The sequence below is a fragment of the Silurus aristotelis genome (assembly GCF_946808225.1).
Source record: "Silurus aristotelis genome assembly, chromosome: 4".
In the NCBI taxonomy this organism is placed as follows: Eukaryota; Metazoa; Chordata; class Actinopteri; order Siluriformes; family Siluridae; genus Silurus; species Silurus aristotelis.
Window position 1 is genome coordinate 30,513,030 of NC_139577.1, and position 72,089 is coordinate 30,585,118.

The 72,089-nt window shown below is 39.8% G+C and overlaps 1 protein-coding gene across 1 annotated transcript; it reads left to right on the plus strand.

Annotated features, from left to right (window-relative positions):
* Positions 1-13,587: 13,587 nt before the first annotated feature.
* lsm6 (LSM6 homolog, U6 small nuclear RNA and mRNA degradation associated) lies at positions 13,588-19,586 on the plus strand. The gene is made up of 4 exons (XM_083538890.1): positions 13,588-13,681; positions 14,223-14,321; positions 18,920-19,033; positions 19,187-19,586. The coding sequence occupies exons 2-4, from the start codon at positions 14,228-14,230 to the stop codon at positions 19,219-19,221; spliced, it is 243 nt and encodes an 80-aa protein (XP_083395016.1). The 5' UTR covers positions 13,588-13,681; positions 14,223-14,227; the 3' UTR covers positions 19,222-19,586.
* The last annotated feature ends 52,503 nt before the right edge of the window (positions 19,587-72,089 follow it).

A 72,089-nucleotide genomic window follows, 5' to 3' on the forward strand; every position in this document is an offset into this window, starting at 1 on the left:
GTGGAAACTGAAAAGTGAGAGTTATGGCTCACCGGAGTGTGATTTTTCATGCTATGAGGTGTTCGGAGAGAGAACATCATCGTCCTTTAAGACTCGCAACATGTATTCGCTGGTGCCGTGATGCCAAACGCTTTTTACATTTATCAAAAGCAACCATAAACTACAGAATTAGCATGCTAGCGAAGCAAAAAATATTATTCAAACAAAGTAACACGCATTAATTCTTGTTTACTTCTCTTTTTTTATTCAGGGACCATTTAGAATTAGGGGGGTTTATTTGAATGTATTTAACATATTTTATACACATATTATACTGAATGTATACAGATAAGCGCTATTTTGTGTATCTGTCCTGTATTGTTTTGTATTGTCTTTGACTTGCACTCCTTTCACTAGGTTGCACACAATGCACTTTATTTTGTTTTTATTTCACTGTGTACTGCGTCAGCTATATATGGTTAAAATGACAATAAAAACGTCTTAACTTGATGTGACTATATGGACAAAGGTTTATGGACATTAAGACTTTTCTCTTTTTTCTTAAATATCCATTCCACATTTATTTCCCATTTATTGTTATAATAACCTTCACTCTTCTGGGAAGATGTTCCACTAGATTTTGGAGTCCTTCAGAAACAAGATGTGTTAGAAAGGTCAGATAGGTGTTCCCAAGGGTGTTTAGTTGTGTTGAGGTCAGATAGATAGATAGATAGATAGATAGATAGATAGATAGATAGATAGATAGATAGATAGATAGATAGATAGATAGATAGATAGATAGATAGATAGATAGATAGATAGATAGATAGATAGATAGAAAGGTTTGTAATCTAGCGTACCAGTGTATCAATATATTTAATGATAGAGCCGTAAATGGAGTAAATGCAAATGTGAATGTATTTAATAATAAATCTATATAATAATTATTCAAATGACAGATCTGATCTTTTTGAAAAGACATCAAGCACATGTTAGCTTATGTTAACATAAGCATTCATAAAAAGACATTTGATATTCATGAAAATCCTGTAAAATAATTTTTTCCTACTTGTGCTCTTGACTGTGTGCAAATTTATGCATAAGAAGGTCTCGACTTGATCGACTTCAAATCGCATAATCTATGTACGGATTACCGAACTTGATGACTCGATGCGATGACGTGTGGAAATAACACCGTGCACCATATGTAGTATAGGAAGAAAAACACGAAAAAATGACAAAAAAATAAACTTACTAGAAATTTATGACTTTCATGAAAATCAAGATTTTACACCAAAAATTTACAAAACAACATAAAGACGTATACAAATTACTGTGATCATGTGACATGTGACATTCAGTCGGAGATAGATGTCCATTAAGACCAATAATATACACAACATATCTCAGGACTGTACACATAGTAACAGTAAACGTAGTGAACTCTCTCTGTATCTCTTGGCTGCAGCCGTAGTGGCTGGAGCTCAGTCGATGAACAGTGAAGATTGCTTATGAAACACAAGGTGTGACGGAACGCCAGTATGTTACAACGCTCTGGAAGAACTCATCATGAAAGCAAGATGAGGGGGCTTTGTTCCAAATGTCACGATGCATATTTATGGCTGCGGCCGAGTGTTTCCTTTTGTATAAGCGCGGAGCGTCCACTCCTCCGTCTCAGACACTTCTGCTTACATCACCTGACCGACAAAAAAAAAGGAAAGTAATACAATCGAAACTCCAATACATTTCCAGTCTGACCCAACCTTTTAAGCTGGCATGGCCTTTTAGATAAAAGATATCAAATGGTAATGCAAAACATATTTCCCACTACGAGAACTGCAGAAAACAAAAACATGCATTTTGTACTTCTATTAGAGTACGATTTTTTCCCAGCCTAAGGTGGTTGAATGCTCTAGATGGGATTAATCTTTTCCTCAGCTTTATACTGTGGTATGCGGTTCCACTGATCCTGTCCTTTTTCTTTTTTCCGGATCTGCCTGATTCATCCTGACGCCTAACCTTGATGGAGTTCTCTCAAATGGAGATCACTCACTATGGCTGAGAATGGTTCCACATGAACAGTCTGAAGATGCATAAAGTAACTGTGGAGGGTTAAACTGAAGAACCATGAAGATGGATGTGGACTGCAATTAATATAAACAGTTCACAACAATGGCTTAGGATTACAGTCTCTATGTGTGTCCATTCAAGTGTCCAACAAAGATGAAACTATAATGAATGGACGTTCAGTGTCACCAAGATGAGGATGGGTTCCCTTTTGAGTCTGGTTCCTCTCAAGGTTTGTTCCACCTCATGCTATCTCAGAGAGTTTTTTCTTACAACTGTCACCAGCTGCTCACTCATAAAGGCTAAACTTATAGGAAATAAATTATCAATTTTACTAAAAACCAAAAACGCTATATATAAAGTTCTATGCAAATAAAAATGAATGTAATTATACTTCAGGTATTACCCGATAAGCTCAATTAAGTGTATTACATTATCTTATCTTTACAGTATAACTGTAGGAGAGACAAAACCCCAGATTTTTTGTTACTAGCGAGAAGTCATAGAAATTAACCCCCACGAGTATCGAGGTTGCACTGTATATAGATATATGAAAACAGGACATAATATTTTTCTTTAATCAAAGGTCTGCTCCATCCTTCCTACACACACACACACACACACACACACACACACACACACACACACACACACAGACACACACACATAAACCAGATCAATTCTACAAGATCAAGACCTGAATCATTACATAATCCTATGTATACAGAAAAAAGGAAATATGGAGGATATTACTAAAGACATTATCATTGTAAAATTAACATCAATTCTACATTGATTCTCTTTGTAGCTACATTTACCACAAGATTTGTTAGCATTAGCATTAACAGTGAAGGTTGCTATTTACCATAAATATTTTATTAATTTTTTCATACCTTTCTTTCAATTGATCTAAATATGATACCTTTGCTCATGTAGAGTGCTTACATCTTACAACAAACCGGGGTGTAGTCTTGGATCTACAACAACAAAAAAGAGCTAGCATGATGACACTTATGAAACAAAGCTGAATGCTAATAGCGAGCTGTAACAATATGCACATCAGTCTGGGAACTGATCTATAGTCCAATTTGTTCAGCTAGCATGATAAGCTAATACAATCTAGCTTAGTACTAATACTAATTATTAAGAGCTATCATTATTTTTGTATGTTTTCACACTTGATTTGTTTGCCCACAGTATGATACATTAAAATTAGCCTTGAAATGAAAAACCTGTTACAAGCCTGGCTGGTGACATGAAAAAACAATCTATTGTCCAGTTAAAACAATAGTCTGGGTTTGCTTCAAGTCAGCCTGGGAGAGATTTGTTCAAGGGGGCCAAGCACTGAATACTGTGACAGGATGCAATGCAACAAGTTGAAATAATTTCCTGTTTTCCCTTTTATATCGAATAAATGCGCAGGGAGGACATATGTAGTAGCTGACTCATCCTACTCTCTATAAAAAGGGTTTTCTAACTTCCTCTCCGTAAATGGTGTGTGCATGCCTTTAGGACAGGGGTCATAGAGACCACTTTCACCAAGGTGTGGAGAACCCGTGGCCCTCAAGCATGGCAACTTAGGTCTGTACAGTCTCTCTCAGGCATTACTCTCATCCACACAAAGCTCTTTCCTTTTATCTATAAGAGACTCTGTGTATTTTTTTCAAATTGCACTGAGCACTTGTGCCCTGGATTTGACCTATTTTCTTCCCTCGTTCTCTCCCCCACGATCTTACCCACGGTTTGGAGGTCACAAGTAACTGTGGCAAAGTCGTTATATCTCAATCTCAATCAATAGTGGTGAAACGCAAAGATGCTTTATTGGTGTTTCTCATTAGCTTCAATTAGCTTCAGTAGGAGGAATGGTGTATTGCAGTGGCAGCTAACTAATAATTTATTATGAAATGCTGACCTTGGTCTTCTCTTCAGGGCAGTAGGCAGTGTAAATAACACTGGTTGAACTTGTGACCAATAATCAAAATAGAATAGAAGAGAATGCACATGGACATGAACATGTCTCAAAGTTTCATGCTGTTGCGTGGTCCTATTTAAAAAAACATGCAAAATTGCTGCAGATTCATATCTATCACATGTCCATAGCTAAAGACTCAAATTACACTCTGGCCGGAGTACATAATCTCTTATGCTCTAAAATATACAGTATATAAGGTAGGCATAGACATATGTATAGGTTTGAAGAGGTGACCCAAGTCCCTTGGTCCATTTTTGATCAAGGCAAGAGTATGCCATGATTTCCAAGCTATTACCACCACCCGGTATCAGGATTATGGAGAAAAGGTTGTTGGGGCAGGTGAAGGCGGGGGCGAGTACTCTCCGCCAGCCAATCTGGTTTTCATTTGAAAACTCCCTTGAGGTTTTTCCATTATCCTTCCTCCATATCCAGGCTGACCCTGGAGAGAAAGCCCTCGGCCGCAAAGGTCAATGCAGTCTAGACTATCCCCTCGCTCCCCTTCATCCTCTCACCACCGACTGCCTTTGGCGACTCAGGGATCCCTGCTCTCCCCATCTCGTTTTCCTCCTCTCTCCCCTTGGCTCTTGCTGACCCACCCCTCCCTTTTTTCTAACCCGGCTCCAGCTCACTCAGTAATCTTTTCATTTTGCCTCGCCTCCCTCTCAGGTCTTTGGGAGCTTCGAAAGGTGAGGCAGGTTGTGCCAGCGAATCAACTGCGCCACTGTCCATCTGAGCACCCCAGTGTCTTTTTCGAGCAGGGTGAAAAACAGTCCCATCTGGCCTCACTGAGATGCTATTACTGTTGAGTTACCGCTTTTGCGTCAGTCAGAGATCGAGGCATCGCTCCAAGTCATGCAACGTGCATGCAGTCTGTATGCCACTAGCGCTTTCTTTTGTCTCCAGCAAATCAGTTTTGCAATTCAAGAACGCTAAGGGACTTTGCTAATGCCTAAAGTAGCTCAGTGGCTTTGTTCATTTCGCTATCAAGGAAAACGCGGATCTGCAGACCAGCAGTGCTCTCGAAGGACAGGTCAATAAGGTTAAAATGTTGTCTTTTTTGGAACACAGACGAACGGGAAACATTCTCGTTTTCCTCTCCAGGCAACTGCCACAATGGTAGAAAGAAAAGCTTGTGAAACCCAAGTTGTGTCTCCCTGGCTCCATTGTGTTTTCATTCAGTATCACTTAACAAGTCTGGCTTCCTGGCTCCCATCCAATAAAGTCAAGAATAAGCTGCAGTACACCAAGGAGGTCAATATTGTGTGTGTGTGTGTGTGTGTGTGCATATTATAAGAGTAGCTGTACTACGACTCTATTATTATTAAAATTTCTGCTAGAGAAACTTTAAAAACCAAAAAGTGACGAGGTGACTGATTTCTTTAATTAAAAAAAGAAGAATTAAAGCTAAATCCATTATTTAAAAAACCCCTTCAGGATACTAACCGAAGGAAGCTTGAGAAGGGGGAAAAACCCTCATTGAATATTCATTAAACTGGACCTAGGTGTGTACATGGTTCTCAACCACACTTGTTTATGACTTAAGGACTTGTAGCATTGACCTTTTGTTTAACACTGCGCCAGATACCAAATTAACCTCTAGCCTCTGCTTGGCCTGCCATGGCCTGCTAACAAGCAAACTGTCTGGAAGCGCCAGAAGTGCTTTATGATTCTGCCTCTCAGATTCCTGCCGTGCCCTTCCTCAAACCAATACCCTAGTGCACACGGCACCTTCCTTTATTAGGTCTCGTTTTCCTTGTCTGTGCTTCTTTTCCAAGAAAGCTTAAACTTCATCCAGGAGGTTCCCAATGGTTCTGGATAGAACCATGATGAATTAAATGAAAAAAGGGATGACAATTTAAATAATAACCAGTTTTGTTTTTAGATTAGATTAGATAAAAATTTCTTGTCATTGAGCAATGTACAGAGCCAATTAAATGCAGATAGCATCTAACCAGAAGTGCTTAGGTGTCCTATTTATTCAATTTTTTTTGTTTTATTTAAAAAAAAAAAACAACAACTCAAATTCCTGCCTTGTAAACCAAATACTTTTTTAAACAGATCATTGTGCATATCGCACTTGTTGCTTGTGTAACTGTAGCCCTGTCAATCATGAATAACTGCCAGGGGGGAGGGAGAATCAATCAGATATCTTTTGCCTGCACAATGAGACCTCATTCAGAGGGTGTACACTGCTCTCGTATAACCACCTCAGTTTTCCTAGAACCTGGCACTGGTAGGGTACTTCAAGTAAATAGTAACCAAAGCTACATAAAATATATTTAGCTATAACTTAATGGAAGGTTGGGAATCACCTGGATGATATTTGCCACAATGGTTTGCGCATCCGAAACCTTTTTTGGATTCGTCAATATTTTCAAATATGATCATTGCACTAATGTGACCAGTACTGGTTACTTTCACTCGAGTAAAGGTACAAAATTATTTGCCTTTAAATGTACTTAAGTATCCAAAGTACTGTAATTTGTTATGGCTATAATGTCCCTATTATAATTTTTAACACAAGACTCTTGCTTTATTGACTCAGTTTATGTGAAAAGACTTCCTTAACACCCCAATCTATTAATAGAATGATATTTATGAGTCAAACACTGACGGATACCTATTTAAACGATCATGAGCCCAAAACCTTCTTTTTACTACTGACACTGAACTATATCGTCGTGCTAAGTAGATACCACCAAGCGGCAATCAAAACAAGTTCAAAACAGAGCGCGCTCTACCTTGATTGGTGGCTTGGTAACGTTTTTTTTTTTTCAAATTCATAAATAAAAAGGAAAGACTGATTTGAAAAAATCTTTTTGAGTAAAATGTGAGATATTTGAAAAAGCTACTTAAGTTCAGTAACGAATTACATTTACTTCGTTAGTGTCCACCACTGAATGCCACTACCCTGGACCTGAAAGGTCTGACCCTCGACTGTGATGCTCAGGTAGCAGCATAATCTATTAAAGGATAGAATGGTTACCATTCATTTTCCCTTGGCTATGGAACACTGTAACATCAGTTAATTAGATTACATTTTGGCAAGACTTGCCCTTTAACCAAAATCCAGTATCTCCAGGAAAAAGGTGGAAACCCTGGTTTCTTCAGAAATAATTGCAGATGGCGAAATGTCCATTAGTTGGAATAGGTACTGGCACATCCATTAGCTGATCATCAGCAGATGATGGTGTGTGTATAATGAAGTGATGATGCATACATTTAAGTGCATACAATTTAAGTGCATCTGTGTACTAGGGCCTTTGTGCTCAGGTGGGTTTCCTGGACTGCAATTCAGCATCAGGAGCCAAACCCTCTGGCATACAGTATGTCACCTGACTGAAGAGCCAAAGTCTGGGGGGATGTTGTTTTAAAACAGCAAATAAGGGACAAAGTTGGCAAGGTTACCAAGGTCAGGACCATGAGCAGGACTCTGTGGCCTAGTTGCTATATTCTGTACACCATGGGAAGTATAGTCGTAGAGGAGGTACAGTCCAGTGCATCCTGTCCCAGTTGCTGCTTTAGGGAGACCCACAAATGTGTTGACTTGGTACCGGGGTGAACATCTGCACCTGGCTAAAATCATTGCCGTATCTGGGACACCATTTCTTGGTGAGAACAACTCTTGACTGCTCGATCAATGTATGACCCTGGTAAGTGAGTTGTTCCTATGACAATCTCAGAGCTGCATAGTAGAAATCCAGCCAATTTACCTGATTACACCAAGAATGTTGTGTAGTATTCAGAAGTAAATCCACTTAAACTTTTAGCACTGTTGTAATGTAGCAAAGCTTCGAAAAACAACTCATCAGTATCAGAGTTCCACTAGAAAAATGCTTGCGATCTATAAAAAAATACACTCCCCATGTAAAAAAGAGACGAGAGGTCACCTTCGCTAGCTATTGAGAACAGATTAGTGGTCATAGCCATTAGCTTTTAAGCAGGTCACTCCGTATAATGTGCATGTGTGCAAGGAAGAAAGAAGGAAGGGAAAGAAAGTTTTTTTTTTAATGTAAATTCTGTGCGATACCTTGAACTGTGACTCAAAGAGCTTGGCATATTGATTTTCAAAAAACCCACCAAAGGTATGATGAATTCCCTTTTAAGTTTCCAAGGTCTCATATATTATCTCAGGAGGTTTCTGCTTGCTACCATCACCACTGGATGGCTAATTAGGTATTATCTTAAAGGGACTAATTCATGAATTTAATTTTATACAATTTATTTCAGTGAAGCTGCTTTATGACAATGTCCATTGGTAAATTCTCTATATAAATAGATTTAACTGAATCGTATAGGAGCTTTAATAGTTTAACTGTTAGCACTTTGAATGGAACATAATAATAATTAGGATAATTGAAAAAAAAAATCATTTTAAAGAACAAGTTTTAAAAAAAGAAAATTAATTTTATTTATGGTGGAAAAATCCATATGAATTTATGTAACTCATTGAAACTGAACCATTGAAATGGAATTGTATTTCACTATTGCTGAGGCAGATTGAGCTAAATTGAAAATACCATGCTTTTGGATTTATTTCTAAGGCTCTCTTACAGCACTTAACACTTAGTCTTATTCCAGTGACCCGTGCTTTCATTCAAGTCAACTTACAAGTAAGATCGAATGCAGTACAGACATAAGAACACGAATGTTAAAGGTTTTGTTCATGGGCCCAGACTTGGCTCTGTGGTAGACCAAGAATCTGAGCTCACAAACTCCCAATTATTATTGCTGGAATAATATTAAAAAATGACTGACTTTTTTGTGAATGTATGATTTTTCTCAATAGGGCTTGAGCCAGCATTTACTATTATAACATAAACACTGTAATCTGAAATCCACTGTCTTTGTAAATTTGATCGGATTCCATTCAATTTATTCCAAATGCTGCTAGAAGTATTCATAGATCAGGAGTTTTAATGTGTATTGTAAAAGCATGTACATATGACAATGAACTCTTGAATCTGTATTTTCTTTATTTAGATCTTTATGATTGATCAAGTCTGTAAGTTTGTAAGATTTCTGCATTCAACACTTGCCATGGATGGATGGATGGAAGGAGTTCAATAAAATATCAGACATTTTTATTGGTTTTCCAGTCACATTAATGCATAAAATAGAATCCTGAAGGGATTGTTTAAAATGGGATGAGGCCAATAAAAAGAATGTAATTATAAACTTTTACTAATACCTCATTGGAAAATTAACATGCTATAGCATTGTGATATTAGACAGATAAATATTAATATGACATTAGTATGTGGCTATGAGTGGCGCTCAAGTCAAACAGAGACTTTTGAACAATGACTAATTTCAAGGAGTTGACATCCTCCCCTGCTACTTTTATACACTTATCCCAGCATTTATCTAATGCCTCGAAAGATTTGGCATAGAAAGATTTGTCAGTAGGCCTGAACCATCCTAGGACAGCCTGCTTCACTTCGTCATCAGAAAACCACCACGTCCGCCATGGCATCGTCACTAAATGACGTACGGCCGTCTTTGAAATGTTTACACCATTTAGATGTCTTACTGCTCCTGAGCGTCTTCTGTAGATATCTGCGGGTTTTATGCCTTCGTTCTGAAACGTTAGCATCATTTGTTTCACCTGTAAAATTAAAAGTCCGGGTTTGACTTGAACTCACTTTGCATAACATTTTGTAAGATTGTGTATTATATTTATGTTTGACTGCAGGATGATCTTCTACTGATGGACCAGGGATAAACATTATCTGGGTTCATGTAGAAAATCTAGCTTGCATAAACAACATTTATTTCCCATTAGCATTTTATTTACGTGTTACCACATTGTACCTAAGCTAAAGGCTGCGTATCCTTACAGATATTTATTATAAGCGATATGTCTTGTTCACAGGGACATTGTGACGTGCCATGCAGACGAAAGGTCACAGCTTGGGATTTTCCCCTAATGAGGTCCAGGTGGAACAACAGTTAATCAGGTCACCTTAAAAAAAACTTCAATGGAGAGGTTTAGGTCACTGCATAAAAATAGGCCTCGTTTTGTCAGTTTCTCGGCATCTCATAACGTCTTGAACGCGATGCTGTTGGCACGCTTCACACAGGCTATTCGGTGCCAATGTGCCAGTCACTCTGGGTTAAAGCCGCTCCAGACTGGCAAGACAAATAAATCTTCTGAGGTCTGGTCACCCTTGGAGTGAGAGCTTGTTTCAGATGCTGTGTTCATCTCGTGTTCATAGACATCACACCTACAAGTCTGTGGTGAACTTGTTCTGGCATCGGGTCTTCTTCACAGATGAACAGACGCAGATGGGAGGACCAGAGAAGAGGAAAGAGACGTGGCGGTGGCTTAGTTCAGAAAAGCGACCCCTGGGGTGGCACCTGTGGTGCTGTCTGTGGCTGATCCTCACCATGCGGGCAGAGCGCAGCTTCAGTTTAATTGTCAGCAGGCTAGGCGTTATGGCTAAGGGACGGCCTGGTTCGCAAGATCAGACAACGTGAAAGAAACGGACACCCGGGTTGTTGGTCTGTCCGACAAGAACAACACAATTCAACAGCATATTCAGAGCCTCATTAGCACTAGGAACAAAAGCGGTGAAGCATAGCCTTACAACCCGGCTGAAGAATCCAGCGTAGCATGACCAGTTACCACCTGACAAAACACAGACCACCGAGCAGGAAAAACTGGTAGACCTTACTGGTAATTGTTGGGACAAAAAAGGAAACTGTTTCTGACAAGGCATTTTTTTAACATCTCACATGAAAGTGAAGCAGCTGGATCATTTCAAACATGTATTTATTTGTGCACTCTGTGTGTGGAATTGAACATACAGGTTTCCTTCAGGTTCTCGGGTTTCCTCCGACTTCCCAGACACACACCAGAGGATGAACTGTTATGATCATTTGCCCACAGGGGTGAATATGTATGTGCATGGTGCCCTGAAATGGTCAATTTCGTGTGTATTCCCAACTCGCACCCGGTGGTCCAGGGATTGGCTTATTGAAGAATTTTGTCAAGTCTTAAATGCCTTACACATTTTCAAAAACACTCTACCAGTTTCACAAGCTCGACCAGAACAAGCAGGATATTTTCCGCAGGAAATTCTGCTCCCCAGAAAATTTTTTATAATAGTACTCCTAAAGGTCCAATTATGTACCATGGGTAGACAGGTACACTACATCCTCTAGAACCTCTAATTAAAGGTAAAAAAAAAAAAAAAAAAAGATTTTGAAGGTAACACCTCATCGACAAGCACTCACATAGAGAATTTTCTTCATGCGATGAAAAGACCTAGTATGTAAACGTCGAGGAACAAAACATTTTGACAAAAAAAGCATAAAACTTTGTATATTTTAGCTTTTTTCTTGTGGAAGGTGACTCCATAATTTGGACTTGTAAGTATAAATAATACATTTACAATTAGGGATATAAAGTAGATGTTACAAAATTTTACAAGACATCAATAAAGCTGTTTATCATATTCATATAAAAGTGTATATTCAATTGAATTAAATTGTATTTGTATAGTGTTTTTAACAATGTCTCAAAGCGGATTTACAGAATTAAATATAGTAATTTTAGTAAACTATTCTTTATCTCATCTCATCTCATCTCATCTTCTCCCGCTTATCCGGGGCCGGGTCGCGGGGGCAGTAGTCTAAGCAGAGATGCCCAGACTTCCCTTTCCCTAGACACTTCTTCCAGCTCTTCCGGGGGGACACCGAGGCGTTCCCAGGCCAGCCGGGAGACATAGTCTCTCCAGCGTGTCCTAGGTCTTCCCCGGGGTCTCCTCCCAGTGGGACACGCCCGGAAAACCTTCCCGGGAAGGCGTTCAGGAGGCATCCGGAACAGATGCCCGAGCCACTTCAGCTGACCCCTCTCGATGTGGAGGAGCAGCGGCTCTACTCTGAGCTTCTCTCGAGTGACCGAGCTTCTCAGCCTATCTCTAAGGGATCGCCCAGCCACCCTGCGGAGAAAGTTTATTTCGGCCGCCTGTATCCGGGATCTTGTCCTTTCGGTCATGACCCAGAGCTCATGACCATAGGTGAGAGTAGTAGTATTCTTTATCTGCCACTATAAACAACAGAGTGACTTATCTTATTCATACAGCTGCGCAGTTGAGGGTTAATGGCCTTTAACTGGCAGCTTTGTGGTGATTCAGATTGTGGGAATCAAACCCACAACCTTCTGATCAGAAGTCCAACGTCTTAAGCCTGTGACAAACTTCTTGTACATGTAACCCATGGCACCTGGCAATAAAAGGGATTCTAAATCTGATTCTAATGAGCAGGCCAGTTGCGGCAGTGGCGAGGAACGATTTCCTGAGGAGTTCCTATTTCATATAAATGATGACTTTATTAATAGTTATCCACAAGCCTTATGAGAGACAACTATTCTACAGCGCACATACGTCGTTAAACTGGCAGTGGGAACCTGAGGACCTGAGGAAACCCTCAAAACATAGAGAGAACTTAAAAACTCAATGCACACAGGACAGAGATAGGATTTACACCACAAATCCTGGAGGTGCGAAGCAAATGTGCAACCGCGAAGTCATATTTTTTTAAGCTTTTTCTTATGTTTAATCATTTCTTAATTGATTAGCAACTTTTCCTATTTTTCCCCAAGAACCGACGACCCAATCACAACCTTCCAGTTCAGAACCACTGAGTAAGGATTTGAGCAAGATTTGACGAAGGGCCAAATTGTGACGTCTAGACGACTGGGTCCGAGCATCTCCAAAACTGCAGCTCTTGTGGTATGTTCTGTTCTGCAGTGGTAAGAATCTATCAAAAGTGCTACAAGGAAGGAACAGTGGTGAACCGGCAACAGGGTCATGGGTGGCCGAGGCTCATTGATGCCGGTGGGGAGCGAAGGCTGGTCCGTGTGGTCCGATCCAACAGACGAGATCCTGTAGCTCAAACTGCTGAAGAGATTAATGCTGTTAATGCAAATCAAACATGCGGATAATCCGCTGTGGCGACCCCTAACGGGAGGAGCCGAAAGAAAGTTTAATATGGATGCTTCTGCTAGAGATGTATACAGGAGGTTCAGCTGGGCTGCAGTGAAAGGAGACGTGTTGAATTGTGTTCATTTGGGTCTCTGGCTTTAGTAATAATATTCATTCTCACTGTATGAGATTTCTGTCTGTGATGCAGCGCTCTGTTCTACTGCGTTTCTCTATGATGTTGATAGTTTCTATAGACGTGGCCTCACAATGATGGTATTAAGAGGTGGATTAACTCAGATAGGACAACACTGAAGGTCCAGTTGTGAACCGTACAACCCGCCACTGTTTAATACATTTCTGAATAAATGCTTTCATGATTTCCGTTGTGGAAATGAATACAAATAGAGTTTAATTAAGAGTTACAAGGGCACAGTCCTGAAGCCATCATTTAAATGTTTCCTTTGAATTATTTAGTATATGTATACTGAATAGCAATGCCAGTTTTAACTGCATAATTTATGACACACAGCACACACTCTGAGATGTGGCACTACAGTACTACAATAGTGAGCAATACTTCTTCAGCCATGTTTATCTAAAACGCGTTCTGTATTATGTCCGGCGTCGGCTTCCGTTCCTCCATTTTTATCCTGATAGCTAATTGGCCGCAGGCGGTCAGCGCCTCATTTCATAGAGACGTACCGGATACGCAGGAGCTAGCCTAGCTACAGTGGTGAGTATTATAAACTCTTACCACGTAGGTAGCTTGTATTATGTTTCAGAAGCAAAATTATTTCTACAGCTATATTTCCAGTCACATTTATACATGATATCTTTGTAGCGGAATCGTTTTCGCTTTTAGGTAAGGTTAGAGATTTTGAGGTTAGAGATGTCCTACCTGTATTCCGGCAAACGGCCGCTTCCGGTTTTTAGATTTCAGCATATATGATTGGCGGAGCGCTGCGCGAGTGTAGGAAAACCGACCAATCATGTGGCAGAATAATGGTTTTGCCGGAAAATAGGTATGAATAAGAGATTTTTAGCGTGCTGAATTGAACACAACAGTTGTAGAAGCCAAAACAAAACAGTCAGATCATTATAATTTATTTCCTATCAATGTTGCTAAAGATTTATTATAAAAGTGATAATTATAAAATTAGATAATGCAGTATTGTTACTCACGCCACACACTAGTGTGAATGTAGAGTATGTAAACTATACTGCATTGTGTAATGCACCATGTGTGAATCGGTTCTGGTTTTATCCCCATACAGTGAAAATGAGCGTACGCAAGCAGACCCCAAGCGACTTTCTGAAGCAGATCATCGGCCGGCCGGTCGTGGTGAAGCTCAACTCTGGAGTGGATTACAGAGGTGAAGAAGCCCTGAGCATCTCTGGATGCTCTAAAGGAGATCTTTATAGGCATTACACCTGACACACTGGCATGAAATGTTGTTTTTCCAACCCGATAATCCTGATCTCTGAAAATCCAAAGAACACTGCAGTGTAATGCGATAAATATAACTCCTATTTTACATATATTGTGACTTGCACACATTCTGCACATGTTCTAAATTTCCCTTATACCTGTAGATCTTAAATACATTATCCATCCATCCATCCATCCATCCTCATCTCCACCCCTGAGTACACCCCTCACATTTCAGCAACCATCTTATCGAGGGACAATACTATAGAAATTACACTTGGATATATTTTATAGTAGTCAATGTGCAGCTTGTATATCAGTATAGATTTACTGTCCTCTAAAAACATTCCGTGCATCCGAAAAATATCCACATCGCTTCATCTATTTTCCACCTTTTATGTTGCATCTTCATTCCAAAATGGATTAAATTCATTATTTTCCTCAACATTCTACAAACAAAACCACATAATGACAAGTTCCCCCAGTCTGAGGTCCAGAGTGCTCTGGAGCAGGTTTTCATCAAGGATGTTTCTGTACATTGCTGCAATTATCTTTCCCTCAATCCTGACTAGTCTCCCAGTTCCTGCTGCTGCTGCAAAAAAACATCCCCATAGCATGATACTGCCACCACCATGCTTCACTGTAGGAATGGTATTGGCCGGGTGATGAGCGGTGCCTGGTTTCCTCCAGACATGACGCAGGCAATTCAGACCAAAGAGTTAAATTTTTGGTACTTAAAGTCTGAGAGTCCTTCAGGTGCCTTTTACTGAGGAATGGCTTCTGCCTTGCCACTCTACCATACAGGCCTAATTGGTGGAATGCTGCAGAGATGGTTGTTCTTCTGGAAGGTTCTCCTCTCTCCACAGAGAAACACTGCAGCGCTTTCAGAGTGACCACCGGGTTCTTGGTCACCTTCCCTGACTAAGGTCCTTCTTCCCCGATCGCTCAGTTTGGACGGGCGGCTCCACTCTAGGAAGAGTCCTGGTGGTTCCAAACTTCTTCCATTTACAGACGATGGAGGCCACTGTGCTCATTGGGACCTTCAATGGTGCAAACATTTTTCTGTACCATTGCCCAGATCACAATACAATACAAATGTTTTGGAACTTGGTTTGTACTCTGACATGCACTGTTAATTGTGGGGTATTATACAGACAGGTGTGTGCCTTTCCAAATCATGTCCAATCAACTGAATAACCAGTGTAACAGTGGAAACTGGATGCACCTTAGCTCAATTTTGTGTGTCATGGCAAAGGCTATAAATAATTATGAACATTTGATTTGATGAATATGTTTTGGATGCATTGTACAGTTATTACTGGTACACACTCAGTGAACATGTCAAAACTGTGTCCAAAGTGTGAATATTTTGTCTGAGCACCATTGTTATCTCCAGAGCTGCACAGGTTGTTGCTGGGATCCTCTTCCACTCCTCCATAACGACTTCACTGAGCTGCTGGATGTTACAAACATGATGCTTTTCCACCTTCCTTTTGAGGGTGCCCCACAGGTGCTCAATAGGGTTCAGGTCTGGAGACATATTTAGCCACTCCATCTCCATGTTTGGAGACATTTTCATGTTGGAAAACTGCCGTTCGATCCAGTTTCTGAAGGGAGGGGGGGCATGTTCTGCCTCAGAATGTCACAGAACATGTTGGAATCCATGTTTCCTTTAATAAACCGCAGCTCCCCAGTACCAGCAGAACTCATGCAGCCCCAGACCATGATGCTACCACCACCATGCTTGACTGTAGGCAGGACACACTTTTCTTGGTTCTCCTCACCAGGGCGTCACCACACATGCTGGACACCATCTGATCCAAACAAGTTTATCCAAACAAGTCATATCAGAACACAGGACATGGTTCCAGTAATTCATGCTCTTGGACAGGTTGTCTCCAGCAAACTTTTTGCAGGCTTTTTTGTGAGCAAGCTTTAGAAGAGGCTTCTTCTGGGACGGCGGCCTGCAAAACCGATTTGTAGTGTGCGGCATATTGTCTGAGGACTGACAAGTGGTTTCCACTTCTGCAACCTCTAAAGCAAAGCTGCAGAACATATGCATCTGTTTTTTGAAGCAGCTTCTACATCTGAGGCACAGCACAAGGACTCAACTTCTTCGATGTACGCTTGCGAGGCCTGTTCCAAGTGGAACCTGTCTTGGAAAACCTCTTTGACCTTGGCTCGTCCGTCAACCTGTCCATCACCACTGCAAAGAGGACGGGGCTTAGAGCCGATCCTTGATGCAGTTCAACCTCCAACATGAACCAGTCTGTCGTTCCTACTGCACACTTCACTGCTGTCACACTGTCCTCAAACATGTCCTGCACCACCCTCACATACTTCTCACACACCAGAGTTCCTGTGGCTTTGCATGACGTACAGCGGTTTTCACTAAGGGTGTATTTAAATAATAATGGCTGTATTTTGAGTTATTTTTTTTAAAAGACAGTTAATATGTACTGATATACAAGCTGCATATTGACTCCTCTAAAATATATCCAAGTTTAATTTTGTATAGTATTGTACTGAATTCTTTTTTTTTTTTTTTTTGCATGTTGTCACACTTTAATGTTTTAGATCATCAAATTAATTTAAATATTAGTAAAAGATAACACAAGTGAACACATGCAGTTTTTAAATGGTTTTTATTATTGAGGGGAAAAAAAAAATCCAAAATTCATGGCCGTATGTGAAAGTGTTTGCCCCCTAAACCTAATAACTGGTTGGGCCACCCTTAGCAGCAACAACTGCAATCAAATGTTTGTGATAACTTGCACTGAGTGTGTTACTGCACTGTGGAGGAATTTTGCTTCACTCATCTATGCGGAATTGTTGTAATTCAGCTACATTAAAGGGTTTTTGGAACATGAACCGCCTTTTTAAGGTCACACCACAGCATCTCAATAGGATTTAGGTCAGGACTTTGACTAGGTCAGGATTTTGTTTTTCTTCAGCCATTCAGAGGTGGACTTGCTGGTGTGTTCTGGATCATTGTCCTGCTGCAGAACCAAAGTTCGTTTCAGCTTGAGGTCATGAACAGATGGCCGGACATTCTCCTTCAGGATTTTTTGGCAAACAGCAGAATTTATGGTTCCCTTTATCAACAGCAAGTCTTCCAGGTCCTGAAGCAGCAAAACAGCCCCAGACCATCACACTACCACCACCAGATTTCACTGTTGGTATGATGTTTTTCTGAAATGCGGTGTTACTTTTACGCCAGACGTAATGGGACACCCACCCTCCAAAAAGTTCAACTTTTGTCTCGTCAGTCGACAGATTATTTTCCCAAAAGTCTTGGGGATCATAAAGATGTTTTCTGGCAAAACTGAGACGTTTGTTCTTTTTGCTCAGCAGCGGTTTTCCTCTTGGAACTTTTTTGCCGTCTCTTTCTTATGGTGGAGTCATGAACACTGACCTTAACTGAGGCAAGTGAGGCCTGCAGGTCCTTGGATGTTGTTGTGGGGTCTTTTGTGAACTCTTGGATGGGTCGTTGCTGTGCTCTTGGGGTAATTTTGGTCGGCCGGCCACTTCTGGGAAGGTTCTCCACTGTTCCATGTGTGAATAATGGCTTTCACTGTGGCTTGCTGGAGTCCCAAAGCTTTAGAAATGGCTTAATAACCTTTTCCAGACTGATGGATCTAAATTACTTTTTTCTCATTTGTTTCTGAATTTCTTTGGATTTCGGCACGGTGTCTAGCTTTTGAGGATCTTTCGGTCTATTTCACTTTGTCAGGAAGGTCCTATTTAAGAGATGTATTTATTGTGAACAGGTGTGGCAGTAATCAGGCCTGGGTGTGTCGAGAGAAATTCAACTCAGGTGTGATAAACCACAGTTTTAACGGGGCAAACACTTTTTCACACAGGGCCATGTAGTTTTGGATTTTGTTTTCCCCTCAATAATAAAAACCTTCATTTAAAAACTGCATGTTGTGTTCAGTTGTTATCTTTTACTAATATTTAATTTAGTTTGATGATCTGAAACATTAAAGTGTGACAACATGCAAAAAAAGAAATCAGGAAGGGGGCCAACACTTTTTCACATCACTGTATAATATAGTTGCTGAAATGTTAGGGAATGTACTCTTGTGAGATTCTGTCTGCATCTATAGATATGTATCTATATATCTATCATAAATGAGTATTATAATAGAGGAGGAGGATGTTCTAATAAACAGCCATGTGATGTGCATGTGAGAAGGATGAGGACGACAGATTAAATGTTGAAGCACAGCGTTTAGGAATGTTTGACATTTAAAGCATCTCCGATGTAAATGTTGGATCTTCTAGAACATCGGCAGGAGCGACGGGTTTTGATGAAATGCCATCGCAAAAGATTAAATGAGCACAAATCAGTCATCCATGCTGTAAGCCTCTGATGATAAGTGAGGAGTAAATCACCTTTGGTGTTCTCTGGAAAAAAACGATTAACAGCGAACTTACAACTGTATTGATTTTGTATCAGTTGATCAGTCAGTTGAAAATACAGTCAATTTTGTCTTTTTTTTTTTTTTTTCTTCTCACTTTCCCCATGCCGGTTTCCAGGTGTTTTGGCGTGCCTCGACGGCTACATGAACATCGCAGTGGAGCAGACAGAGGAGTACGTCAACGGACAGTTGAAGAATAAATATGGAGATGCATTTCTCCGAGGAAACAACGGTATTTAGTGATAATATATATATTACACACACACACACACACACACACACACACACACACAACACTGTGTAATGTAAAATGGATAAAAAATATCAGTTTTTTTTTTTTCTCGTTTAAATCATTTTCTTAGTCATCTAGTTTTCTTTTTTGCAGTGTTATACATCAGCACCCAGAAGAGGAAGATGTGAAAGTGTTGCTGTCTGAATCCTGCATGTTATTTCACTGCTCATATTTTTTATTTTCTCCTATATTTGAACTTTAGGGCTAATAGATGTGTTTTTGTTTGACTTGGCAAATTTTTGTTTTGTTAATGAAAGTTTGTGTTGCAGTTACACACACATACACACACACACACACACACACACATACACGCACGTGTGATGTAATAAAATCGTTTTTCCTCCACTGAAAACTTTGTTGTATTTAACAGTTTTTTTGTTGTTGTTTTTATGATGTACTGTGTTTTTGTCACTGTGGATTAAACCGACTGCCAAAATACTGCAATCTAAAATCTGATTTTGAGCTGCACGTCTGAATAAAGAGGTGTTTTCTATGGTTTGATTTGTTTTAATGTGTATTATGATTGGTGACTGCATGTAGGTTCAGTTAAGTCATTTTGATGTTGACATTGTGTTTCATATTAAGTGTCATGCATGTGTTGTGTAGATGTTTTCCACAGAAATTTCATAGTTTCCGTTTACTACTTTACACATGTTCATTGACTGTTCGTTCTCTTCCTTTACATTCTGTTCCCTTACATTATGCACCTTGACACTGTCTGTTTCTTTTACAGTCTTTTAACATTCTGTTCTTGTACACCATCTTTTGCTCTCTTTCTTTATTTGATGTTCTTTATACCATCGTTTCCTTTACTTGGTGTACCTTCTTATACTGTCTCTTCCGTTCCGTACCATCACTTGCTTTACATCGTGTATCTTTTACACCATCTTTTGCTGTCTTCCTTTACACTGTCTCTCCCTTTACACCGTCTCTTCCTTTACACTGGCTGTAGCATTAGATCTCTTCCTTTACACTGTCTCTTTACATTCTGTAACTTTACACTGTCTTCTTTTACACTGTCTGTACATTTGCATCTTCTCTTCCTTTACAGTTTTTTTATATCTTCCTTTACACTGTTTCTTTCTTTACATTCTGTAACTTGAGTCTCTTACTTTCTTCTGTCTTCCTTTATTCTGTAACTTTACAGTCTCTTCCTTTACATTCTGTAACTTGACACCGTCTCTTCCTTTACACTGTCTGTACAATAAGATCTTTCTTTACTGTCTCTTCTTTTACAATGTACATTTACATCTTAACTTCCTTTACAGTTTTTTTGCTATCTTCCTTTACACGGTCTCTTCCTTTACATTCTGTAACTTTAGTCTCTCGATTCGCATTCTGTTTGAACAGTCTGTACCTTTACACAATCTATTTTTCCACATTCCACTATTACATTTGATAACATTTTTCCATCCCTGTTCCATTAAATTTGCGTTCCTGTTTCTTTCAGATCCATTCCTTTACATTGTTCTGTCATGTCCCATTATTTTGTTTCTTTTCCACAATTTCTTTATGCTCCATAAATTAATATTCTTGTCATTTTCTATTTGAATGCGTTGCAGCTTTTTCCCCACCTCTCCTAATACATTACATTCCTTGGCTTTGCGTTTTTCTTTCCGTTCCACTTTTTTCCTTTCCCCCGCTCTCCTGCAATCCACGACCTGCGTGTGCTTGTGGAAAAAAAAAAGGACGTTCTGTGTTTTCTTCGCAGTGACCTGAGCTCTGAACGAGGAGCTTTTTAAAGGTGACCTGATTAGCCGCCGTTCCACCTGGACCTCATTAGGGAAAAGTCCAGCCGACGACCTTTCCGTGTGATTGGCAAGTGGCGGCGTCTCGGTCCACAAGCTGAATCACTGCTCACAGGCTAAAACACTAATCAAACACTTTCTGGGAAGGAGCACAACCTCTGCGTGTGGAAATGTTTTTTTTTCTTCTCTCACTATTAATATTAACACGATATGATCTTGTTGCCATTTGAGACAAGGGCATGTAGGTCAGAGTGAGTTTATCTGGTGACCTGCATCTATAATGGACTGGAGAAAATTGACCACAGCTACCGAAGCGATGCTGGATTCTTGACTCTGATTGGCCAGAAGCGGGTTGATTTAGTTTCTATTGTAGCAGCTTCAACCGTGCTAGTGTTATGGTGTCCAACCTACACAGGGACTTTTTGTATTTTTAAATGATGAAAATTTGTTTACCTGATTCTTTTTCTTGGATGGAGTCTCCTGTCAGTGCTCTGAAGCTGTCTTAGGTTATGTCTACGGTAACTTTCTTTCGGCTTCTCCCGTTAGGGGTCGCCACAGCGGACCGTCCGCATGTTTGATTTGGCACGTTTTTACGCTGGATGCCCTTCCTAATGCAACCCGCCCCATTTATCCGGGCTTGGGACCGGCACTAAGACTTGTGCAACCCTAATGGCTGAAGTTGGTTCCCTGACCGGGGATCGAACCCGGGCCACAGCGGTGAGAGCGCCGCATCCAAACCACTAGACCACCAGGGGACCTAGGTTATGTCTACAGTAATCCAGATAAATAAATAAAAATGGCGTTTTGGACTAAAAAACTCGTTTTTAATTGTTTTCCGAAGACATCTCGGCCTGTGGCGTTTCCGCCTTGCATTTATTCAATTTCTGCCTCTTTGAAACGCAGTGGCAATGTCAAGGAAAGTCAAGTCACATGACTAAAAACGTTTGTTTACGCAAGCCTTCGCTTCACAGTTCAAACTGCTTAAAAAGCTGCGCTTCCGTTGACTAAATGCTGTTTTTAGTGTGGACGGAAGGCCAAAACGGAGAGAACAATATTAGTGTAGTGTATTAGTGGGGTGTATTTTATTTACAACATTACAAAGATATGTGAAATCGGACATCAGCCCCCGACCCCCATTTAACCAAAATGGCACCATCCTCGTTTCATAACACGAAAATGTGAGATTCCTAGTTGAATTTTTATTGAGAAATGACATTTCATTAAACAAAACTCGTTCTTGGTTTGTCATCGTTGGATGGCTTGATTCGGTACGCAAACCCGGAGCCGTATGTCAGTTCATTAGCCATTGATATGAAAACCCAATGAACATGACTCATTAGACTCTTAATGAGCTGTTTTTTTTTTTAGTTTTCTCAGCATGGAAAGGCTTCCCGAGGACCTGTGTTTTCTTTCGGCTGCTGCATGTGCACACTCTCTGCCCCTGAAAGGGAGACAAAAGGCTGCCAAGGTCAGGCCTGAGCGCAGGATGAAGGACGCTGTATTGATTTAGCTCTGTCTGTAACAGGAGAGAAAGAAAAAGAGAAAGCGAGAGAGAGAGAGCAGTATCATTACTGTGGCGCAAATGTTGATCCTACTGTAATCAAAGACCTCAAGCTTCCCCTGCGCCCTTCCCGCAAACAACCTCGTCACTTCGCTTGAAGCCTAATTAGCACTATTTGCAATAATGGCCTTACGACTTAATGGACACTGTCTTATTAGGGCCACTCTAATGACCCTAATGCAGCGTCCGCCTCAGATGCAATCTGTTGTCCTGCTCCAATCGCTTCTCCTGCGCTTCTTTTTCGTTTACTTGCAGCGTTAATTAGCTCACATGCCTAACGTGAACGGAGACTCTTAGTGCTATGACTTTTTTGTGCAAGTTTTTTTTTCTTGGTCATTTCAGATGTTTGTACAGTAAAGCTCACCGGGAGTGTTGGAGATGTACAGTTCAGGGACAATTTGAGAGAAGTTTAAGGTCTGCAGCTCCACCAGGAGGCAAACTCATAGTAGTGCAGTGTCCTTTGTGGCCAGAGGTTGACCCTGTGTGGCTCCACTGCAGTGCAGTGCAGGATGTGATTGGCTTCTTTTGTGCTGGAGGTGTTGATTGGGTTTTGAGATGAATCTTTAGTCTAAACAGAATTTAGGTATGAACTAATTGCAAAAATTCCATGTATATAATGCCAATAAAAGATATTTAACACCCCCAAAAAATTATTATTATTATTATTAGTAGTAGTAGTAGTAATTTTCAAGCATGAGAGAAAAATATCATTAAGCCTGCTGTTTTGTGGTATTTAAAACGAAAAAAATACTATATATAGCCCACATTTAGTCCCCGTTTGCTGTTAGAATAACCTCCACTCTTCTGGGAAGATGTTCCACTAGATTTTAGAGTGTACTGGTGTAGATTTGTGCTCATAAAGTCAGGTACTGATGTAGGTGAGGAGGCCTGGGGTGCAGTCAGTGTTCCAATTCATCCCAAAAGTCTTCAATAGGGTTTTTAGCTCTATTGAAGGTCACTAAAGTTCTTTCACTCCACCCTATATAAAGCATATCTTCATGGAGCTGGCTTAATGCTGGAGTTATTGTCATGCTGGAACAGGTTTGGGCCTCCTACTTCAAGTGAATGGAAAATTTTATGCAACTACATCCAGAGACCTTCTGTAACCCGGCCATTAGAGTTGCACAAACCAGTGCACTTTTATTGCCAGTCCCAAGCACAGATAAATTGGGAGGGTAACAGATCGGTTGAAGCCTGGTTTACCAACGACAGCCACAGGTATTGTTAGCCAACAGGGTACATGTGGAAATTGGGTTACTGTTAGAGCTATTAAGAGGATGATGAGTGAAAAGTCGAGTGAATGAGTGAAAAATTGGACCAGATGACATACCGGTAGAAGATGGAGATGTTTAGTAGAGATGGCAGTGAAGTTTTTAATCAGATTGTTCAACAAGATTTTGGAAGGTGAGGGGATGCCTGAGGAATGGAGAAGGAGTGTGCTGGTACCGATCTTTAAGAATAAGGGAGATGTGCAGACCTGCAGAAACTACAGGGGAATAAAGTTGATCAGTCACAACATGAAGTTATGGGAAAGAGTAGTGGAAGCCAGGCTGAGAGAAGAGGTGACCATCTGTGACCAACAGTATGGTTTTATGCAGAGGAAGAGCACCACGGACAAATTATTTGCTCTGAGAATGTTGATGAAGATGTATAGAGAAGGTCAGAAGGAGTTGCATTGTGTGTGTGTGGATTTAGAGAAAGCGTACAACAGGGTTGAAAGAGGAGTTATGGTATTGTATGAGGAAGTCTGGTGTGTCAGAGAAGTATGTGAGGGTGTTGCAGGACATGTATGAGGACAGTGTGACAGCAGTGAAGTGTGCAGTAGGAACGACAGACTGGTTCAAGGTGGAGGTGGGAAACAATTTTTAATGGCTTTTTTTTTCATCTTTACATAAAACTACAAATTACAGCTATTTCAGACGATTTGTTCTTTTGGTTCTTTGCCATCACCGAGCCAACTGGCAATTGTAGGTGTCTGTATGCTTATATATCTGAAAGAGGGCAGATAGTGCTTTTCTATGTGTGTTTCAGGCTGCAGATGTATACAGATGTAGAGATTCTGGATGGTAGCTGTAATTTCATTGCTATTAGGTGGGAGTTGGTCAAGAATGAAATGCGAACTAAGGAGGAAATGCCCCAAAATCTGTTGCACATTTTTTTTTGCAAACCATAACAAATATGTTTCAATCAAACTCCATGAATTATTTGTGCTCTCTTTTTCCTAATATTAAATTCTTACTTTGATAGTTTGGACTCTAAAAAAAGGTTCCAGGCCTTGATTAAAACCTCCTAGCTAAAAAGGAATGAAATGTTCCTCTCCCCACCTTCAGCATCAACAGACTTCGCCTCTATTTACATAGCAAAGCCAGAAGAAGGCCTGTGTGTGCGCGCGCCTCCATACAGGGTAAAGCCTCAGCTCTGCGCCCCTGCCTGCGAACTTGAACTGACGTGACCCTGGTGGTGATGAATGAAAAAGATCACCTTTCACTCTCTGACTCTTTCTCCCTAGCAGGGGCTTGCCTTGGCGCTTCGTAGCTCTTTCCATTAGCTCTATAAACAGATGAGGACATGGCAGAAAGTCACATCCTGCAATGTCATGCTGCATTTCTATATGTTTTCTTCCTTAAGATAAAAAAAGGGAAACAGAAAAAAGCAGTGTGCTCAAGACCGGAGATTGTACCACCGCTGGGATCTTAATTTAGACTGCACCGCTGTCCCCTATGGCCTGGAATGTCCCCTCTGACCTTCCTATCTAAAAGGAGCTATTCCGGACACAGATGAGGGACTTTGCATGATTTATCGGAAGTACAAATGGGCCAGGCGAAGCGGCTTGGCTCGAAGGAGTGCCATTTGTTTTGAGGATAAAGAAGCCACAGGGGGATATTTTACCTCAATGGAAACCCTTTACCTGACTACATCGACCTCTTGTGCTCGTTGTAAATTACGACTCTTCAGTGCTGAGGGATTTGCTCTAGCTTGTGGGCTTGTGTTTCCAAGTGAGCTTAATGCATTTTGGAAAGTAATTAAATGTAATATTATAGTTTAAAATGATTCCAACAAATATAATATGCCTTTATTGGTTTTATTTAGTATTGTACTTTCTATTAAGATTTATGAACAGGTTGCCAAATTGAAGGGAAATTAATTTGGTAAGAGATGTCAAAAAGTCAAAGCATTTTTGGAATAAGGGAAGCATATAAGTTCATTGCTATGTTCCCTGCACTGTCCGATCATCTAGCAATGCTCTACTGGACCCACTATCTCTGAGGGTACAAGAAATACATGATACAAGGCTGTGATCTGGCACTAAGATGGTGAAACCAACTTCCACTCGATGCCCTGAAGGCTAATTCTCTAGCCTACATCTTTCTGAAGAAACACTAAACACCTTTAAAAAGAAAACTTGCTTTTTTTCTTTCCAAGTAACCCACAAGGGTGTTAGTAAAGTCAGGTACTGATGTAGATGAAGGAGGCCTGGTGTGCAGTCAGCATTCATGTTCATCCTAAAGGTGTTCAAAAGGGTTGAGGGTTGGAGCTCTTCCACTCCAACCCATGTAAAAGCATATCTGCATGGAGCTGGCTTTGTGCACAGGGGCATTGTCATGCTGGAACTGGTTTGGATCTCCAAGTTCAAGGGAAGGAAAAATTTAATGCAACTGCATTCAGAGACATGTATATTCGTGTGCCTTTAAGTTTGTAGTAACAGAACCCCATATAGTTGTCAATATGGTGAATGTATTCCTAGATACTACAAAGCACTGGATAAGGGTGTCTTATGTTGTTATGTTGCCAAATGCTATATATAAATGCAAATATAAATAATAATTTTGTTGGATTACACTTATTTTTTCCAGAATTTGGTCTTGTCCTGTCCTTACCCTCATGATCGGTTAGCGTCATTGCAATTAATTCAGTGCATCACTGAGACTCAAACTCTGAATCACTTGAAAACAAAGTGAATGCTATTAATAAAGGACCAGTTAGATGTAAATTATTATGTGAATGAAGAGTGTAAATCTCCATTCAGGGTGTAACCCCACATCACACCTAGTGATTCCAGCATACACAGTAACATTACCAGGGGGTTATAATAGAGATCTGGCAACCACTTGACCGCACAAAATGGTTTCCATTTCCATTGCATGTAATTGAACTTCCCATTGCTGTGTATAATTTCCTTAGAATCAGTCAGAGGATGGGAAAAAAAAAAACATAAAACAAGATGTTGTTAAAGCAGTTTGTGAATTAAAACTTTGGCTTGTAAGGTGGGAAAAATGAATCCAAATGTTAATACAAAAGCCTTTGGATCAAGCAGCACATCAGCGCCGAGTGTTGTAAAACTGTAGTGTCAGAGACCAGCGCAATGCACTGACTCGTCCCACTCTTCCTCTCCCTCTCTCTTGCTCTCTATCTCGCTTGCTGTCTCTCTTTGTGATTGAGCCTCGCGTGATAAACCAGACTAACCCTGCACTCAAGCAATTAGCCCCCTTCACCGCATCACTCTGAATGCCAATTTGACCGCCATAGAACATGACGCAGAGCACCGCTGGCACGCGCCCAAAATGCTAATGGAATTGCCAGAGCATTTTGTTTCCCTTCGAGTAACCGTGGATTGTGTGTGCCGGCAAAAACCCTGTTAGGCCTCGGTAATTGAGCGCATTTTGTTGCTAGTGCAACGATGAATAACTGGCACCTCTGGCATCCACACAGCACAGGGAAAATAAAGTGCATCTGTGTCAGAGGAAAGGGAATGAAATAGTATTATAAATGTGCAGTACAACCAGGTATCACATGGTATCACACGTCATAACATCTGCTTCCAGATATAAAATGATACTGAATTCTCGATTATGATCGGTCAAAAGGGGTTGAAGATTTTCTTAGGCAGGAGAAGTTTTCTACTGATGCAAACTTTAGCATTTTTTTAGCATGTGTGTTTATTTGGTGGCGTGGTACATTTTTGGAAAGAGTCTCCAAGGTCAGAATTTGAGAAAAGTATTTCCAAACTGACAATGTATTAGAAAAAAAAACATCATAGGAACATGAACATTTGCATGTTGTTACAGTAACTAACAGTAACTTCACAGTGGTTCACCCCAACCTGCTTCCTGTTGCTTATTTTTTCTGTAAAAGCATAACCCCAAGGTTGTGATTCCTTACATCCGACACAGACAATCCTATGCCAGACCTCCAGAGGGTGCTGCATCCTGTAATTTTAAGCACCTACTTATTCATTTCCTACCGAACTAAAACACATAAGTGAGTCATAACATTTGAAATCGATATTGTGTAGATCACCCTTGTGCTACCAAAAACTCAGCTATTAGGGTTACACAAGCCAGTGCACTCTTAGTGCTGGTCCCAAGCCCAGATAAATGGGGAGATTCCAGATTTCTGCTTCTTGAACCACTCACTTATGAGGCTCAGGTTCAGGATGCTCACTCCTAAGCAGGTTGTGTCTCAGATTAGGTCAGAGGACCGGTTTGTCACGATAGATCTAAAGGACACGTCCACTAAGCCCTCGATCGTGTTTAATACATCTTTTTAATCCTGTTCTAACCTAGTTTTGTTTGTTTACATCTTACCTGACCTATGCCTGATTTTGACCACATTCCTGATTTGGATTTTGCTTCAAAAAGATTCAGTGACACAGTTGAGATGTGTAGTAATCAATGTTTCATGATGTTTTACTCAGGCTGTATCTGATCATACTGGTAATTTTAGTGGTGGACAAATGCCTCTAGGTGGCGTATGTAAGCCTGGTCCCCTGAGGGAACATGATGCTGCGTCGACAACGCTTTGGGAACGTTCTGCGTGACCACGCTCTGAACCATGTGTGGAATCAGTCTAGCGGAAAAGCACGTCATCACCGGCGGGGTGACGTCACGATCAGGAAGCTACAAAAGCACATGCAGTGGAGACGGCGCTAGCTTTAAAAGTGAAGGAAACGCTCGCAGGGATGCAGGGAGTGTGGCACCGAGACGCAGCATCTTGTTTCCCCTTTAGGGAACCAGGGTTACATACGTAACCTAAAGACGTTTCCCTTCAGGAACTGCAGCTGTGTCAACAACGCACTGGAATTGAGAGTACAATACAGCCACACTGACCAATCCCAAAGATGGGCACAGCTAGGTCGAAGGACAGAGGCGCCAGGAGTGGCACTATTGTCAAGGCTATCAGACCTGACAAAGGTCAGTGAGTCAAGTCAAGTCAAGTGAAGTTTATTTGTATAGCGCTTTTCACAACAGACATTGTCTCAAAGCAGCTTTACACAAATCAACAGTTAAGGTGAATGGTGTGAATTTGTCCCTGATCAGCAAGCCGTGGCGACTGTGGCAAGGAAAAACTCCCTTAGATGTTATGAGGAAGAAACCTTGAGAGGAACCAGACTCAAAAGGGGAACCCATCCTCATTTGGGTGACATCAAGAGTTTGATCATAAATCTTTCAACAATACAGAACACTGGAGAGTGAGAACTAACATGATTACTGGAGTTTAAGATTATAATTGATGTTCTTTCTGCAGTCTTATACAGTCTATATGGTTAGTAGCTCCTAGTTTTATAAGCTCAGCATTTGTGATCATCACAGATCCAGTGAGGTAGACCAGCCTGCAGCATTGCAAATGTCCTGGGGAGACACTACAGAGAAAAAGGCCTTAGAGGCTGCTATGCTCCGGGTTGAGTGAGCTCTGACTCCAAAATGAGCGGGGAGACCAGAGGACTCATAAGAGGAGGAGATAGCATCCACAGTCCACCTGCTGAGGTTCTGTTTATCTGCAGGGAGACCCTTCTTATATGGACCGTATCAGTTCTGTGGACATATTTGTCCAGTGCGAACACTGGACACACCCATTTAAGCTTCTTCTGTATGGGGGTCTGAAAAGGAGGAGGATAAAATGCCTGGACAACGACTGGTCGTGGGGCAGCCGAGCCCCCAAGCATTTCCCCAAGCCGAGCACCTTGGGGAAATACATCGGCCTTGGGTAGAGAAAGGCACTGGCCATGCCTGCGGTAAACTCCTGACAAGAGGGGGTCATGGAAAGGGTGTGAAGGTCCCCAACTCTCTTTAGAGATGAGATGACCATTAGAAAGACAGTCAAGGGCAAGGGCTCAAAGAGAGGCTTAGACAGGGCCTCCAGAACTATGGCTAGGTCCCACAATGGCACTATAGGTCGCACCTGAAGCCTCCATGTGCTGCGGAGGAAACGTGTCACTAGTGGGTTTCCTCCCTAGCAATTGTTCAGCAAGCGGCGCATGATAAGCCACAATAGTTTACAGGTAAACCTGAAGGGTAAAGTGGGACAACTCTTCAGCGAATTGTTCCTGAAGGATTTCCAGCCCTGGGCCAACCGGGCAGTTAACTAGATCTAACTGTTGACTTTCGCACAATATACTGAACAGGTGCCATTTCATGGCATATGACCTCCTCGTGGATGGAGCTCTGGATTGGAGAATGGTCTCCCGGATCAAAGCAGCACCAGGGGAGAGATAACCGGCAGGCATCTCTTCAACCTGGGGAATCGACCCGTACTCGCACGTTTTTAGTCCCACTACGTTAGAGCAGAGAGAGACATTGGAAATAAAGAGGCGGGCCAAATAAGGGCTGCCCCTGTACACCTCTGTGTGCAGATCTGTAAAGAAAGGCAGGCTCTGGCCCGGAGGCAGTGACCTAGGTCATAGGAAGCGCTAATCTAATTTATTTGGCCAAGCAATGTTATGCATGGTTCTGTTTACAGCTGGCCAAGCAATTTTAAACTTGGAAAAAGCACAAGTAACTTCTAGAGCTTCTCGAACTGGACTGGCTGCGGAGGCATGTCCATGGGTTCGTCCAATATTGCCCCTCATTCCCCTCCTCAGAGGAAGAGAGGTGGAGCATCGCACCTTCTCTACGAGGGGAGGAAACTGACAAAGAGAAGGCTTCTGAGCCCTGGAAAAAGGTGGCAGGTTCGAGTCAGGAGTTTCTTCCATCATTTATTCCTCTCAAAATGTTTGCTGTTGAATTGATGATGAACTGTATGTTGGTGATCAGTAGATACCAGCAAGTGACAATTAAAACAAGTTTAGAACAGAGCATTCGCTCTACTGTGATTGGTGGCTTGCTGTGTGTGCTGTGTGAACAATTACCTTTTCATTCACTCATAAAAAAAAAGGAACAACTTATTTAGCTAAATGTAGTTGAGTAAAAAGTCAGGTATTTGACTTTGAAATATAGTGAAGTTAAAGTAAAAAAATCTCCACAAATGGAAATACTTACAGTAAAGTACAGATACGTGAAAAAGCTAATAAATTACATTTACTTAGTTATTGTGCACCACTGGTTAATCCAAAATTGCATCAAACTGTATGAGAATTTTTTGTGAATTTGGTATGTATCATGTATACGTAACTTCTGAATACAGATGTTGGCAATTTTCTTACAGGGGTCTAATCAAAAAAAGGTCCAAAAACTGTAAAGGGAATTCAGTTCTCAGGCTTTATTTCTTTTGCAGTGTAATATTAGTCAAGGGTAAAACCCAGACAGTAGAGTTATGACTTTAGACAGGATGTGGCACATCAGGACACACACACACACACACACACACACACACACACACACACACACACACACCTAGTGTAATCAGTGTGATTACGCCCTCAGCTCCCTTGCTCTCTTTCTTTCTCTCTCATGTCAGTCGTAAGACTCACATACCCCCTTTCAGCCTGAGCTGCGATTCTAATAAAGTAGAGTACAGACACAGAGAGGCTGTTAAACTGAAAGTGACATGCTAGGCTGAGCAGTTACACCACCAAGGCCACATCGTGTCACTCAGAATTTTATCGAGCAGCTCTGCTCTTATTCAGATGAATACTGTTGGTGTGATATGATTACCAAGCACACTCCTGCCACAGAGCTACTTCAGGTAGACGGATGATTAGCAACATCAATCCTGTCTTTGCTGCTTGGGGACTGCTATAATTATTGTGTCTTTTATAAATATATTGATCATGTTTGTAACAGCGAGCGTCTTAGTCTTAATTCAGCATGTTTAATTTTACATTAGGGATGGTAAGAACCAGTGATTCGCATCGGTGCCTCGGTAAAACATTTTAACGACGTGATGAAGTGTGCATCGGATACAAGTTGACATTAGCATCATGATGCATCATTTTAAACATATTTGCATTGGTGAAACTATTTATTTATATATAATTATTAATAAGTGGTATCCTTTTATTAGTTAGAAAGTGACCAATAATTTGTGACCAATATTTCATATGTAGATTGATTTCTCCTTGATAAACTGATTCTCAAGCGCGTTATCTCAGCGCCACTGACGTTACGTGAATATGACGTATCACTATGATACTGAGACAGAGGCGTGTCCTGAGAGTCATATAGAATACAGATGAACATGGCAAAGGTAGAGCTGTGTCTACCTGGACACAGAACAGTATTTATATTAAGTTTGTAATCTAGCGTACCGGTGTAAATTTATTCATTACTAGAGACTCAAAGCACTTTTGGAGGTCGCTCTGGAAAAAGGCGTCTGCTAAATGCCACTAATGTAAATGGAAAAGGAAAAGACCGTCTGGTTTTATATATTCTTTTTTGTACCACAAAGACTAGTTTGTGAAAGGACCATGTGTTAAAAGTCAGAATGCACTTTGATTGATGTTTTTCTGTCTGTCTGAAGAAAAGAAATAAAAGTGAACTCTCTGTACCACATTGAATTTGCATCATATTTTTCCACTGCATCGTATTGAATTGAATTGCATTGTGTTGAATCGAATCATCATCACCGTAACATCACATCGGTAGCTGCTTCATATGTATCTTTAATCTATCGTATCGTTGGCTATGCATGGAGAAACAAATCACATCAGCGTCAGTTATGGAGATGCACATCCTTAATTTTCATTGCATCAGCAATTCATATCATTCTCCTACTTTAGATTTATAACAGACATATTTTCAGAGTTATAGCATATATTTTGTCTCCTAGGTTGTAAATATGTCTTCAGGATTTCCTTATACATTGTCTAAATTTCTATGAATGGTTTCTTTAATGCAGCATTGATGATTGAGGAATTCCCACAAAAATCTTTATCCTTCGTGTTCCTCAAGTAGAAGTGATGTAGCAGTTTGCATCAATTTTTTAATATACTGTGATCAATCTTGATTATACACTATATACTCTAGATTAACGTATATAAACCTGACTTTTGAAGCCATATGTGGTTCTTCCTCAAACTGTTAGCACAAAATTGGAGGCACACAATTGTGTAGGTTTAAAAGTAAGTAAGGTATCAGTGAAAATCCTATTTACAACAACACAAATGCAAATGAAAAAAGTAGATTGAACAGAGGACAAATACAGATTCTGTCTGTCTGATGTTCTTTGCATGTTCTTGACCTGACTTTTCCTCATGTCTGGGACAAGTTTCACACCACATACATCATCATTAAATTGAAGCGCATTAAATGATGGTTTGCATGGGTTGGAGTGGAAGATCTTGGGTGGCCTGTTATAGAGCTCTGACCTCAAACCTACTAAACACCTTTGGGATGAATTATGTATAGGATGTCTTTGGATGCAGTAGCATTAAATTTAGCTTTCTAAACTAAGAGGCCCAAACCTGTTCCAGCATGACAATGCCGCTTTGTAAAAAGTAGCTCCATGAAGATATGCTTTACATAAGTTGGAGGGGAAAATCTGGATTCATTACTCCAAATACACACAAAAGCAATTTTTTTCTTGCCTTGATTGGTACCATACAGCGTTCTCATGAAATCAAGTTTAATGAAAACAATCATTATATGTTATTTTCCAAAAATCTGAAAGAATATAAATTAATCCTTGCCTTTCTAATGTCACATTACTGAATTGAATTGATTCACAGTTCAATTTTAATTGAAGCTCTGGATCACATTTGGAAATCAAACAGCTGGAAAATGTATTAGCAGAAGCCACATGGTGTGATAATCTGTGCAGACATTTCTTGTTAGCCCTCTTGTGCCTGGTTACACCTGTTACATTTTCGTTGCTGAACATACTTCATTTTCTCCTCGCAATGAATGTAATGAAAACAACCTTTTCGTGGAATTCCATCTAGATCACGATAAATCCAATCCTTTTACCACATGAGTGGAGAAAGGAGCACGCACTGAAACACATACCGTCCTATCTTGCCAACTCTCCACCATTTGTTGTTGGCTTTCCTCCAAAAGCCTCTGCTGTAAATCTACTCCGGGTAGCTGAGGCCTCTTATCCAAACAGGCCTTTGCTCGCCCTGAAAGACATGAAGCAATGGGCCTTGATGGAACGTCTCTAGGCGACCCAGAACCTCGTGACCCAAACTTGATCCCTGCTTCGCCTGCAGCCCAGCGGAAAGGGAGGCCCCGGGGCCTGGGAGAGGTGCATTGAATGAGGTTTGGATAAAAATATGCTAAAGGGACTGGGGGTCTGTGAAGGTGGGAGGAGAGGCTGAGGGGTCGTTCTCTCTTCGATGCCCACACCAGCGGGCATACTGCCAGTCTGCCTGAGGCATTGCTCTAGGACATAGGGGTCTGTAGGGACATGTGGGGACTAAGTGTGTGTGTGATTTGTTGTGTGTTTTGATGGAAGACCAAAGCTGATAATCCTTTTTTATTCACATGCATGTTCACACAGTGAAACTGTGTGTGTGTGAGTGTGTGTGTGTGTGTGTGTGTATATATATATATATATATATATATATATACCTTATGTAAAATAGACATGTACCATGAGCTGCCTGTGAGGAAATTGCTGGCAGGCTGGAATTAATATCACGTCTCTTGTATAATATATATATATAACAATCCCTATACATCTTTCCGATCCTCAATTATCTCTTCTGTCTCTTATATGATTTATTTTCCAATGGACTCTTTCAAACCTGCTCAATAGAAAAGCTGTACATCTTGGAACTGGTCAGCTTTGTGTTCAGGACATTATTATTCATCATATTACTCATTTGTAGTCCAGCAGCTCTTAACCCTTTAACACACAGATTGTATACAGCAGAGGCTCCCAAACGTTTCTTTCCATTAATGTGGGTCCCGGGTCTGTAAGAGAAAATTACATGGGTGTGACAACCAGTATTATTGTAGAGATTATTATTATTATTATTATGATCTAAAATGTATTAATTTTGCCTCCTGATGTTGGATGAGTTTATTATTTATTTATGCACCATATATACAAATTAGCATTACTTTTTAAAATATATATAGCCTACTAAAAGAGCATTATTACTATCATAATGGCATAATTTCATATGCATTGCTATTAAAATCAAAACATTTACTTGCGTATGCATATGCATATCTGGTTGGTGGGTGAATCTAACAAATAATTACGCTATGGTAATAACTAGAACAGGGGTGGCCAACCAGTCAGAGAACGAGAGACACATTTTTTACTGTGTTACTGCAAAGAGCCACATCATACACATGGGCACACATGAACATCACCCATCCCTTCCTCTTACACACACACACACACACACACACACACACACACACACACACACACACACACACACACCTCTGCTCAGCCAGAGGTTCTAAGACCACAGGACAGTCATTTTCAGGACAGTTTGTCTCACACACAAACTCTTAGTTTAACCAAGAACAATCCTTGAACAATCCCCTTCAAATCTGCCTCGTATTCCGTTGTTGCCACTCGAAGCAATTCTTTCACATGGGTGTCAGTCAGAACAGATCGATGCTTTGATTTCACGTGTTTTAGGGTAGAAAACAAGGACTTTGTTTGTGGGTTTTTTATGTGCGTGTTCACTTCACTTGAGTTCAATACGGTATTTTGGTCAAATGCGCATGTGCGTGAGATGAATATACCGCAGGGGTGGGCAATTCATTTTTACAAGGGGCCACATGAGAAACCTGAATTGTGTCAGAGGGCCACACCAACGATAATATTTTAGGGACGCACCGAAATGAAAATTCAATTCAAAAGGCAATGAAATCCATAATTTTTTGTGTTATGCCTTTTGCCTTGGCACCATCACTGGAAAACTTTCCTGCCTTTTCAAAAACGTCCTCTACAGACGGAGTGCGCATGCTCGGATTGACTACTATTCTGCGCCTCGTACTTCTCATATTTAGAATGGCAATCGGGATGCTTGGATTTCAGGTGATAAATTAAACCCGACTTGGAGAAACTCTTTGCAGATACACCCCCTCTTAAAATTTCAGCATTGCATGTTTTGCAAATTGCTATCCACACACCGCAGACATGTTGCTCTTATCCAGATAACCATGTGCTGGCTGTGCTTTTTATTGCGTCATTACAATTGTGTTTCTGCAGTGTTGTTTCAGTGATTTAGGTATTTCGGCCGAAAATTTTTGTTGCATCCCTGTAATTTATGATTGGCCTCACGCGGGCCGGACAGGGACGTACAAAGGGCCAGATGTGGCCCGCGCACTGTAATTTTCCCAGGTCTGATATACCGCAAAATTTCCCAGTAGGGGCAAGCTCATTTAAGTCTTAAAAATACCGTATTGAACTCAAGCAAAGCGAACACGCACATTAAAAAACAAACAAACACAAACTTCGATATGAACGTAGGAGCCGAATTGATTATTTAGTAATAAATACTGAACAAAATAAAAGACATGCATTCAATCAAACAAAAAGTTCCATCCAAAATTAATTAAAAAAAAGACACAGCACGTTACATAAACAGCATGTGGTGTCAGTGATTTACCTCTAGAGGGCGTTCTTGTACTGTATAACGCAACCCGGAAAAACTGTCGGTATGGATTTCTTCTGATAGACGATACTTTTAGTAATCAACTGAATAATCTGCAAAAACTGATGGGTCAGTCAACCTCTCGTTGAAGGGGTGGAAGATCTTGAGTGGCCTGACTTCACTTCGCTTGTAGCTGAATGAATCTCACACAAATCTCCCCAAGCACACTCCAAAATTGAGCGGAACATCTGCCCAGAAAAGTGGAGGTTATTATAACCACAAATGGGGACTGAATGTGGAATAGGATGTTCAAAAAGCACATGCCAATTTTATGTTTAAGTGTCTGCAAACTTTTGTCCATATAGTTTATTATTTCATTAAGAGATAGATACAACTTTATTTAAATGGAAATTTCGTTTGTGAGATTGAGAGGGTTTGGACATGTGTAGAGGAGGGACATGGGGTATATCAGTAGGAGAATGCTGAGGATGGAGCCGCCAGGCAGACGGAAAATGGGAAGGCCAAGGAGGAGGTTTATGGATGTGGTGAGGGAAGACATGCAGGTAGTTGGTTTCAAAGAGACAGATATAAAGGACAGGGGGGTATGGAGACAGATGATCCTCTGTGGTGACCCCTAATGGGAGAAGCAGAAAAAAAGAAAAAGATAAAGTTATAATTATACAGAGATAATCCAGAATGTACAGAGTGGATGAGAACGGCATAACGATTACTGGCAGTAAAATCAATTAAGCATTAATGAGACATCAGTGTCCGGATTGTGCAGTTTAGAGTTCAGCGTTTTTAATCTGATACGAGCAGCTACAGGAAGCCAGTGGGGCGAATTTTCCTGCCAGATGTGGCCACTTTTCTGTTAATTAAAATGAATTCAATCAGATTCTGACAGTACGGTTTATATTGTATTATTGTATTCACCCTAAACACTGCAATCCAATTTGCATTTATATAAAAAGGTAAAGGTGCTTTTTACTTCTCACATATACATTAAAGTACAGTGAAATTCTTTCTTTGTTTATCCCAGCAATGTTAGGAAGCTGGGGTCAAAATGCAGCATCAAAATACAGCACCCCTGGAGGTCAGAAGGTTAAGGGCCCTGTTTAAGGGTCCAAGACTGGCAGCTTGGCAAAACTGAGACTTGAAACCCTGGCTTAGTTGGTTAAAGTGCTTATCTAGTAAACAGGAAATCCTGGGTCTAAATCCCAGTGGTGCCCTTAGGGAGGTGGCAGCTCACTGGTTAAGGCCCTGAGTTACTGATTGAAAGGTCAGGGGGGTCAAGCCCTGGTATTGCCAAGCTGTCACACTTGGGCCCTTGAGAAAGGCCCTTACCCCCAGTGCTCAAGAAATGTTGTATCATTGTTCCCATGCAAGGAATTCATTTTACTGTGCTGTAAATTACATGTGAGAAGAGCAAGGCATCTTTTTTTCTTACCTTAAAAAACTGAGCTAACATTTACACAATGCATTTATAGAATGACGGAGCCACAAAACATGTACATGGACATAGGCATCAGAGCATCATGAAATCCAATTGATAAATTGATAGATCATTTGGTTGCATGTAAATGTATCTACGATCAGATCATTTATTATACAAGAGGACTAGAGATCATTTAAAGACTGAAATAAACTCGTGTATAGCAAAGTGAATTAATTCCCTTGCAAAGATTCCTACACACCACTAGAGGGCAGGGTTGTATAACGAAACAACAGCAAAAAAAAAAAGTGTGTATGTATGTATGTATGTATGTATATATATATATATATATATATATATATATATATATATATATATATATATATATATATATATATATATATATTCTCATGGATCGCCAGTAAGAAGTAATGTATATAGTCTGTAATTGATCTACATACAGATAAAATAGATGAAATAAAAATACCATAAAAAATGTGTGTAAAAATATTCAAAGAATTCAATGTGCATTAAAAAAAAATTGACACAGATCATATAGTATTGTGTTTGTGTATATTATAGCTTTCTTTGGATGGTGAACTGAAGTAAATTACTAGATATACTTAACAAATGCAATTAATTTTACAGTTGTTTTTTGTTGTTGTTATAATTGGATTTAATTTCTTAAATATGATTGTTTGGGGGGTCATCGATCTAAACGTTTGACGAATGCTGTATTCATGTCAGACATTTTGTTCCTAATGAGAAAGTCAAACTTTTTTGTGTTTTTTTTGTTTTTGTTTGTTTGATGTATTACAGAGCCTCAGCATTCTGGACACGCTTCTCAGCACTAAACAAGCCCGAGGCTGCGACAGCAAGCAGATATTTATCATTAGTCCGAGCCTTTTTCTTTTGTTCTAAATAAGATGACGGCTCATTTCCACCTGGCGAAAGAGTCAGTTCAGGGGTTGGGGATGTAAGTGTTATTTATACACCAGAATTCATACATTTAATGAAGTCAAAATGAGTAGTCAGAAATCAAACAGTTACATTGACAAATAATATTAATAATAAAAATAATAATATTCACAGACAAGACAATAATATAATGTAATATTATATATAATATATTATAGTATATATTATATTGTATTATATATAATATATCACAATATTAATATTCATAATGATGATGATGAAGATAATAATGTAAATTAATAACAATAATCATAATAATAATAATAATAATAAAAAATTATGATGTTAATATTAATGATGATGACAATAATAATAATAATAATAATGTAAATTAATAATAAAATAATAAAGGATGATCTTAATATTAATGATGTAATAGTAATTATATGAATATTTATAATAATAATTATAATGACAATAATATATTATATAATATAACAATATTAATATTAATGATGATGATAATGATAATGTTAATTAATATAATAATAATAATAATAATAATATTTATAATATAATAATAATAATAATAAATAATGAAGACATTTATATTAATGAACTAATAGTAAAATAATTGAGTATTTATAATAATAATAATAATAATAATAATAATAATAATAATAATAATAATAATAATAATAGTCTTGTCAAATGCTGACAATAAACTGAATAAAGTGACTGAATTAAAGGGATCAAAGCAAAATAAAGGCAAAATAAATGAATAATTATGACCTGTTGATTTTTAATATCAGTAGTGGATCGGTGATGTGGAACACAACCTCTGAATATTACAGCTGATCAGATGGACTTAATGTGCTGCCTGTTTTACAATAGTAAGTATCAGTTTCTATAAATACTGATATAGATTTATTATGGACTTTAAAACAAAGTGAAAACCAGTAAAGGATATTTTTAATATTTAAAATTTGAGATTCTGCATTAGTTTTAGTTTCCATATTGAACTGGGATAAATGTGCGATATCGGCCACGTTAAAGCTTTTTGTACGTCCGGTTTCACACAACCTGCTCAGTAAACCAGCAGAGGGACGTCTCTAAGAAAAATTAAGAAATTCTAAATTGGCTAATAAATATTATTATTAATGTGTTTTTATTCATATTATGGCTGAAAATATGTTTTTGTGTGTGTGTGTGTGTGTGTGTGTGTGGTGGTAGTAAGAGTTTCGAAGAAGGTCCTGTTGATCCATATGTTTTGTTTGTTTGTTTGTGTGTTTGTGTGTGTGTGTGTGTGTGTGTGTGTGTGTGTGTGTGTGTGTGTGTGTGTGTGTGTGTGTGTGTGTAATACAGTAGTAGTAGTAGTAGTTTTAAAAACAGTTCTGTTGATTCATATATTTTGTGTGTGTGTGTGTGTGTGTGTGTGTGTGTGTGTGAGTGTGTGTGTGTGTGTGTGTGTGTGTGTGTGTGTGTGGCAGCTGGAGGGCATTATGTGAAAGCAGCAGTAATGGAAAATAACCTGGGATTTTCAGCAACAATGTAATGTCCTTAACAAGCTGTCACAACTGGCAGGACATCATTGTCACCCCAGGTAGATGTCAAGCTCTCTCTCTCTCACACACACACACACACACACACACACACACACACACACACACACACACACACACACACACACACACACACACACACACACACACATACAGGTTGCTCTAACAGAACTCGGTGTGTTCTTGCTTAATGGAACGTGAGCTAAAGAGAGTTTGGTGCGCAGGTATATGAAGCCCCCAAGGCAAAAAGGCATTAGCCCTTCTTTTTGAAATGGAGAATTCTAAATGACGTTATTAAGGATGAGTCCAGCCACCTTCAGCTCCCCTGTTCAAGGATACAGATCTGGGACTTTTGCTCGATGGGTTATAAGGATTTTTTTTTTTTTTCCTTTTGTGAAAAAAATAAAGCCTCGAATTATAATGAAGCCAATAGAATGGCTCGAACCTGTAACAGTGCGATTGGAAAGGTGTACATGTAGCTCATTGCCCCATTACTGTAAGAACCATTTGTTTATTTTTTATGTGCAACGTGTAAAGCTGCTCTCTCACTCAGGTGACGTGCTAAAAACTTTAATTTAAAGTATCTAGTATGTATAAAATAATACTGATATTTTCACTGATGATCTCTTCATCATGGCACCTGTGAGTGGGTGGATTTATTTATTAGGCAGTGAAAATTTTGGCCTCAAAGTTGATAGAAAGCAGTAAAAATGGGCAAGGATTTGAGCGAATATGACAAATTGTAATGTCTAGACGACTGGGTCAGAGCAGCTCCAAAACTTGTGGGATGTTCCTGGTCTGCAGTGGTCAGTATCTATCAAAGCGCTTCAAGGAAGGAACAGTGGTAAACCAGCGACAGGGTCATGGGCTCATTGATACACGTGGGACACGAAGGCTGGTCCGTGTGGTCCGATCCAACAGACGATCTCCTGTAGCTCAAACTGCTGAAGAAGTGAATGCTGTTGATGCTCGATGGTTCACAACTGTTTTAGCAGCAAAAAGGGGGACCAACACAATATTAGGCAGGTGGACATAATGTTAATCCTGATCAGTGTATATTCTATCCTATTATATATTATACACTATATGGAGAAATGTATTGGGACACCTGCCTTTTCCAGCTCCAGCATTTTCACCTCACCCTTTATCAATACCCAACACCCTCGTGGCTGAATGAGCACAGATCTCCACAAGGACACTCCAGAATCTCGACCATCACACCAGAAGAGTGGAGATTATAATAACAGTGTTATAATCAGGTGTCCACAAACATTTGTTTGTATAGTGTGTTACTTTGAATTCTAATATGTGTATAATATCTTTGCTCTTTGAGCTTGTATGTAGCCCATCTTAGGAGCATGGAGTAAACAGGATTCAGACTCAGGAAATGTTTTTGGAGAAAAAGAAAATCTTTTTGAATTTTTATGGTTTAGTTTGTGGAAATATTGCATTTATGCTGGATTGAGAGTAAAGTGGATGGGAAGCACACGCATACATTAAAAAAAAAATTGCACATCTTGCACATGCTTAATTATTTAACTCATTATAAATGACACTGTTTCCGCCTGTATTTTTTTATCATTCCATTTTGTATTTTATTTTAAAATCCTATTTTATCCTTCCATTTTATTCAATCATTTTAAACTTTTATTCTCTTTAAGTCACAGGCCAGTCAGTAATATCACCTGCTTTTTGTACCATGCATGGTTATGTTTGGGAAAAATCAGATTTGAAGCAACGAGTTTGAAGCTACAATGTGTGTTAATCATATTCGCATTGCTCGAGAGGTTGGTGAAGTTTGTGTGATTATTTTTTCATCATCCACACGCCAAATCACAAATAGCGCCTAAGTGGAGTTTAACCCTTATTGATTTTTTTGATCACTCAGCACTCCACCTCATTGCTGACCCACGACACTTACAACCGCACGATCAAAGCTTTCGTAACTCGCGCTCTTTCACAAAACAGGGAATATTTCTTCTTGTCAATAATTTAGAGTCAGCACGCCGAATTATTTATCTAATCCGTATTTATTATTTATATTCAAACAACAGAGTGGCCTATGGGGACAAGGTCTCATTTTCAGTCTCTTATTTAGTAAACACACAGCTCCAAAAGTGACAGTTTTACTGATTTAAAGAGACAAGCGTAGATCTGCGAGTTTCAGGTCTACCTTGAGTCGAAATGGAACGCGATGAATTATTGATCATTTAGCACCATTTGCATCGAACCCTATCTAATTCTCTGCTTTTTTTTGCATTAATGGAAATGGACAATGGAGTTTCTTTAGCTGGAAGTAGTAAAAAAACCACTAATGCACAAAATCCATCAGAATAACTAAAACACTAAAACAAGTGGCAGTCCTGTTCGAGCTTTTTACAGTAGGACACTATTCGTTAAAAAATTCATACGCATTTTTTTTTAATGCCTGATCTGCATCTATATGGGTGTAGAAAAAGTTTCAGGGAGGAATAGACATTTAATAATGGTTATAATATTTGTTAAATGTGAGACAGCCTGAGAATTGTATAGCACGTCTTTTCCATTCACTTGTACTAGGAGATGCAAACCTGTTCCAGCATGACAATGAAACCAAAACCAGTTCCATGATGATATGCTTTGTATGGGCTGAAGTGAAAGATCATGAGTGTCTTACTATGGAGCTCTGACCTTATCGCTATTGAACACTTTTAGGGATGAATTGGAACCCTGACTGCATCTCAGTCCTCATCAGCTCACCTACATCAGTACCTGACTTTACTAACAGCCCTGTGAGCACAAATCTCCATTACCACACTCCAAAATCTAGAAAATCTTCTCTAGAACATCTTCCCAGAGAAGTGGAGGTAACAGCAAATGGAGACTAAATGTAAAATGGGATGTTACAAACACACACGCACATTAAATGTATACACCAATCAGCCATAACTTTATGAGCAACCGCCTAATCTTGTGTTGGTTCCCCTTTTGCTGCCAAAGCAGTCGTGACCCGTCAAGTATTATTACTCTACTGTAGCAGTTTAAGCTACAGGAGCTCGTCTGTTGGTTTGGACCACACGGACCAGCCTTCGCTCCCCACGTGCATCAATGAGCCTCGGCCGCCCGTGACCCTGTCACCGGTTCACCACTGTTCCTTCCTTAGACCACTTTTGATAGATACTGACCACTGCAGACCAGGAACATCCTACATGATCTGCAGTTTTGGAGATGCTCTGACCCAGATGTCAAGCCGTCACAATTTGGCCCAAGTCACACTCGCTCAAATCCTTACGCTCACCCATTTTTCCTGCTTCTAACGCGTCAACTTTGAGGACAAAATGTTCACTTGCTGCCTAATAAATCCTACACACTAACAGGTGCCATGATTTTGTGTGGAGAGTGGCACAAAGTTTCAGAAGGACAACCATCAATGCATCTCCCTAATGATCAGGGGAATATCGCAGAAACGGTAGCCTCTGACAAAATGTAAAACTAATAGAAGACTGCTTGGGGTCTCCGCCTCGCACTTTAAGTGCATTTTTTAAATCATTATTAATAACTATACACAACACTGCCAGTGGTATAAAAAGGAAACTCGAGTTACTCGAGTCATCGTGGCTCCTCAATCCTTACCGGAAATAAGATTTGTTTTGCGCATACATGAAAAACGTTGAAAAATTTATAGCGTTAGCATTAGCCGCTAACCAGGAAGTGTCTAGTGGCTAACTAGCACTATTGGTTCGTTAGTGTTTTATGTGCAGCTTCTCTTAAAAGGAGAAAATCCTGACAAGTCCACATATTCCACAGCAACCTTCCGGTGTTTAAATGTTTATAAATAGATTTAACCATTTATAGTTTTCGTCTTTATGTTCTTGGACTGTTGCAAGAATTGGATTTTTCCTGAACACCCTCACCAGCTTCCACTTTAATCTAAGTCTGAAGCGGACGCACAGCTGGCATGCAGTGAGTGGGAATGGTTCGTGGCATGTTTGTGTTGTTTCTCTTCGCTTATATTTGAGCATCCTAAAACTCTGTTTTAAATGGAATAATGTTAAACAGCATGTCGAGCCTTTTTTTTTATGTGTACACACATCTATAATTTGCTTTTACATTAAATTTGGAGCTCAGAGTCAGGGGAAAACAGACACGTTACGTAGAACGCGTCGCCTTCCCGAGTGAAGAATTGATGAGAACATGTAATGGAGTGATGGCAGAATGGACCGGCGGATGTGTGTCGTGTTGTGTGGTGCGAGCGAGCACATGGGTGTGTGCTTTCTTTTTTTTTTTTGCAGATGTGTGTGTGTGTGTGTGTGTGTGAGTGTGTGTGGAAGTGTGTGAGTCCTGGATTAATTTTAATGCCCCACTCTGCGGGCTGCGTGTCATTCTCCCTCCTGTCGGAGAACCCGTCGAGATGACATGGGAACAAGCGCTGTGCTCGGTGGCGAGGAGCTGGGAGAAGCATTGGTGCCGGGGAAAGCGTTTATGAAAGATTCATCACAGATGTCGCTCTAATCTGCCATGCATTGTCAGGGAGAAGCTCCAAAGCACACACTGTAAATGGATTCTTCCCCCAGACTTCAGTTTGTCGCTGGCTAAGAGTGGTGGATGGAGAGGAAGACGGTGAGGGCGGCTTGGGGAAAAAGTTCTTGGTGTAAGGAGATGAGTGAGGAGCACTTTATGGGCTGCATTACTGCACGTCCGCAGAGAGATGGAAATATTTTTTTTAATGCATAGATGGCCATGTTGAGTTCACGCCAGGACGCCGTCGTGTGGAGCACATGTCAAAAACAAGTCGACACTTAAAGTGACAGAGCTTCATGGTCTCCATGAGGAGAGCTCCAAGGCGTTTATTTAAACATGACTGCATGCAGGGCGAAAAGAAAGGAACTCGAGCTAAGACAACAGCTTTGCAAATGGACTTTACAGTTCTAAGTTTCAATAAAAATTTCGCAAAAGGTCCTTTATTTGCAATATTTGTAAGACGGTGTAGTTTTTTTCTTAGTTGCCCGTCACACTGTCCCACAACAACAATTAGAGGGCATACACACACTTGATAAACATACAATACTATTTATTTTTGTGTATAGCGGATTTAACAATAGATATTGTCTCAAAGCAGCTTTACAGAGATAAAGCCATTATAAGGTTGTAATAACTAGTGTATAATTTTAGTGCCATGATTGTCCAATTCTTTGTAAAAAATACGAAGCAACAATATATATATATATATATATATATATATATATATATATATATATATATATATATATATATATATATATATATATATATATATATATATATATCTATCAGTGAACAGTTCATAACCTCAACAATGATGGAACTACAGTACGGGTTCCTCTCAAGGTTTTTTCCTTATACCATCTCAGGGAGTTTTTGCTTGCCACAGTTGCCAATGGCTATTAGGAATAATGAGATAGGGACTAATTTAACTTTTAACTGTAATGTTTTTAATTATGTAAAGCTGGTTTGGGACAATGAATATCAGAATCAGAAATAGCTTTATTATATTATATTTGATTTTATTCTTTATTCTTCATTTTTGCTTAAATTGATGAATAAAGAATACAATAAAAAATAATAATAGAAAATAAAAGTCTTAAAGGATGAACAAGTTATTCAAAACAAGTTGAATACAAATAAGGCAAAGCAAAGCAAAATATAACCAAAAAGAGAAAGCTAATAAAACAAAAATCAAAAGCCAAATAATAGAAAAAAGCAGCAATAAAAAACAAATAAAAAAACAAAATAAATCAAATAATGTGAATAATGCAAGGCAAAACAAAATCATTTTACACACACACACACACACACACACACACACACACACACACACACACACACACACACACACACACACACACACACACACACACACACACACACACACAGGATACAAAGAATAATTCAATAGACATTTCACTGTGCTGTAAAGTACATGTGAGACATAAAAAAGCACCTTTTTACTTATAACAAAAATATTTGTAATTTGAATCTGAAACAAAACAGTAAAAAGGTGTCAGGAGTTTATAATGGTGATCGTGGTAGTTGAGGTGGATTTGCCATGATGGAGTGAACTTGCACAAAAGTTTTTTATTTTTTCGACACAAAGTTCAATTAGCCAAACTCTTCCCTTGTTTCAAAGCCTCGCTGCTCAGGAAAAAAAGGTTGCTCCTTTCCCGAATGCTGAATGATGAAACTGGAAGCAGGCAGATGGATTCCTCCTACCGTCTCTCTTCATAATCTCTCACTCTCATACCGTGAGGCTTATGAGACGGGACACTTCTCACTCGACCTGCCTCGCACAAATGCTGTTCCCTCAATTTGACTCGAATCTAAAATTCACTTTTCCCCCTTCCGTCTGTCTCGTCGTACATCTCCTCGTTACTGCTTCTCAATTAAAGAGGAATGAACTGCCTTGTTGGGTGGAGGAAAGGAAAAACGAGGAGTCAGAAGGAAAAAAATGGGGAGAAAGAAAACACGTTTCGAATGTCAGGTTCGATTTGGTGTTGCTGACGAAAAAAACTAAATGCAATACAATGAATTATTTGGACAGCATGAGGTGGAAACAAGAAAAAGGGGAGAAAATGACATTGTTATTCATCTGTCTGCTTGTCACTGAGCCGAGAGAGCAAAAGATGTGCAAAGAAAAAAAAAACATCAAGTGCACTCGCCGAGTTCCCCTGAGTGTGAGCTACCACGCTTCAAACAAAGTAAACAAGTCATTCTCTCAGATACACACTTTAGTGTTGCTGCAGGCAGAAGCTGACTTCCTTTGTCAGGTGGCACCATGGAACGTTTATCCGATGAGGGGAAATTCCCATCCTAAAGACCCCTGGGAAAACTCCTGGGAGTAATTTACCTGGATTTTATAATCCAGGAACAGTGGAAAAACTGGGTGCTGTTAAGAATCAGGTGCTGTATTTAAAAAAAAAGAAAAAAAGAAAAAAGATGTCCACCTTAACAGAGGTTATGGCTTTTGACAAAAGAGATGCATGATGGCCAACTTCTACTTTCTCACTTGGACTGTGGTTAAGATAGTGGACTAGGGAATTACTAGATGGAAGTACCTAGGGAAGCGGTGCTTGGTGGTTAAAGATATGGGTAACTGACGAGAAGATCGGGAGGTCAAACCCCAGTATCACCAAGCTGCCACTTTTGGGGCCTTGAGCACTTTTAATACCCATCTAAAACACTTGTCCTATACTGTCTGTGTGACCTGTTGACTGTAGAATGTTTAAAGGAAACGCCTCAACACTCTAATTTACTCTACCACATAATGTAAATTGTGCTCAGTGGTGGACAGTAAGGAAGTAAATGTAATTTTTACTTTACTGAGGTATTTCCATCTGGAGAGAATTCAACTTCACTACATTTCAAAGTCAAACTTATTATTCAACTTCATATTGCAAAATCAGTTGTTTATTTTAATTTTTATATGGTATATGAGATTTATATATAAGTGGATAAAAAACTGGTCAAACACACAGCGAGCCACCAATCAGCGTCGAGCACAAGCTTGGGGTATCTGCTTATCACCAACATACAGTTTAGCATCAGTTCAACAGCAAGCAGAACGTTTTAAGAGGAATAAATGATGGAAGAACTCCAGACTCGAACTCACCACAACACCAGTGGCCATATTTGTGCATTATTTTTTTAAGTAGTTGAAAAGAAGGTTTTGGGCTCATGATCATTTCAATAGATATCAATCAGTGTTTGAATCATTCATATCATTCTATTAGATAGACATAGACGGATGTGTTAAGAGTAACATTAGAGTCTTTTCACATAAACTTTGCTAATTAAGCAAAAATTATGACATAATAGCCATAATAAATTATAGTACTTTAAGTACTGAAGTACATTTAAAAACAAATACTTGTGTACATTTACTTAACTGAAAGTTTAAATGGAGCACTTTTACTGGAGTAATATTTTACCCACTGTGTCTCTACTTTTACTCAAGTACATGGTTTGTGTACTTTGTCCTTGACTGGTTGTGCTTGCACATGTCACCTCATGAAGTAGATGCAAGGCAGAGATTTTTTCAATTTGATTCATTTCAATTCAACTCAATTAATTTAGTTTAATTTAGTTTTATTCGTGTAGCAATTTAAACAATGAACATTGTCACAAAGCAGCTCCGTTGAGAAATTCTTAGTGAATCAAATGAATGTGAATCATGTACAAAAACAAACGTGGTATCATGTGATTATCAATATTTTATAACAATAATAAATAATATATAATAATACAAATAATATTATTAATCCTGTGCCATAAACCTAAAAGCATGATGGCAGATTCAGTACAGGTTTCGTTGCATTGTACCTTTAAATCAATTTAGATTGTCACAAATCAGCTTTACAGAAATATAAATGTATGTAGGATATACATTTTAAATTCATTAATTTCTCTCTAATGAGCGAGTCAGAGGTGATGGTGGTGAGGAAAAACTCCCTGAGACGACATGAAGAAGAAATTCGGACACCGAACAGCGTAATTATATATGTCTACTTTCTGTGATGGTGTATTATCTATAGCAGTTGTGCACAGGGCTTGATCATGCTGGAACAGGTTTGGGTCTAATAGTTTAAGTAAAGAGAAAACTCTTGCAGTTCTCTGTCTCTAACCATGACTCTCCCACAAGGCAGTTCAAAGAATCCTCTTAAAATAATGAAGCAACAAAAAAAAAAAAGCATTATGTAAATGTTACTTCTCCAGATGCTGGAGCCCAGAGCTAGAACCCTCGTCTGCCCCTCAGCCACACCGTTTCGATATAAACGAAATAAACCTTTGTACTTCGCTTGCCTATCGGGTGCATTAGGGTTCAGAGGTGGAGAAATCAATGAACGCTGTTGGTCTGAGAGTTAATGAATTTGCTTCACACTTTTTTAATGAGAACCATTTGCATTTGAAAGCGAGATTGTCTATGGGTGTGGGTTTTTGGCTTTCTGACGGGGTTTTGTTCTATAATTTACCCACAAATTTGGTGCTATTGAAATGAGGAAAACGCAATATTAGTCTGTGGGTTTCACCGAATGTGCTGATGATTTAGAATATCTGCATATTCGTGGTTCTTTCCCAAACTGTTACCACAAAGTTGGAGGCAAACCACTTTAAAGGATGTCCTTGGATGCGTTAGCAGGAAATTCCTTGTGTTTCTGTGCAACTTAGAGATGTTGCAACGTAGGTGTTTTTCGAAATAATTCCTGAAATCCAAAAAAACATGAGGCAATGTTGGATTTCTCATTGGATCTCCGATTTTCATTAAATTACTCAACTATGGTAGAAGCTCCTTAGCTGTATTTGTATGGACATACAGGGTCAATTGTTTCCACCTGTGTCATTAGAATAATGAAGAGATAAACAATACTCTAGTGTTTAGTTTTCATGTATCGCACAGAAGGCTCGGGCCTGTATCCGTACCATCATTACCCGACGGTGTACACAGGCCAGGGCGGAAGACACGTCTCTAATCACCGCTCTGTAACCATAACTGCTGTTCTACATGGCTCTTTGGCTTCGATTTGTCATTATTCCAGGTGCAAAATGGCTGCCAGAAACAGACTGCAGAGCTTAATTAGCTGTCAGGGCTTTACACAAGAAGGATAATACAACGTTTTTTTTTTTTTAATATGTAGAGCAATTACTAAGATCAAGCTACCCAGCATCTGTTATGGGGGACGGTATTTCTAGGATCTAGAACACTAATGAGGAGTCCAGGATTATAAAGCATAATGGTAATGCCAGTATGCACAGTAATGCAGCTGAACAAGTACACTCAAGTTCCACTTTAAAATGAACACCACCAAGCTTGAGATAATGTTCAAAACCAATCAGAATGTTTTTTTTTTTTTTTGGTGCTTGGTTGTTTTGGATACAATAATGCTAACGCATAAAATTAAATATTTTAAACCCATTAACACTTCTTTTTTTTACCATTTGGCAGAGGTGGAAAGAGTAATAAAATATTCAAATATTTATTATTAATATTCTGAAGTAAAATGCACTTTTACTTTAATGATATTTTAATTAAGTACAAGTAAAAATACCTGATCTGAAAGTCTACTCAGGTAAAAGTATAAATTAGCTCAAATTAAATTACTAAATTATATAGATATAAATCTCAAACTAGTTGTCTGAGATTTATAGCTAGATACCAGACATCTTACAAAAATTAAAATGCAAAAACAAACAAAAAAAAAAAAACAGTCCCAGACTTGAGTCTAATGTAATTCATGCATTTTCGGCAAAAACAACTTTCAATTCACTTTTAGCTGGCATTTGTCTTGTCAGTCTCAATCTTTATTTCTTGTGAGTTTAGCACGTTTGCTCTCCGCCAGTCAACCATTCAATTTATATTTTTACTCAGTAATATATATGAATGAAAAAGTAGTTAAGTACAAAACTTTAAACAAAACATACTTAAGTAAAAGTAAAAAAAAGTACATATTTAAAAAATGATTTAAAAAGTAGCAGTACACAAAAAACTACTAATGTAAATCGTTACACTCCACCGCCATTTTGAAATCATAGAGAAAGCTAAGTTTTGCACTCAATGGTAAAATCTCTGCTTTCTTAGACTGACACAGATGGTTACGTTGTTTTCCGTCAACTCCAGACTTCACAAAAAAAGCTCTGAATTTCAGTAAAACTGGGAATTATTTGGCCTCCAACATTCTCCTCAACACTAAGTTTAGCATGTAACATCAAAACAACATGGCTGCTCATAGGATCAGTGAAAGAATCACTATAGGATTTTTTTCCTTGTAAAACTTGTCAAGTCAAGTCAAGTCAAGTCAAGTCAAGTTTATTTGTATAGCGCTTTTCACAACAGACATTGTCTCAAAGCAGCTTTAAAGAAAACAACAGTGAAGGTGAATGGTGTGCGTTTGTCCCTGATGAGCAAGCCGTGGCGACAGTGGCAAGGAAAAACTCCCTTCAGATGATATGAGGAAGAAACCTTGAGAGGAACCAGACTCAAAGGGGAACCCATCCTCATATGGGTGACATCAAGAGTTTGGTCATAAATCTTTCAACAATACAGAACAATTTGTGATCATCATAGATCCAGCATCAGCTTCTCCATGCCAGGGCCTTTAAACACTCGGCATCTACTTCTCCATGATCATCCATAGGTCCATAATCTTTACGAGGTGGGACGTGACTGGAGCTGGCCAAACCTCAGGATGCCTCTGGATGGGGAGAGAAAGAGAAGCAGTGGAGAGGAATTAGCGTAGCTGCTGTTCATGATATTAACAGCACAAGTTGATAATGTGCATGTAATCATATATTCTGGAGCACAAGGTTATGATGTGATGTGTGTGATGTGTGTTATGTGTAGGCTTTGCTAAAAAGATATGTTTTTAATCTACACTTTAACTGGGAGAGTGTATCTGAACCCCGAACACTGTCAGGAAGACTATTCCAGAGTTTAGGAGCTAAATGTGAAAATGCTCTACCGCCTTTAGTGGACTTTGCTATTCTAGGAACTACTAGAAGCCCAGAGTTTTGAGATCTCAGGGAGCGTGACGGATTGTAGCGTGTTAAAAGACTGGATAGATACATGGGAGCCAAACCATTTAGTGCTTTATAAGTGAGTAGCAGTAGTTTGTAGTCTATTCGAAACTTAATAGGAAGCCAATGTAGGGACGATAAGATAGGGGTTATATGATCGTATTTTCTTGACCTAGTAAGAACTCTTGCTGCGGCATTCTGAACTAACTGAAGCTTGTTTATTAATGATGCAGGACATCCACCTAGTAATGCATTACAGTAGTCTATTCTAGAGGTTATAAACGCATGGACGAGCTTCTCTGCATCGGATATAGATAACATATTTCTTAGCTTAGAAATATTTCTAAGGTGAAAGAAGGCTGTTTTTGTAACTTGATTGATGTGATTTTTGAAAGATAAGTTGCTGTCTAAAATAACTCCCAGGTCTTTTACCGTTGAACTAGTAGTTACAGAACAACCGTCTAAATGCAGGCTGAGATGCTGGAGCTTCTGTGTACTATTTTTTGGGCCGATGAGCAAAATCTCAGTTTTATCAGAATTTAATAGCAGAAAGTTATGGGTCATCCAATCTCTTATTTCTTCAACACACTCAGTTATGCGAGCTAATTGAGCTGTATCGCCTGGTTTGGATGAAATATATAGCTGGGTATCATCAGCATAGCAATGGAAGCTAATTCCATGCCTTCTAATAATATTTCCTAATGGAAGCATGTATATTGTAAACTTGTCACAGTGTGTGTGTGTGTGTGTGTGTGTGTGTGTGTGTGTGTATCTGGATGTGATCCGTAATATGAACAATCTAAACATGAATAAAATAATAATCCATGCATGTATATATCAGGTCTTCTCATTTCTCTCTCGCTTTTCTCAGAGCTGCTTCCCATTGGCCCAACGAGTGCATCTTTTCAGCTCTTATTAGCATGTCCTGATGAAACGAGATGTAACGTATGCCATCAGAGTGCGGCTATGCCAAGCTGATCCGAAAACCATGCCTCCTAAATCACGAATCACCGCCGTCTGCTGGGACGCATGCTTCCAGAACCCAACACCTTGCTGAGGGCATCAAAAATTAACACTTCTACACCTCGTCCTTGTTCTTTCTCCACTCTGTGACCTCCGCTCCTCTTTTATATGGTCCTAGTTTTTCTCCCAGGACCGCACTCCGTCTTCTTTTGCTCTTTTTCCATCCTTTTCTCGTTCCGGCACGATAATATGATCACAAAAGGAGAAGGGAGAATTGAAAAATGTGTGGATGTATAAAATTCTCCGTGGGAGAGAGGACAGTCAGGAGATTACATAGGTGTTACAGCATAGTGTCATTAACATTTTAGTCCCTGGAACGTTGTGCCCATCCTGCCATCGACGTGTAAGCTGACAAAACTTAACACATGCCATCTGCACATCCATCACGTTCTCCCACGATATCCAAACAGACAGCTGGCAGTCAGGAAGCCCTTCGGATTCCACTACAGATAAAACGATTCCCCTTCTGTGCAATTAAAAAAAATTAAAATAAATCTAACATATATTCATTTAACTCTTTAATTTGAACACTTTGGTCTAATAGTTGAACTAAAGCCACAGAGAACGTTGTTTAATGCATTCACCTTTAATGTCCTTATGCAAAAATTACATTGTACCGAATGATGCCTTTTTGCACTGTTATGGTTACTTTTCAAATAATACCCTTCTATTTGACCATTTTTATAAAAAATATAAATAAATAAAAGAATGTAAAATTAAAAACCTTCCAACGCAACAGCTTTAATCACTAAACATTTGTTTTACTGATGCCCCAAGTCTCAAATCAAGCACCAAAATCCACCATGATGCACACATCCGGCATTTAAAATCACCCGTGTCGAAACATAGCAAAAGTTCTGTTTGGTCTACTGATGATTCACAGTCTGTAATTTAAAACACCGTAATTACTTTAAAACATTTAACCCAGCCATTATGGATGCACAAGCCAGTGCACTCTTAGTGCCGGTCCCAAGACCAGGTAAATGGGGAGGGTTGCGTTAGGAAGGGCATCCAGTGTAAAATGTGCCAAATCAAATATGCGGATCACAAATGAGAATTTCATACCGGATCGGTCGAGGCCTGGGTTAACAACGACCGCCACAGGTATCGTTAGCCAACAGGGTACCAGTGGAAATTAGGCTACTGTTGGCCGAAGGAGGAGAAGGAGAGGAGGAAGACGTCTACAGAGACGGCAGGGAAAGAAGCAGTGTAGGAGAGTGGAGGTTCGAGTTGGTACTTTAAATGTTGGTACTATGACGGGGAAAGGGAGAGAGATAGCTGATATGATGGAGAGGAGAAAGGTAGATATGTTGTGTGTTCAGGAGACCAAGTGGAAAGGGAGTAAGGCCAGGAACATTGGAGGTGGGTTTAAACTGTTATATCATGGTGTGGATGGAAAGAGAAATGGTGTAGGAGTGATTCTGAAGGAAAAATACAGTAAGAGTGTTGTGGAGGTGAAGAGAGTTTTTGATAGGGTGATGATCGTGAAGGTGGAAGTTGAAGAGATGATGATAAATGTCATCAGTGCCTATGCTCCACAAGTTGGCTGTGAGATGGAGGAAAAGAAAAGATTCTAGAGTGAATTAGATGAAGTGGTAGATGGTGTACCTAGGAAAGAACGATTGGTGATTGGGGCAGACTTTAATGGGCATGTAGGTGAAGGGAACAGAGGTGATGAGGAGGTGTTGGGTAGGTATGGTTGTAAGGAGAGGAAAGTGGAAGGGCAGATGGTGGTAGATTTTGCTAAAAGGATGGAAATGGCAGTGGTGAACAATTATTTTAAGAAGAAGGAGGATCATAGGGTGACGTATAAGAGTGGAGGAAGGTGCACACAGGTGGACTATGTGCTATGCGGGAGATGCAACCTAAAGGAGATTGGAGACTGTAAGGTGTTGCCGGGGGACAGTGTACCTAGACAGCATCGGATGGTGGTCTGTAGGATGGTTTTGAAGGCGAAGAAGAAGATGAGGAGAGTGAGGACTGAAAGAAGAATAAGATGGTGGAAACTGAAGGAGGAAGATTGTAGTGTGAGGTTCAGGGAAGAGGTCAGACAGGGGCTCGGTGGTGGTGAAGAGGTGCTGGATGATTGGGCAACTACTGCAGGAGTGATGAGGGAGGCAGCTAGAAAAGTACTTGTTGTGACATCCGAAAATAGAAAGCAAGACAAGGAGACATGGTGGTGGAATGAGGAAGTACAGGAGAGCATAAGAAGTAAGAGGTTGGCAAAACAGAAGTGGGATAGACAGAGTGATGAGAAAAGTAGGCAGGAGTACAAGGAGATGATGCGGCAGCAGGTTAAGAGGGATGTGGCGAAAGCCAAGGAAAAGGCATATGAGGAGCTGTATGAGAGGTTGAACACTAAGGAAGGAGAAAAGGATTTATACCGATTGGTCAGGCAGAGGGACCGAGCTGGGAAGGATGTGCTGCAAGTTAGAGCAATAAAGGATGGAGAGGGAAATGTGTTGACTAGTGAGGAGAGTGTGTTGAGAAGGTGGAGGGAGTATTTTGAGCAGCTGATGAATGAGGAAAATCAGAGAGAGAAGGTTGGATGATGTGGAGTTGGTAAAGCAGGATGTAGATAGGATTAGTAAGGAGGAAGTAAGAGCAGCGATTAAGAGGATGAAGAGTGGAAAGTCGGTTGGACCAGATGACATACCTGTAGAAGCATGGAGATGTTTAGGAGAGATGGCAGTGGAGTTTTGAACCAGATTGTTTAACAAGATTCTGGAAGGTGGGAGGATGCCTGAGGAATGGAGAAGGAGTGTGCTGGTACCGATCTTTAAGCATAAGGGAGATGTGCAGACCTGCAGTAACTACAGGGGAATTAAGTTGATCAGTCACACCATGAAGTTATGGGAAAGAGTAGTGGAAGCCAGGCTGAGGGAAGATGTAACCATCTGTGAGCAGCAATGTGGTTTCATGCCGAGGAAGAGCACCACAGATCCCTTATTTGCTTTGAGGATGTTGATGGAGAAGTATAGAGAAGGACAAAAGGAATTGCATTGTGTATTTGTGGATTTAGAGAAGGCGTACGACAGGGTGCCGAGAGAGGAGCTGTGGTACTGTATGAGGAAGTCAGGTGTGTCAGAGAAGTATGTGAGGGTGGTGCAGGACATGTATGAGGACAGTGTGACGGCAGTGAAGTGTGCAGTAGGTTCGACAGACTGCTTCAGGGTGCGGGTTGGACTACATCAAGGATCGGCCCTGAGCCCTTTCCTGTTTGCAGTGGTGATGGACAGGTTGACGGACGAGGTCAGGCAGGAGTCTCCATGGACTATGATGTTTGCAGATGATATTGTGATTTGTGGTGAGAGTAGTGAGCAGGTTGAGAAGAGCCTGGAGAGGTGGAGATATGTGCTGGAGAGAAGGGGAATGAAAGTCAGTAGGAGTAAGACAGTGTACATGTGTGTGAATGAGAGGGAGGGCAGTGGATTGGTGCAGTTGCAGGGAGAAGAGGTGGAGAAGGTGGAGGAGTTCAGGTACCTGGGGTCAACAGTGCAAAGTAATGGAGAGTGTGTTAGAGAAGTAAAGAAAAGAGTGCAGGCAGGGTGGAGTGGGTGGAGAAGATTGACAGGAGTGATTTGTGATAGTAGGGTATCTGCAAGAATGAAAGGGAAAGTTTATAGGACTGTGGTGAGACCTGCGATGTTGTATGGATTAGAGGCAGTGGCATTGAGTAGAAGACAGGAGGTGGAGCTGGACGTAGCAGAGCTGAAGATGTTAAGGTTTTCGTTGGGAGTGACGAGGATGGATAAAGATTAGAAATGAGTTTATTAGAGGAACAGCGCATGTAGGATGTTTTGGTGACAAGATGAGGGAGGAGAGATTGAGATGGTTTGGACATGTGCAGAGGAGGGACATGAATTATATTGGTAGAAGAATGCTGAGGATGGAGCCACCAGGTAGGAGAAAAAGAGGAAGACCAAGGAGGAGGTTCATGGATGTGGTGAGGGAAGACATGCAGGTAGTTGGTGTAAAAGAGGCAGATGTAGAGGACAGGGTGGTATGGAGAAGGATGATCCGCTGTGGCAACCCCTAATGGGAGCAGCCGAAAGAAGAAGAAGAAGAAGAATTACTTTAAAACATTTACAAAAATATTTTGTCTTCATGCTCTAAGTTTAGTATTCAGTTCAATTCAATTAATTTCAGTAGGAGTAAGACAGAGTACATGTGTGTGAATGAGAGGGAGGGCAGTGGATTGGTGCAGTTGCAGGGAGAAGAGGTTGAGAAGGTGGAGGAGTTCAGGTACCTGGGGTCAACAGTGCAAAGTAATGGAGAGTGTGTTAGAGAGGTAAAGAAAAGAGTGCAGGCAGGGTGGAGTGGGTGGAGAAGAGTGACAGGAGTGATTTGTGATAGAAGAGTATCTGCTAGAGTGCAAGGGAAAGTTTATATGACTGTGGTGAGACCTGCGATGTTGTATGGTTTAGAGACAGTGGCATTCAGTAAAAGACAGGAGGTGGAGCTGAAGGTAGCTGAGCTGAAGATGTTGAGGTTTTCGTTGGGAGTGACGATGATGGACAGGATTAGAAATGAGTTTATTAGAGGAAAAACCCATGTTGGACGTTTTGGAGACAAGGTTTTCCTGGTGCTCGTGTTCTGGATGTCGCTGCGCAGGTACCCGCGATCCTGAACGAGAACTTCGGAGCGGTTGTTCTCCATGCCGGCTCAAACGACACCAGGCTGCGGCAAACGGAGATCTTAAAGAGGGACTTCAGGATCCTGGTGGAGACGGTACGCAGCACATCACCCACAACGAGGATCATTGTGTCAGGACCTCTTCCCACTTACCAGCGAGGGGCTGAGAAGTTTAGTAGACTTTTAGCACTAAATGAATGGTTACAGTCATGGTGTCGAGAACATAAACTTCTCTTTGTTAATAACTGGAACTGTTTCTGGGAGCGTCCTAGGTTCTTCCGCCCTGATGGCCTGCACCCCAGCAGAGTTGGAGCAGCAGTGCTATCAGATAACATCTCTAGGATACTACACACCATCTGACTGGTAAGACATCAAGAAATCTTCAACTATAAGAACACGCATACTACAGACCAAATAGTTACAAGTTCACACACAGCCCAGTTTATAGAAACCATATCTATTCCTCGGGTAGTAAAACCAAGAATTACATACACAAGATCCAGAAATAATCTTATTGCAGTTAAAACTGAAAAATGCCAGATAAACAAACACAACAAAGTTCTAAAGTTCGGTCTTTTAAACATTAGATCACTTGCACCCAAAGCACTGATTGTAAATGAGATGATCACAGAGAATAATCTCGATGCACTCTGTCTCACTGAGACCTGGATTAAACCAGGTGATTATATGGGTCTAAACGAGTCGACACCGTCAGGATATGTTTATAAGCATGAGCCCCGTCAGACTGGTCGTGGGGGGGGTGTAGGAACCATTTATAGTGCTTCTCTTACTGTTAGTCAGAGATTAGGATTCAGCTTTAAATCATTTGAAGTGCTCGTTCTTAAAATTGCACTTTCAGACATGCACAGAAAACTCGCTCTGGTCACCGTGTACAGACCCCCAGGGCCCTACGCTGATTTTCTTCATGAGTTTGCTTGTTTTCTCTCAGACCTCTTAATCAGCTTTGATAAAGTGCTGCTTGTAGGAGATTTTAATATTCATGTAGATGATGAAAATGATGCCCTAGGATTATCATTTGTCGATTTACTAAACTCTTTTGGAGTTAAACAAAACGTCACCAGACCAACCCACTGTTTTAACCACACACTAGACTTAATAATATCCCACGGAGCAGACGTCACTGATATAGATATTTTACCCCAGAGTGATGACATCACAGACCATTATCTCCTACTGTACACACTACCGGTAGAGCAGATTAACAGTGTTTCACCACGGTATCGACTTGGTAGGACTATTATTCCAACCACTAAGGACAGATTCATAAATAACCTGCCTGATTTATCTCAGTTTCACATTAAACCCATAACTGCTGATCATTTTGATGAGATGGCGAACAACATAGACCTTATCCTCACTAGCACTTTAGACACTGTTGCCCCCATCCGGTTAAAAAAGGTTCGAGAACAAGCACCTGCACCTTGGTATAATAGTCATACGCATGCCCTAAAGAGAACAACACGTAATCTGGAGAGAAAATGGAGGAAAACTAAATTGGAGGTATTTAGAATTGCGTATAAAGACAGTATGCTTAGCTACAGACAGGCGCTAAAAGCTGCTAGAGCTAAACACCTGAGCAAACTCATAGAAAACAACAAAAACAATCCCAGGTTCCTTTTCAGTACAGTCGCTAAATTAACAACAAATCAGGGATCTGAAAAATGTGTTCCATCACAGTTTAGTAGTGAAGACTTTATGAATTTCTTCACTGAAAAAATAGATAACATTCGAAAAACAATTGCGGCAGTTCAACCTCTGACAGCATCTCCCGACACAATCGTACTTACAACCCCACAACTACACTGTTTTACATGTATAGGACAGGAAGAGCTGTATGATGCTATTATGAAAGCTAAATCAACAACATGTCAGTTAGATCCAATTCCCACTAAACTACTGAAGGAAGTGTTATATACAGCTGGTGAGCCTCTTTTAAATATTATTAACTCCTCACTATCGTTAGGTCATGTCCCTAAATCTCTCAAGTTAGCAGTTATTAAGCCCCTAATTAAAAAACCTAATCTGGATCCAAGCACGCTATCGAATTACAGACCAATTTCAAATCTCCCATTTATGTCTAAGATTTTAGAAAAGATTGTCGCTGCCCAGTTATGTAACCACTTGCAGGAGAACAATATCTTTGAAGAGTTTCAGTCTGGTTTTAGGCCCCATCATAGCACAGAAACTGCTCTAGTTAAAATCACTAACGACCTGTTTTTAGCTTCAGACCAAGGCTACATCTCCCTATTAGTTTTACTAGATCTTAGTGCTGCGTTCGACACTATAGATCATGATCTTCTCCTCGATCGCTTACAGAATTACATCGGTATTCAGGGACAGGAATTAAGCTGGTTTAAATCCTACCTGTCCAATCGTTACCATTTCGTAGATTTAAATGGAGAGCTATCCAGGATAATGCTAGTAAATTATGGCGTGCCACAAGGGTCAGTTCTGGGACCCCTGCTTTTTACAATATACATGCTTCCATTAGGAAATATTATTAGAAGGCATGGAATTAGCTTCCATTGTTATGCTGATGATACCCAGCTATATATTTCATCCAAACCAGGCGATACAGCTCAATTAGCTCGCATAACTGAGTGTGTTGAAGAAATAAGAGATTGGATGACCCATAACTTTCTGCTATTAAATTCTGATAAAACTGAGATTTTGCTCATCGGCCCAAAAAATAGTACACAGAAGCTCCAGCATCTCAGCCTGCATTTAGACGGTTGTTCTGTAACTACTAGTTCAACGGTAAAAGACCTGGGAGTTATTTTAGACAGCAACTTATCTTTCAAAAATCACATCAATCAAGTTACAAAAACAGCCTTCTTTCACCTTAGAAATATTTCTAAGCTAAGAAATATGTTATCTATATCTGATGCAGAGAAGCTCGTCCATGCGTTTATGACCTCTAGAATAGACTACTGTAATGCATTACTAGGTGGATGTCCTGCATCATTAATAAACAAGCTTCAGTTAGTTCAGAATGCCGCAGCAAGAGTTCTTACTAGGTCAAGAAAATACGATCATATAACCCCAATCTTATCGTCCCTACATTGGCTTCCTATTAAGTTTCGAATAGACTACAAACTACTGCTACTCACTTATAAAGCACTAAATGGTTTGGCTCCCATGTATCTATCCAGTCTCTTAACACGCTACAATCCGTCATGCTCCCTGAGATCTCAAAACTCTGGGCTTCTAGTAGTTCCTAGAATAGCAAAGTCCACTAAAGGCGGTAGAGCATTTTCACATTTAGCTCCTAAACTCTGGAATAGTCTTCCTGACAGTGTTCGGGGTTCAGATACACTCTCCCAGTTTAAGTGCAGATTAAAAACATATCTTTTTAGCAAAGCCTACACATAACACACATCACACACATCACATCATAACCTTGTGCTCCAGAACATCCGATCACATGCACATTATCAACTTGTGCTGTTAATATCATGAACAGCAGCTACGCTAATTCCTCTCCACTGCTTCTCTTTCTCTCCCCATCCCGAGGCATCCTGAGGTTTGGCCAGCTCCAGTCACGTCCCACCTCGTGAAGATTATGGACCTATGGATGATCATGGAGAAGTAGATGCCGAGTGTTTAAAGGCCCTGGCATGGAGAAGCTGATGCTGGATCTATGATGATCACAAATTGTTCTGTATTGTTGAAAGATTTATGACCAAACTTTTGATGTCACCCATATGAGGATGGGTTCCCCTTTGAGTCTGGTTCCTCTCAAGGTTTCTTCCTCATATCATCTAAGGGAGTTTTTCCTTGCCACTGTCGCCACGGCTTGCTCATCAGGGACAAACGCACACCATTCACCTTCACTGTTGTTTTCTGTAAAGCTGCTTTGAGACAATGTCTGTTGTGAAAAGCGCTATACAAATAAACTTGACTTGACTTGACTTGAAGGTGAGGGAGGCGAGATGGAGATGGTTTGGACATGTGCAGAGGAGGGACATGGGGTATATCAGTAGGAGAATGCTGAGGATGGAGCCACCAGGAAGGAGGAAAAGAGGAAGACCAAGGAGGAGGTTTATGGATGTGGTGAAGGAAGACATGCAGGTAGTTGGTTTGAAAGAGGCAGATGTACAGGACAGGGGGTTATGGGGACAGATGAGCCGCTGTTCCTCATGGGAGAAGCCGAAAGAAGAAGAAGAAGCATGCAGCAATCAATGGGGTCCAACTTTTCAATAAAAAAAAAAAATGCTCCTGGGTAGAAAGGTTTAAAATTCTATTCTAACGCAGCATGCAAAATAAAAAAAAGTTGTTTAATAGTGGAAATGTGATAAAAAATTGTATTTCCATTGTTAAGAAAATCTTTCAAAAAGGTGTGTGATAAAAATTATTCCTTGTGTGTGCTTCAGCAACACGGCGTGAAACACCTGCTCCACTATATGGACCAAAGTTTGTGGACACTTGACCAGTAGATTCATATGTGCTTTTTGAATATCTTATTCCACATTTAGTTCCTATTTACTGTTATAATAACCTCCACTCTTCTGGGAAGATGTTCCTCTAGATTTTGCAGTGTGCTTGTAGATATTTGTGCTCATTCAGTTACAAGGGTGTTAGTGAAGTCAGGAACTGATGTAGGTGAGATGAGGAGATCACATTCACATTCATACCAAAAATTTTCAATAGGGTTAAGGTCAGAGCTTTAAAGAAGAGCGCTTAAGAGCTTCCACACCAACCCATTTTCATTGAGCTGGCTTTGTGCACAGGGGCATTGTCATGCTGGATCAGATTTGTGTCTCCTAGGTCTAAGAAAGATTTTCTATAGAAATAGATGTGATATACTATTAAAATGTTTGCCTCCAACATTGTGGAGAAGAAGCACATTTAAATGGAAAAGTCAGGTGTCTAAATACATTTGTCCATATAGTGTATATAATAGTGTCTATAGTAATAATATAGTGTAATAGTGTATATAATAGTATATATATATATTTTTTTTTTTTATATTTGCAGGTTTTAATAATACAATTCAATGGTTGGGTCGTATCTAAATAGAAAATAAGTTATGCTCTGAAAAAGTTGAAATGCAAATGTATTGGAGAAGCTTTGCATTCGTTATCGCTCGTAAAGCTCTGAGGTACAAATAACTAAGAGGATCCTCACTAATAATATTTTAATATCTTTAGGCAAAAGCTTTCATTAGCCATTTCTTTCTCTCTTTCTTTTTTCTACTCCTTGACTTAAACCATCATCCTAAGATTAAAGCCAGTTTAAGCAACCCTAATGTTATATTAAAACAAAGTTAATCACTGCGACAGATTTGCACATCTTTTACCATATCTTACAGCTATAAACATGCAGAACAGAACGATTTATGCCGAAAGACAGAGAAAATTAAATATTCCTGTGCTACAGGAAAAGAAATCTACATACATTACTATAGGTTAATATAACCTCGGATTGGTTGAACTTTCATAGGATTAGTGTATGTTTAAATATTTAATGGTGCCTTCATAGTCTAGATATTTAACATAAAGGTTAATAAACACAGAAATGGTAAAAAGAGTCAGAAAATGAGGGTTCATGAATTAGGGATAATGTTTAAATATGTGCCTGCGATTTCTTTTTTTTGCCCCTTTCACAGTTTTTTTCTGCATTTATTGTTGAATTGGTGCATTGCTGGATGCCTGACCATATAATTTGTCCCATTTGCTGTTATAAGAATGTCTACTCTTCTGGGAAGATTTTCCACTAGATTTGGGAGTGTTTTTGTGGAGATTCAACCATATGAGCATTAGTAAAGTCAGGTACTGATGTAGGATATATAGGCCTGGGGTGCAATCAGTGTTTCAAATCATACCAATTAATCCCTCAATAATGTTGAAGTCCACTTGAGATCTTGCAATCAATAAAATTGTATTTGTATAATGGTTTTATAATGCACACTGTCCCAAAGCAGCTTTACAGAATTCACTCCTCATGAGGTTTTTTTTGTTTAATATTTATGAGCAACCCAGTGGTAACAGTGGCAAGGAAAATTATAGAACTACAGTAAACGGATATTTGGTGCCACTCAGATAAGAATGGGTTGCTTTTTAAATCTGGTTTTTCTCAAAGTTTCTTTCTATAAAATCTCAGGGAGTTTTTCCTTGCTACAGTCACCACTGGCTTGCTCATTAACTTATAACAAACAAATTATAGGCGCTGAATTTATACATTCCAATTTCATAACCCGTATCTCTGTAAAGCTGTTTTGGGATAATATCCTCATCTGGATATCCCTAAATGGCTATTCATTATATTAACTGATTACCAATACTTGAGTGGTTTGGAAAGACATGTAGGTAGTTGGTTTGAAAGAGGCAGATGTAAAGGACAGGGGGGTATGGGGACGGATGATCCACTGTGGCAACCCCTAACGGGAGCAGCTGAAAGAAGGAGGTGAAAATAATAATAATAATAAAAGTTTGTGGGACGATCCTGAATGAAAGCAGGATTGATAGAACTGGGATCGATCTATCAGGAAGTGATCAGCAGGATTTGTTAAATTCTTGCTCATTTCCTGACCAATAATTTATACTTAAGACCCCTAAAAGTCTAAAATTTTGCCCAGGATTGCATAATATAAACTTTCATACTTATAATGTCTAAGCTTCTATGCTGCAATAGGAAAGACTGCTCCTTCATAGATTAGCATAGCTTAAGCAATTGTCCCATTTGTGATACAAAATCCATTAATCATGCTGAACTGAAAAGAAATTATGTTTTGCATCACAATAACCATATTACAATGTACTAATTAGTGAGTACTAGTTACTTTGTGGGTCAATAATGTTTTTTTTCTCTTAAATCAGCATTTTTAATTACACCACTAACAATAGTGCGTATGCACGTAATGAATATTTCAGCAATATGCTTTCTGTACTTGGCCACAGCTAATATGTAGATGACATATTCATATCCCATAAGCCCATGAAAAATGCACTAACCACTTAAAAGCGACGAGAGCTGAAAGGAAAGCCATGTGATGGGGTCTGACTTCTATCAGCTCCCTAGAATGGATATTTTCAGACCGGGCGCTTTAAATGGACGTTGCTTTTCTTGTCTTTCCAGACCCTGACTTCCATACCTACTGTGCATATTTTGGGAGCGAAGGTGGACGAAGTGGTTTGATGGTGAAACATTATCTTCTTCTTTAAATCTTACGCCTCACAAGCATTCTTCTAATGTAATACATGTTGAATAATTTAGCGGTCACCCCTGCATCTGGGATCGCGCTTGTCATCTGATGGCTGTCTGAAGTGAACAGTTCACTCAGGTCCACTCTGGTTACATGGTGAACGGAGAACCGAAGCTGACAAGACGTGCAAAGTAAGCGCCTGTGCTTTCTGAGGGGTCTGAATAAAGACATTGCTGTTGGGAGACGCAAAGGGAAGCATGAAAATGAGAGAATAAGGCATTTATTTAAATTTTATTTGCATGGCTTCTCTTATGGATTTTGTCTACTAGTCTTCACTTCTTTACAGTTAGAGGCACACAATTGTATAGGAAGGCTTTGGAGGTGCTCACATGAAAATGTCTATTCATTTGAACTAGAGTTTCTTTTCGGCTTCTCCCGTTAGGGGTCGCCACAGCGGATCCTCCGCACGTTTGATTTGGCACATGTTTTACGCTGGATGCCCTTCCTAACGCAACCCTCCCCAATTTATCCGGGCTTGGGACCGGCACTAAGAGTGGCTGGGGATGGTTCCCTGACCGGGAATCGAACCCGGGTCGCAGCGGTGGGAGCGCTGCATCTTAACCACTAGACCACCAGGGGACCTGATTCATTTGAACTAGGAGACCCAAATTGGTTCCAGCATGCTCCTGTGCACAAAGCCAGCTCTATGAAGATCTGCTTTACATGTTCTGGATTGGAAGATCTGATGCTATAGTGCTCTGACCTCAAAGCTATTAAATACCTTTGGGATGAATGTGAATGCTGACTGCACCCTTGGCCTCCTCACCTCTCCTACATCAGTACATGACTTTACTAACACCCTTGTGGTTGAATAAACGCAAATCTCCACAAGCACACTGCAAAATTTCGTGGAACATCTTCACAGAAGAGTGAAGGTTATTATAACTGCAAATGGGGACTAAATGTGGAACAGGATGTTAAAAATAAAACTTGTAAACAGGATATAATAATGCAAGATGCAAGATGATGAAATCAAGACTCTTTTAGGGATTTTCTTATTTGTTCTTTTGTGTAATTTAATTGGGTAATGCATATATTCATCCTGATGTCCTACCTCTGAATGGCGTTCTCTTCATTTGGAGACCACTCTATGCACCTGAGGATGTTTCCACTTAAACAGCCTAAAGTTCTATGAAGTCACTGGGCAACTCAAGAACTGTGAGGAGGGATTTTGAGATTATATTGAACATAAACAGTCTGCTACAATGGCTTAGCAATACAATTTTCATGAACAATTCTGCATTTTAGGATCCATCAATGAACAGTACACCTCAATGATGGAGCGGTAATCAATCGACATTCGGTGCCACCCAGATGAGGACGGCTTTCCTTTTGAGTCTGGATCCTCTCAATGTTTCTTCCTCATGAAGTCTCAGGGAGTTTTTTCTTGCCACAGTCTCCCTCATTAGGGATAAACCCATAAGGGTTAACATATAAATGCAAATTTTTTAACCTATTTATCTGTATAGATCTGCTTTAAAAAAATGTCCATTCTTAAAACCTCTAAACAAATCAAACTGATATAACCAACTGATGTGATGATTTGTAATTTTTTTCAGCTTTCTAGCTCGAACAAACCTGTTGTAGGATTTTTGCACCAAATAATCATAATATTATTCAATAAAAAAATGCCCAACATACAGTAAAATACTGTTCAACCTAAAGGATAAAAACAATAGTTATAACAACAAGAACTTTAACCGCTAACCTAAGCAGTGCAAAGGATTCGTTTCGTCCTTCATGCGCTTGTCTTCTTTGCATAATGCATGCCATAAAAGCACAATCAAATATATTTAGAATCTATTTTAACCTTTCACATTAAGTCTCAATAAAGCTTTAGCAAAGAGGACACCAAATTAGCCCATATTGACCATCAAACACAAATCCCACCAAGAGTTGCAAGCTATTTGTGCTACTGCTTTGAGGGACATATCCAATTTTATGGACTGCACTTGAGACAGTGTAGCTTTGGAGTTTAATATAGGTCGACGGCTGGCACACTGAAGAAAGCCTAAAGCCTCTGGTGTAAATGTTTAAAAGCAGCTGCACTCCGAACCCAGGTCCAGACCCAGAATGATCTCACATTAAAGAAGAAAATCAGGACCTCTCTAAGAGGTGTGTATAACATGATGTGTGTGTATGTTTGTGCTCTATGTGTGCTGTACAGAATGCCTGTTTTTTGGCTCCAGCTACTTGGCAATTTCCAGCCGGGCTCATCAGAGAGCGAAATAAATGGAGAAGCATTTACGAGGGCACGTTGCTAACAGGGTCACACTGCAACACCTGAAAACACTGCTAAAATATTAAAGATAATGCACAAATTCAATTAGGGAGAAATCACGGGACTGGGAGCCAGAAAAAGCAGGCTGCAGTGGTTTACCACATCTCGAAAAAAGACCATCAACTCAGCAGCTTTTTCCCCCCCGTAACGATGTGATTTTCTCTGGGCTCATGTGAATCATCTGCACACGCTAGGCTTTTTTAACATCAGTTCAGATAATTATAATTGTGCACATGCCGGTCAGTGGTGCGGTGAACAGAAACTTATCTTATCTTTTTTTTTTTTTTTTGCTTGTGAGGCAAAACATGTCTAGAAGTAATCACCAACATGAACTTTAATACATTTAGAATCTGGAACTGAATTGAACTTGATTGGGATTATGAATATATACACAGAGTAGTCCAACTACAGTGAGGAAAATAAGTATTTGAACACCCTGCTATTTTGCAAGTTCTCCCACTTAGAAATCATGGAGGGGTCTGAAATTGTCATCGTAGGTGCATGTCCACTGTGAGAGACATAATCTAAAAAAAAAAAAAAATGCAGAAATCACAATGTATGATTTTTTAACTATTTATTTGTATGATACAGCTGCAAATAAGTATTTAAACACCTGAGAAAGTCAATGTTAATATTTGGTACAGTAGCCTTTGTTTGCAATTACAGAGGTCAAACATTTCCTGTAGTTTTTCACCAGGTTTGCACACACTGCAGGAGGGATTTTGGCCCACTCCTCCACACAGATCTTCTCTAGATCAGTCAGGTTTCTGGCCTGTCGCTGAGAAACACAGAGTTTGAGCTCCCTCCAAAGATTCTCTATTGGGTTTAGGTCTGGAGACTGGCTAGGCCATGCCAGAACCTTGATATGCTTCTTACAGAGCCACTCCTTGATTATCCTGGCTGTGTGCTTCGGGTCATTGTCATGTTGGAAGACCCAGCCTCGACCCATCTTCAATGCTCTAACTGAGGGAAGGAGGTTGTTCCCCAAAATCTCGCAATACATCGCCCCGGTCATCCTCTCCTTAATACAGTGCAGTCGCCCTGTCCCATGTGCAGAAAAACACCCCCAAAGCATGATGCTACCACCCCCATGCTTCACAGTAGGGATGGTGTTCTTGGGATGGTACTCATCATTCTTCTTCCTCCAAACACATTTAGTGGAATTATGACCCAAAAGTTCTATTTTGGTCTCATCTGACCACATGACTTTCTCCCATGACTCCTCTGGATCATCCAAATGGTCATTGGCAAACTTAAGACGTGCCTGGACATGTGCTGGTTTAAGCAGGGGAACCATGCCATGCATGATTTCAAACCATGACGTCTTAGTGTATTACCAACAGTAACCTTGGAAACGGTGGTCCCAGCTCTTTTCAGGTCATTGACCAGCTCCTCCTGTGTAGTTCTGGGCTGATTTCTCACCTTCTTTAGGATCATTGAGACCCCACGAGGTGAGATCTTGCATGGAGCCCCAGTCTGAGGGAGATTGACAGTCATGTTTAGCTTCTTCCATTTTCTAATGATTGCTCCAACAGTGGACCTTTTTTCACCAAGCTGCTTGGCAATTTCCCCGTAGCCCTTTCCAGCCTTGTGGAGGTGTACAATTTTGTCTCTAGTCTCTTTGGACAGCTCTTTGGTCTTGGCCATGTTAGTAGTTGGATTCTTACTGGTTGTATGGGGTGGACAGGTGTCTTTATGCAGCTAACAACCTCAAACAGGTGCATCTTATTTAGGATAATAAATGTAGTGGAGGTGGACATTTTAAAGGCAGACTAACAGGTCTTTGAGGGTCAGAATTCTAGCTGATAGACAGGTGTTCAAATACTTATTTGCAGCTGTATCATACAAATAAATAGTTTAAAAATCATATATTGTGATTTCTGGATTTTTTTTTTAGATTATGTCTCTCACAGTGGACATGGACCTACGATGACAATTTCAGACCCCTCCATGATTTCTAAGTGGGAGAACTTGCAAAATAGCAGGGTGTTCAAATACTTATTTTCCTCACTGTATATTGATGGCAAATTTTTAATCATCCCATGAAACATCATTAAATCCTTTAACAAAATTGAAAGAACATGGCACAGCATTGAGGAGGGCATGTGACAAATATAATGGAATTAATTATGGAAACCAACTTACAATACAATGCTACCACCACCATGTTGTACTTCGTATTGTGAGTAATTTTAAGCAGCATCATGAAGATCAACATAAAATCTAGAAATTCAGCCACAACTTTTCAAATATTTAACATCCCACAATGCATTATGAAATCCATTTGCTAAAAAAGTATGGAATTTGCTACAACCGGGACTATGGCTATAACAAAATCAGTGAATATGTAAAAAGAAAAGTTTGTGAAAAAAGCAACCAGAAGGCCAAAGGTAATAAAAAACATAATGCTTCCACCACCATGCTTCAGTTTCAAAATTGTAAAGTCGTAAGTCAGGGGTTAAGATGCTGGACTTAACTCTAGACCAGGTGGTGAGTTGCCACTGTTGGGCTTTTGAGCAAGGCCCTTAACTCTTAACTGCTTGGTTATATAAATGAGATACAGTTAAGGCACTCTGAAAAAGCATATATGCAAAAATGCCATACAATTAATCTGTCATGAATCTACTGTACACAAAATTGCCCACAGTATTAAGGGTCATTACAAATGTCCAATCAAATATATGGACCACAAATCTAAATTTAAAGCCATCACAAACAGCAGACCCAGAGACTCTACCTAGTGTAAACCATTGAAGACAAGTCATTGGTTCTGCATAGAGAGCTTCATGAAAGAAACCACCAAGAGATCAAGGGTAACTCACAACCTGATGCTACCACCACCATGCTTCATTCAAGGAAAGTTTGGTTTCCATTAAATAAAGTGTAACACAAACTTTTTTTTCTTGTCTCCAGACACTGCAATCACTTTTATTACTCTTTCCTCCCTACATGTCTCTTAAATGATGAGCTCACATTGTGTGTCCTGATCTATGCTTTACAGATTTATTTGGTTCCATACAAGAACTGATTACTAGGGCAGTGGGAAGGTGGGGATATTTGTGGAAGGTATTTGGACCCTGATCATTGTTGATTGTACAGTAGTTGCATTCCATTTTTATAACTGGTGCGAGTTGGTCATTATTATTTAAGGTTCAAATATTGAAAGTGAGTCAGATAAATCTCTAGTTTTTACAATATATCGAAATACTCCTCGCTTCATTCCATATCTAACACTCATATTGACTGCTTATCTGCTCTTGATTGAGAATTTCAAATTTATATGATGGAATAGCAATAATTGTGGACTTGAAAGCAGTGGTGGATGAAATTCACAAACCCTGTACATCAGTTAGAGATACATTAGGTAACATTTACAACTCTAATGTTTCTCTTAGCACACTAATCTGTTAATTGAATGATATGAATAAGTGATACACTGATATTTTTTTTAAATAAGCACAAGCCTCATAATTCTTTTTTTTTTTTACTACTTCACGCAAAAATCACGCAAATAAGGCCACAGGTGTTATGGCAAGTTAGAGTCAGGAGTTTCTTCCATAATTTATTCCTCTCAAAATGTTCTGCCTATTGTTAAACTGATGTTGAACTGTATGTTGGTGATCGGTAGATACCACAAAGCGCCAATCAGAACAAGTTCAAAACAGAGCGCGCGCTCGACCCTGATTAGTGGCTTGCGTTTTTATCCATTCATAAAAAAAAAGAAATAAGAAAAAAACTACTTAAGTACAGTAAAAATTACATTTACTTCTTTAATGTCAAACTTCCCATCATAAACCCCCCCCAAAAAATGTGAGAATTATCTGATGAACACGAAAAAAACAGTGTATTTGAAATCCCCACAACCTCATCCTTCAAACTTACACCCTTTCCAATATCAACACTTTTTACCAGTCTAATCCTTGGCTTTTGGTGTTTTATAACAAGCTAACGTACTCGGCTCCTCCCTTTTGTCGTCTCCTAATGAGGCCACTCATCCTGATGTTGCAGCTGTGGCCCCATTAAACCTCCCAGAAGCCCCGGCTCCTCTGTTGATTCTAATCAGAATCGTGCAATTACTGGAGTATCTCTTTTTAGTGTGAACAAATAAAGAGCAAGAAAGAGAACCCGAGAGTGATAGAGACCAAGAGCGAGAGAGGAAACACCAGTTCTGACATCTCAGGGAATTTCACAGGCGCAGCTAATCGAAAGTGATCAGCGGAAGAGTTTAATATTTAACTAGCCGTCGACACGGCCCAAAGTTTTCTAATGAAATTATAACTCATGCTTGAAAAGCAAAAGTGTATGTGTTGTGGGGGGCGTGAATAATTCAAGCAGCCCATATCTCCTCGCGTACTTTTCTTTTTTTTCTGTTCAGCCGGAGACAAGCAGCACTCGTGAGCTTTTAAAAGAGGAGGAGGAAGTAGAAAGATGGGAGGCTGTGACAAAACATGAACAACAGCTTCCAAATTAAAGAGACGCTCCATCTGATGGGTGAAGCATCTAAATTAATTTATTCACTCTCAAAAAAAAAAAAAACCAAACGACATGCATTGCTAAGGCATGCCCTTACTACAGCTGCTTTAGCTGAAACCCTGGTCTTCCAGCTCTTTTTTAACTTGCATATGTTTCGTATTCAATTACACCCCAAATCAATTAATTAGCTCTCTTTTTTTTTGAGAGGTCAGGATGATGAGTCCACTATCCAAGAGGGCTGGTGAAATATTTAGGCTGACGGCATTCATATTAATGGTAACATTACACATACGTCTCCTCCCCCGAAAAATTCAATTAGAATTCAACTCAACATCGATGTCAGCTCCACGTCAGGCATATAAATGTACCATGGCTTGGGGTGATAGTGTCTATTTTCATACATTATTTTTCAGATAGCTTAGCTTTTGGCTTTAGCTTTTTGACCTCCCTTGCGGCATTATTCCAACAGAAAGAGAAGAATTACATATTTGATGGGAACTAATTAGACCAGCCTTTTACCTGTTGGGGGGGTGCTTTCAGGTGGCTCGGGTGCTGAGTTATTGGAGATGTTCTACCCTGTATTCAACTTTATGAGAAGAGTTTTCTCTTTTTTAGGTTTTACTCCACAGAAAGGCAGCATTCATTTCGGATAAAACCACTTACGATGGAGAAAAATAATCGAAAAATGCATTTAAACACAGGCCACATTATTCCATTCCATGATCTGAGTGACCACAGTGTTTTCATCTGATGCTAATACAGTATAATGCGCCAAGACTTGCTTTATGTGTTTTGCTATGACAAATAATTTTCAGTTTAAGATGTACACTGCTAGATTTGCTAACTTTGGAAAATTCATTAGTTCACACTTAAAAAAAATAAAATAATTATATATATATAT

Bases quoted from the DNA above. Each gene is read 5' to 3' on its own strand.
- lsm6 (XM_083538890.1), top strand. From the start codon at position 14,228: ATGAGCGTACGCAAGCAGACCCCAAGCGACTTTCTGAAGCAGATCATC. The intron at 14,322-18,919 runs GTGAAGAAGCCC...GCCGGTTTCCAG, and splicing joins CTCTGGAGTGGATTACAGAG to GTGTTTTGGCGTGCCTCGAC. The intron at 19,034-19,186 runs GTATTTAGTGAT...TCTTTTTTGCAG, and splicing joins ATTTCTCCGAGGAAACAACG to TGTTATACATCAGCACCCAG.